General features: G+C 31.7%; 8 protein-coding genes across 8 annotated transcripts in view; 5 read left to right on the top strand and 3 right to left on the bottom strand.

Annotated features, from left to right (window-relative positions):
* LOC122585371 (aluminum-activated malate transporter 12-like) overlaps nt 1–311 on the bottom strand; it is a 2524-nt gene extending 2213 nt beyond the window's left edge. Inside the window, exon 1 of the mRNA XM_043757504.1 lies at nt 1–311. This exon is cut by the window's left edge and continues 102 nt beyond it. Within this exon, the coding sequence (XP_043613439.1) occupies nt 1–199 (199 nt within the window). The 5' untranslated portion in view covers nt 200–311.
* Nucleotides 312–4702: 4391 nt separating this feature from the next.
* Nucleotides 4703–8551, top strand: LOC122579528 (eyes absent homolog). Its single transcript, XM_043751714.1, has 5 exons — nt 4703–4956; nt 5534–5707; nt 6585–6678; nt 7376–7570; nt 8053–8551. Exons 1-5 carry the CDS (start codon nt 4768–4770, stop codon nt 8319–8321), a joined length of 921 nt encoding a protein of 306 aa, XP_043607649.1. The 5' UTR covers nt 4703–4767; the 3' UTR covers nt 8322–8551.
* A 7810-nt stretch (nt 8552–16361) lies between these two features.
* Nucleotides 16362–21522, top strand: LOC122584497 (myb-like protein P). Its single transcript, XM_043756641.1, has 2 exons — nt 16362–16689; nt 21159–21522. Exons 1-2 carry the CDS (start codon nt 16420–16422, stop codon nt 21393–21395), a joined length of 507 nt encoding a protein of 168 aa, XP_043612576.1. The 5' UTR covers nt 16362–16419; the 3' UTR covers nt 21396–21522.
* Nucleotides 21523–27490: 5968 nt separating this feature from the next.
* LOC122584951 (AT-hook motif nuclear-localized protein 23-like) lies at nt 27491–28950 on the bottom strand. The gene has a single exon (XM_043757043.1). The coding sequence runs from the start codon at nt 28776–28778 to the stop codon at nt 27864–27866; it is 915 nt and encodes a 304-aa protein (XP_043612978.1). The 5' UTR covers nt 28779–28950; the 3' UTR covers nt 27491–27863.
* A 16963-nt stretch (nt 28951–45913) lies between these two features.
* On the top strand, nt 45914–52607 carry LOC122605271 (acetylornithine deacetylase). The gene is made up of 9 exons (XM_043778183.1): nt 45914–46276; nt 48429–48673; nt 49753–49861; nt 50380–50518; nt 50598–50673; nt 50784–50906; nt 51358–51511; nt 51607–51640; nt 52303–52607. The coding sequence occupies exons 1-9, from the start codon at nt 45947–45949 to the stop codon at nt 52404–52406; spliced, it is 1314 nt and encodes a 437-aa protein (XP_043634118.1). The 5' UTR covers nt 45914–45946; the 3' UTR covers nt 52407–52607.
* A 142-nt stretch (nt 52608–52749) lies between these two features.
* Nucleotides 52750–58110, bottom strand: LOC122593481 (acyltransferase-like protein At1g54570, chloroplastic). The gene is made up of 12 exons (XM_043765901.1): nt 57768–58110; nt 57628–57679; nt 57441–57496; nt 57030–57188; nt 56551–56657; nt 56361–56482; nt 55946–56054; nt 55673–55803; nt 54489–54852; nt 54279–54392; nt 53833–53918; nt 52750–53148 (listed from the first exon to the last, which is right to left on the bottom strand). The coding sequence occupies exons 1-12, from the start codon at nt 58108–58110 to the stop codon at nt 52845–52847; spliced, it is 1947 nt and encodes a 648-aa protein (XP_043621836.1). The 3' UTR covers nt 52750–52844.
* Nucleotides 58111–60247: 2137 nt separating this feature from the next.
* LOC122584975 (putative TrmH family tRNA/rRNA methyltransferase) lies at nt 60248–64616 on the top strand. Its single transcript, XM_043757068.1, has 4 exons — nt 60248–60580; nt 61063–61164; nt 62287–62413; nt 64106–64616. Exons 1-4 carry the CDS (start codon nt 60326–60328, stop codon nt 64327–64329), a joined length of 708 nt encoding a protein of 235 aa, XP_043613003.1. The 5' UTR covers nt 60248–60325; the 3' UTR covers nt 64330–64616.
* Nucleotides 64617–65991: 1375 nt separating this feature from the next.
* On the top strand, nt 65992–67058 carry LOC122581413 (abscisic acid receptor PYR1-like). Its single transcript, XM_043753646.1, has one exon. The coding sequence runs from the start codon at nt 66069–66071 to the stop codon at nt 66744–66746; it is 678 nt and encodes a 225-aa protein (XP_043609581.1). The 5' UTR covers nt 65992–66068; the 3' UTR covers nt 66747–67058.
* The last annotated feature ends 5031 nt before the right edge of the window (nt 67059–72089 follow it).

The following is a 72089-nucleotide window of genomic DNA, read 5'->3' as shown; positions in this document are numbered from 1 at the left end:
ACGTTAGAGATATCCCGACTTTTAGTGAATGAATGGCCCTTCGTGGATCATCATGGCCAACTTTCCAAACATCCCGAAATGTCAAGGCTAGATATATCTTTGTCGTCTCCATGTAAACTCTAGCTCGCTTCTTCAAAACGTCCATCCTGGAATACTTATCTGATACAACAGTAGATACGGCGACACCAATTGAACACATTAACTTGAAAAAAAATCCTTAACTTTTGCAGGAAAAATATATTGAAAGGATTTTTCAAGTTTTTTAAATTGGACAAAGGTGAAGCTGTATGATTGAATGAGGAAAAATGAAATCAAAGTGGGGCTGAAAAATGCACTTCAATCTGTTTCTTCAAAAATGTGTCCAAAAAAATTTGTAGGTTTTTGGCAAGTTCAGGTTGGCTACATTTATAGGTGTATGTGAGTGATACGTACGTGCCTTTCGCATACACAAGATTTTTCATTTCTGTTTGATAACTTTTGTGAGATGTAGATGGAAAATGAGTTAACTTATTTTATACAATGGGTTGATTTATGTTATACATTAATTTTTTGTGTGTACCTCATTTTTTTAATAAGAAAAACTTACTATCTTGATAAAAAGAAAGTTTTAACAGCCAACTAAGACATTGTCAGAATGTCAGGTACTTCATAAGCACCCGCTACAATGGCTAAAGGTTTGCACATACTAAAACAACCCAACCTCACAAAGCCCCTAGCCCGCTTAACTCCACGTCTCGAGAAAAACTCATCCGCCCGAAGGCCCATCATGGCATCATCTGTAATTATCTACTCTGTTAGACTAATAACATATTCACTTTAATTATATATGAACAAAATTTAATTAAAACAATACACTCTCTATTTTCTGTATCTCTTCCTCCACTATCATCGTACGATTTTGTCACATTTATAATTGTGTAAATCATTTTGTGCATATTATCATTAATTACCTGGAATGTAACATTAAGATTCTTTTTGCTAGATCCCATAGAAAAGATTGTATTAAAACTTGGAAAAAACAGAACTACTTATGTGGTCGGTCGTGACTCGTGTGAGTGTGTGATTTGTGGCCTAGAGAAAAAGTAGTGAAAGATGGTTTGTTTTCACGTGTTGTCCATTTAAAAGTAAGATACTTGAAAGAAAGTCAATTTCTATTGGAAATGAAGGTGAAAAAGAAAGTTATTTGAGTCACAAGGGCAGGTCAACTATTTCCAAAGTTAGAAGTTTGGCTTTCATATTAATTGAAACATAATAACCCAATCAACGGAAAACAGCATAAGTTGAAGAGTAGACAAACTATCGACTCATATTTTTCTTCTTATAAGCTAAGATATAATTTGAAGGAATTTATAATATGTTGTTAATTAACTTTTAACATGACTCATTTCAGTATGTAACTTTTGTTAAATTTACACAGAAGATTCATCCATGACGATAATACAGCAATAGAACTTTTCTAAATTAGTATCTACTTTAGTAACTTAAGCTAAGGAACCCCCTTACGGGCTAATTTGTAAAATTAAATTAAGCCCAAAGGATTCCGATTAACAAAATAAGCCCAATATCCAAGTTACTTTCATTTGCTTTATAACTGGCTTCTCCATTTCCGGCATGTGACGGATGTGACTACACAAAAAAAAGTCAAAATTGCCATTCCAAACTCTTATTCTTCTGATCCACATGATCTTCACTCTTGAACTCTTTATGGTATATTTGTAACGTTTCTTTTTATTTAGGCCACATCTGGGCAAATGTTCTGAAAACATCATCTATGCAATGACAGAAATAGAAATATTCATCGTAATTTCATGGAATTTTACCAAGAAGAAATCCCATGTCAATCAAACATATAGATTTAACTTCTTCAAAATTTCTCTCTTAAGTCCATATTGTCTAATGAAGATCAACTTCCCTAACTTTTCATATTACTACTGGTCATCACAAATTCAAAATAATTTTTGCATCTTCTGAGCCAAAAGTCGCCGCCAAATAATTTTTGAATTTCTTTTTAATTTTTTGTTGCAGTTGTGGGTTCCACTTTTCATCGACGTCAAATTCGTCACCATAAAGTTTAGGGAAGTGTTTTAAATACCGGTACGTACCGGCCGGTACAACTATCTCGCTATTTTGTCTGATTTCACTATTCAATACCGGCCGGTATTTCCGGTATTACCGGAATGGTAATACCGGTATTTTGATTTTTTTTAAAATTATTTTTTGATACTTTAATGTTATGTTTTGTTATTTTGATAAACTTTAAAACTTATATTTTGTTATGAAACACGTATTTAGTATTATTTTTGAGTGAATTGTACTTGTATTTTGACTATTTTCTTTAAATTGTAACAAGTTTTGTAGGATTTGTATAAAAATTAAATTACTGTGCCGGTACGTACCGGCCGGTATACCAGTAATACCGGTACCAGGTACCCAACCGATACGACCAAAATACCGGTATTTAAAGCATTGGTTTAGGGAACCCCGTTTTGAGGACCAACGATGCCGTTGCCAAGGTCGTGGCCGAAACTTTTGGGGACGACTTTGGTGGCATTTGGAGTGGCCAAGGATATGTGATTGTGATGAGTCTCTCATCCATACACATGCCAAACCAAAACATTGACTTTCTGATGCATCAATGCAAACCAAAAAGTGTGACAAACTATATATGAAAATCCACGTTATAAAACTTCACTCTTTTAAGTGTAGATAAATTTTTCCATATTAGTTGAAATAGTTTTACGCGCCTAAAAACATGACAAACATATATAATATGTTTACCCTAATTAAAAATGTATATAACTATAATATAATTTGTAGCGAGTGTAATTCAAAACATGACTTTTTTTAAAAAATAATACTCTTAACAAGTACTAGAAAAGATGAGGATGGTGTCGTGGGGAGCTTTCCTTATATGATAACTGAAAGTTCAAAATTGCGACCTTTAAGTTTTGCAACCTCCAAAGAAATAATTTATACACTACAAAAAGGTCCCCAGTGGCAATAAGTTTAAAGTGTTGCAAACGTCATACCCTCAAATCCTCAATAGTCAATAATTTTTGTTCTTTACGACTTCATTTTATGTCGATAATGGGAAAATAAAAGTTGAGATGGAATGTGTTTTTTTATCATGAATATTTACAGATAATCAATCACCTTATTAAGTTCGATCTAAGAATAAGTTATAAGAATTATAATTATAATGATAAGTGTATCAAACTTTATTTATCTTTCTATAAAGAAACAGTATATAAATTATAAGAAAGAAATAACATGCAATTAAGAGCTACATACAACTAACGACATGTATGTTATTCCTTTAATGAAAGTGGTTGCCTGGCTTTGATAAATTAGTTAGGTGATATCTGAGTCATACTAAAAAAACACAAAAGCTAACTTAAGCCCGATACCAACCATTCCTAAATGGCTCTAGTTGTTTAATTATTTGTTTCCATTACTTCACTGTTTTGAACGACAATATAAATTAGTACTCTTTTTTTCGCCTTAACAATTTAGTCCAATATTTTCAGTAAACCTCCCCACATTACCTCTATAATCATTAAGCTCTACTTCTAACAAATCCAACTCTACTATTTTTAATGTATTCATGTGTACGTGAAAGAAGGATAACATCAAAAGATCGGAGGATGTCAAACAAGTCAATGACTAGTAGGTCTAGACGGACGCTCGGCATGCTACATTGGATACTAGGGGTGAAATCGAGCTGTCTCCATTCGATACAGTCGGATACACTGCCAAGTTCGAGTTTTACTTAGCCAAATTCAAAGCTCCGTTCTTGATACGTGGTCGAGCCTTCATTTACAAGCTCGAAATCAAGTAACTAGTTGATACTGTCAAGCTCAACTCGGCTTTACTCCAATCAATATAACTACAATACGAAGTATAATCAAAGTTAAAATTTATGGATTTCATAGTTGTGAGTTTATTTTGCTCGACTCTACAAGACTTTATAAGTCTATATTTATATTAGAATACATACATATGAGAGAATAAAGGATAAAACTATAAGCTTGGATTTTACGAGTTTAATGTCTTGATAGTTTGAGCTTAACTCAAATGTCTACTAGAATAGTTGGAGATCAGCTTGAATTAAAGTAATTTGTATCGTGTCCTTCAAATCTTACACCAACCACATGACGCTACACCATTTACTAAAAAAAACCAGTTTAGTTTAACTCATATGAAGTTGGTGATTTATTGGTAAGATCTTTAACTTTAAAAATATTTACTAGGTTCGAACCCACTTCTCATGTCTATGGGAGGGAAATAATGGACGGTTTTTGGAGAGTCTTACATCACAAACATTCGTGTTATCTGAAACCATAAGTATCAATATAATAAGAAAAAAGTGGGTATGAAGCTGTTATAAATCCAATTTAGGTGAAAAACCCCTTACATATAAATATTTTAATATTTTGAATAAATGTTTGCCCCCTATGATATTTATGGTTCAAAAAAAAGGTATGTGAGGGATTTTTCCACCCAACTTAGGTGCTTAACAAGCTCATATTACCTTTCCCTAATAATAATGTACCGGTAAAAAGCAAAAATCCAGTTTAGCATAAAATGAAATAAGTCGAGTTCTTGAAGGTAGCACTAAGACAAAACTTCAAACTTTAAGGGTGTTTTCTCTAGTATATATTATCTTCTGGCAAAACACAAAAGTTGCTTTCTTGAACTCTGATTATTTATTCACATGAAAGAGAGCTAACCAAAAAACACACCTTCACTTTGTTTTCTACTGAATTTATGGATCAAAAAACCAATGTTTTCATATGGGATATGGATGAAACCTTAATCTTGCTTAAATCCCTAATCACAGGCTCATATGCAAAGGCTTTCAATGGCTCTAAAGATGTTCAAAAGGGGATTGAAATTGGCAAAACTTGGGAAAATCAAATCTTGAGAATTTGTGATGAATATTTCTTCTATGAACAAGTAAGTATTTCAATAAAATAAGAAACCATTAATTTTTATTCAAAGTTTCAATCTTTTTATAGAAAGATTTACAAGAAAAGACCCATCTTTTTTAGTTTTGTTTCCATGGGTTTTTTTCTTGGTCAAAACCCCATTATTTCTTTTTTGAAATCTTGATTTGTGTTTACAGATATATAAAAAATACTCAATCTTTATTGGAAAGTGAAATTCTTTTTAAATGAGGATTAAAAAACTGGATTTTGCAACCATAGGCTATGGTTTAGGTTATGCGCTGATGTTACTTTTACATGACGGTTGTTTTTATATACAACATTTTACTGTGTTAAACATAATCACCATAGTTTTGGTTACATGATTTATTTATTTTTAAAATTTTTTTAATAGCCCATTAGTCTTTTGTGTAAATCCTCATTTTTATTAAGAAAAATTAAATGTTTTTTTTGAATTTAAATTTACAAGAAAACACCCATTTGTTAGTTTTATTTTTTGGTCAGAACCCCAGTATTTTATTGTTTTTGGAAAAATACATGTTAAAGTGTTGAACTTTATTGAAAATTTGTTTGTGATTTGTGAGCAGATTGAAGGATGCAACAAGCCTTACATAGATGCAATTAGGGAGTATGATGATGGATTAGATCTCACTGATTATGATTTTGCAAATGACGGTTTTGTTGGTACTGCATTTGATGATGATTCTAACAAGAAGAAGTTGGCATATAGACACAGGATCATTGCCCAGAAATATAAAAAGGTTTTTTCTATCTTTTATGATTGTATATGATTTCTGAAGTAATTTGATTGGTTTGTCTGCCATACATATGCAATTTATAAACTTTTTTTTAGTCAACTTATGGTTTTTAAATATGGTGGTCTATGTCAACAACTGTGGTTATTATACTTTGTGCTTTGTGAACAATTATTATGGTATAATGTCTCTTTTAAAGAAATAGATTATTAGTTGAACAATATGAAGCCATGCTCATTGTTAGCTACGGTCAAACGGACTATAAGTTGAGAATGCGAATTTCTTCACGCTTTTGCTAATTTCATTTTTGGCAGAAAAAGGATTATTGGATATTGAATAAATCATTTCACACTTGAAGTAAAATACGAAGTTGTTTATGTCAAAGTGAGAATACCAAGAGTAGTAGAGTGTTATTCTATATTTGTGTCGTTAATAGATGATCTGCTTTTGTAAGCTGTATATACATTTCATAGCCTTAAGAAGTTAGATTTAGAGTGTGAACAGTGTTTATCAATCGACATGTGCCTCAAATACTCCTGCCATATGTCTTGTACTATAATTTAAAAATGAAAGATAATATTGAATGTCACCCATAGACTTAAATAATGCATTTTGGTAACTGAATAAGTCATACTCACATCACATAATTAGTATTTTTTTTCTGTCTTATTTAAAAGAATTTTGACAGCCTAAAGCTTGCTTTTATTGTTCATACAGAGGTGACATAGCAATAGCAGTACCCTAAACCTAAATTACCTATCTTTGTCATTTTTCGGTAACATATAAATTATTATTTTGTCTGTTCTTTATGCCTTTTAGTCTATTTCATTGTGCATAACGTCACTTTTGTCACGTAAGCGAATATCTAATCATCATTATGCAGGGCCTGCGTAGCGTATTTGGTGAAAAGATGATAAAATCTTGGGACAATCTATATGGGGTGACTGATGAATATACTGACAAATGGTTGTCTTCCGGTAAGTTCTTGTTTCAAATATGTAATAAATATAAGTTCTTGTTTCACACATGTAATAAGATTAAGCTTTTGTTTCACACATATAAATGGTAGATGTTATATAGCTGATAACACATGCACAATGACTAATTTAGGGAAAGTTTACTCCTTTTGGACAGCATGTATATTGAATTAGTGATGGGCGGTGCAATGGTATTATGACATGAGGCTAATAAGATTTAGCGATCGCATATGCTGAATAAATTTTGCTTCTTGGAGCTGAACCATTGCATATATGCGTGGTTCTTGTTTAGTACACTGTACATGTGTGATTTGTTTTCTTTTTTAAACTTTGGTGTGATTCTTAATTTGCAGCACCAGAGTAAAGGTTACGGTAAAAAAATACTGTTTTTGCAAATTTTAAACTAAAGGCGTTGGGTATTTGCTAAACTTTAATGACAGATGATTACTGTTTTAGAACCATGCAAATCTTAGTTTACTTTATGGTGATGGATATATTTGGTGCCACATATATCTGGTTTAAGCATTAGACTTATGATTAATATACTTACTATAAAAAGAAATATTTCCACACGAAGTGTAGCATGCAATGCTGCACGTAAAAGGGTCAAACTAGTTAACTTCTAGTCAAATGTCAGAAATACCCTTGCATACATTCCGGTCTTAGTTGTAAACTATGCATTTCTCTTTAATTGCAGCTCGGGCCTGTGTAGCGCAATGTGCAAGTGGAAACAAAGATTTTACACCGTCAGTAGATTCAACAGATGCCATCCTGGATTCAACAAGTTCAAGTGCTCAGAACATCAATGTTATTGTAACTTCCGGCTCATTAATCCCAAGCCTTGTCAAATGCTTACTATTTCGACTTGATGATTTGTTTCCATACGAAAATGGTTAGTCACTTGACTTCCAGAGTACCATTCTTAAATATACATTATGTTGGTTAGTTTGCTAGTCTTGTCCTCTCAGGTATATCCATATATAGGTTGTTTGGATTTGCATGTTGGATCTAATTCTTTGCAATAATCAAACTTTTTTATTATATTTTATTTTTACCTTTTGTAAGATTCTGTCATTACTATGAAGTTTTGTATAATCAATTTCATATCAACTGGAATATAACTGATTATCCAATGGTAAAGACATAAATCACTTAATTTTTTTTTTCTAAATCTAATATGTGAGACTATAAATTCTGATTTCACAAACTGTCTCTACTCTTTTAACAAAAACGTCCACTTTGCTCATTTTATGTATTAAGCAGATCATAAACAATAGTAACGCTTAGAAAGACTAATTGTAACCACGTGTTAAACAGCGGATTTTAGTTTGCAATTTTTGCATGATTTCAAAGATGAACTGACAATTTCCACAGTTTACAGTTCATGGGAAGTAGGGAAGTACCAATGTTTTTCATTGATTAAAGAACGATTCAACGGTCCAAACGTGCAGTTTTGTGCAATTGGTGACGGATGGGAAGAATGTGAAGCATCTGAAAATATGCAATGGCCATTTGTGCAGATAGATCCTGGGCCTGTTACTACTTCTCAGCGTTTTCCTGGGCTCAATCTCGAGACTTTAGGACACTATATTAGTGTTATATATGGAGATGATGATGATGATGACGACGATGATGATGAATAAAGAGCAGGAAAAGCACATTATTGGCTGAAAAAAATCTTTTAGCAAGGCCCAGTCTTGCATATTCTGTTGTTCTGAAACAAAAGGAGATGTTTTTTCCCTCCATCAAATTTCATTTTTATATTTCGGGGGGTTGAGTTCTCAAGTGTTGCCACCCTCCCAGTAGTTATACTCATGTACATTGTAAATTACATTGAAAATTTTAATCTGTTGTATTGACTTTTGTTTCATTATATAGAAAGTAGCATATGTAGGTCAAAAGGTAGGGTCAGGGTTTGATTTGTGGCATGCTGAGCATATAAGGTGCGGGTTATGTAAACCCCTAGGCTTGTGTTGGTTTGGTTCTTAAAGCTTCATTAGAGATGCACATCAGGGGAGGGGCCGGTGCAGGGCCTAGTATGGCATTTCGTTACTATTTGTTATCAAATCTTTGACTCACCCGTTCAGTTTAATGTATTTCTGAATTCTGAGCATTAAGGGTCTGTCATTAATGGGCTACAGCTAGATTGTCGGTCTGGTGACTGGACCGGCTTACATGCTGATGTCAAAGCTTGGTTAAGTGGTTAAATACCGAGACTCGGGGGTTTCTATTAAATTCCTTCCCTTCGCACACGTGGCCATTCAACCTAACCTTTGCCGGAAAAATCATTTTCTCCCGTCTGAAACTTGCCGGTTCCGTTTTTCCTCTGGTGACCTAACCCGCAATATTCAGTATGTCGACCTAACAAGTTATTATCTTATAGATTTCTTAATATAATGAAATATTTTGATGATTTAACGGTGAGTTTTTCCAAAATCAAATTTTGTATTTTTATCGTTAGTTTGCAGTTTAAAATGATGAATTTAGGTTTGATTTTATCTTGTGATCAATGTTGAATAATATACAAAGTAGAAGATACATTTTTTAAATTTATTATCATAAAGTTCTAGTTTTTATTCTTTTATTTGCTCCCCTGACTTGATGGGAGGGGGATAAGGGATTTTTGCACACGTCTAACTTAATGGTTGCGTTTGTCACACATGCTTGTGGTTATGTTTAGTATGCATGTGGTTAGGTTTATTATGCAAATGGTTATGCTTATTAAATGTTTACGTTGCTAATATATTTAATTGGGCTCTTATATGTTATGTTTTGTTAGATATGAAGTGTGATACGTTGTATTCTCTATTTTTTTACGCCTTATGATAATGTAGTTATGTGGCATGCAGTCAACAGGTATAGTTACTCACCCTTTACTCCCATCTGTTCATTTCCTGTATCACCAGAGGTCTTTATGGAAACAGTCTTTGTATCTTCAAGTATAGACAAGACTATCTACATCTTACCTTCCTCATAAACCGCTTATGCAGGATTGAGTACTGTTGTTGTTAAGTAATATTAATAAGTATGATTTGTTAGAAATTTCTTATTTTTTTTAGTTTACAGTATATTACTTTAACATGTTAAGACTGTTATTTTTAGCACTATCACGTCAAGTCGTCAACAATGACAAGCGTCCCAACCTATGAGAGAAAATGTAGGATTTAATGTTTTCTGTTTTAATATTTGTCTTACGTACTTGCAAGTTGATAAAATAGAGGAAAACAGAATACCACCCAAAAATAAACAAACATTAGTTGAGTCATCAAAATGGAGTGAGATCATGGTGAAAGACTGCTATACGCCTATACCACATATTTTAATTATTTTATTTTCTTTGCATGCCTTTTATATACAATTTTCACATTATAAAAAGATAAGAGGTGAAATGATGGTCATCCCTAATAACCATCAATAGAGAAAAAGTAAAAAGATAAAGATTTTGTTATATATGGTTTCAAGTCATTAAATTAAATAGATTGAACTGTGGCTCATAATCAGTAAGCGTGAGTTTGAGTAGTCAAAATAGTTAAACCACTGGAAGATCACACTAGACACTACCAGTGTGGATCCATGATCTTACATAAGGTATAGGTAGGTCCTTTTGTTATTTTAGATAAACAAGATAAAAGATTACAATAATCAGCTGAGGTTGGGTCATTATTAAGAAACATACAAAGAAAATAATTGATGCCCAAATCGAGAATAAAAATTGGACACCTAAAATAAGTTCCAAATTGGACATTGAACCAGTTTCCTTAGTGTTTCATTTGTCAGGCTGAATCAAAAACCCGTATAACTTCACAAATATAACAAAATAATATTAAAAATAAATACTGAACTGTACATAGTTAACTCGCTTGGTAAAAATGACATCATTCCTACACATTTCACAATTTTTTTTAATGAGAAGCAGCACTAGCACAAGAGTACCTCTTGGTAGGTAGTAGAACACTACAAACGAGAAGGATTTTATACAAATTTGTGTTTTTTTAATTTGAAATTAACAACTTTATAAAATATTTGAGTTTTAAATATCAAAGTTTAAAACATCATGTAATTAAAACAAAATATACGGAGTATTCTCTTTGATATGGGGTTGAAATGTATATTCCATAGAACTAGTATCTATTAAATGATTGTTATATAAAACCGAGGGGTAAAAGTTGTAACTCTAAATAATTATAAGGTTGTGATATAATAATAATGATAAATGATAATTTTTTTCATCTCCTTGTTCACATGAACTGGTGAATAGTCGACCGCCATTAACATAAAATGGAAGCTCTAATTTCTATATCAACTTCTATAAATCACCCAAAACATATCTCATTTGTCACTATGTTTGTTGATGTTTAGCTTAAGGTAGGTCCTAGTAAAGTTTTAAGGTAGGTCCTTCATGAAACCGATCATATAGACTCTATAAAATATTTAAATCCAAGGTAGGTCCTTCTAACATACTGGATCCGCCCCTGGACACTACTCGCATTCTACAAATATGGATTAGTTATCACTACACTTATTGATACTTATGTCACACCCCACCTTAGGCGGAATCGTAGGATATGACAAAAAGATATAGCAATAGCACATGGAATTTGTAATAGAGTTATACTAAATGAAATCCAAATAAATGTAATTCCCACAAGCGGGATAAGTCTAGGCAACACACCTCAAATAGCAAAAGATATAACAAATAGCAAATAGAGTTCAATGATTAAATGCAACTAGGAGTCCATGAAGGATCTATTTGTTAGTCTTCCTAAAGTCCTTATGCTCAATCTCCTTAAGCATTGTTATTACCTGAAAATGAATGCTCGAAAATGTCAACATAATGTTGGTGAATTCGTAGGTTTATAGGAATACAAATGAATTCGTTGTGCATGATAAATGAGGTTTGGACAATAGTGTAAATATAAACATGTAGCAGCCTGTATGCAATCCAAATACTGATCAATGCCATCATAGTTATCCAACAACACAATGCCCATCACTCCTGCCAACAACTCAATCACAGCACTTGCCAACAACTTAATCACACACTGTAATACCAACAACTACCAGCTGGAGTATATAGTTGGTCGATAGATTTCAAATAGTCTTCAATAGATATCAACAGACATCTATTGCATCATAGAATCAACACAAACAAGCTAGCATACACATTTCATAATTACACGTATTTGTCCAAGAAAACAAACAAATTTTAGCACAACTAGTAAAGAAATGAAAAGTGTTTTGAGCATCATTTTCCCCCAAATAAATAAAATAAAAAGGGGCCACGAAACTTACCTCAATCAGCAAGCAATTGTGCAAAGTCCAAAAGATCACTAGAATCTACACAACATATACATGTACAAGTTACAATTATGGACATGGTCAATAACCGTCCATTGTAACCCACATTTGATGATATACATATATGGCTACTTTCAAAATATTCACAACTGATTTGTCATGTATTATTAAGTTACAAGTCACATAACTTAATATAGTGTATTTGTTTTAATGATATACCATTGGTTTCTAAAAGTTCATATTCACTGAAATTTTTGGTAACTTTATCTATTTTTTATTAGGACGAAACGAAAAATTCAAGCTTTCAAATCTTAACCACTGTAACCTTAGAGTGTTATACACTTACATGAATTTTTACTTAATTTATTTCGCACGTTAACTATTTTTAAAAATTCCATAATCACATACCAGTCAGAATATTCACTGTTTGCGCGCAGAAAAGTTTTATAAAAGTTAAGGGCCTTCGAAGCTTCAAAAAAATCCAAATTTTTACTGTACACTCTTAACGTCCTAAAAATATTTCTGGAAAAAAATAATCTTCCAGTTCATAGAATCGACCAAGATATGACTATTTGAAGTCGACCTAAATCTGTTCGGAAAACTCAGCTTTGCGCAGTTTTGTTATTAAATTCGTTGGATAACCTTAAACTTCATATTTTTACACGAAACCAATTCCACCAGAAAGTAGACTTCTTGAATTTAGTTTTAGACACCAAAAACGTGACTTAACCATCTTCCATGACCAAGATACACCTTTCAAAGTTAACAAACCAAATCTGTCCAGATTCTGAAATAACTCAAACTTACTGTTTTAAAGACTACTACAACTAATATACATATATAAACTTTCAAATATTTCCAACACCTATTTACATATGTTATTATGATTTCCAAGTCTTTGTAATTAGATTTCTTAGATTACATTAATTATTACGCTACAATTAATACGTAAACTTTTAAGATTAATGTGATCTATACTTCAAGCTCTTGATTTAACCTTTAAAAAGACTTTCATTAGTTATTATAAATTTTGCCATAACATATATTAATCAAATAGGTTACTTCAATAAAATAAAAAATATATTTATATATATGAAAAGCAAAGATAAGTAATTATCCTAAGATTGATGATCACTCCTTATATACCTTAACAAAATAATATATATAATTCTATAAGAATTTTAACCATACATTTTTATATAAAAGATCTTTTAAAAACATGAAAAAAAATTATTTGAACTCACCAAAAATCCAAGAACTCACTGTGATGAATGCTTGACAATTGAAAGATTAAGAAAGTTGAATTTTGTGATGTTGTTTTGTTTTTGTTCGACAACAAAGCAAAGAGGATTTGGTTTAAGTTTTTTTTTTTTTTTTGATAATTAATAATGTATATACCTAAGATATCTGTAGAGTTAATTATTTGAGTTATCATGTACTTGATAGTTTATTATTAATAGTAGCCAAATCTTAATGAAATTACAACTTCCTTTTGCCGAAAGTTCTTCCTATAGCTTTCTTACTTATTGTATACTTCTTATTTGATCATTAGCTTCATAGAGTAATTCGGCTAATTCATCTTTAGTTTGTTTTAATGAATTATTATAGCCATTGTTATTAATATCATGGAATAAATTTGGATGGGATGGTAATCATTTTTGACCTAGCCCTATAATATTGTAGAGATATTCTTCACATTTGATTTACATAGGTTTTAACTAATGTTGAACCGACTTAATATTCTATACTATAATAATCTTATTATTATTATTATTATTATTGTTATTATTATTATTATTATTACTAATTCACTACATATAACTATTGTAATTTACTTTGATGATTATAGATTTTACTTTGATGACATATAAACTATATGTCTTGATATCAATGGAAATAGTTATAACCATCCAAATTTAAAAAAATAGAGGGACTAAATCCTAAACTATTAGGTAATAGAACTCATATATTGGAATGATCACCACTATTGACTAGTCAAGAAATTTGAAATGTAAGTTAGAAACTATAATAAATCGCCAGTTTTGGTGACGGATGTCACAACTTACATCTACTTATACCTCCGTTAATGGGTTAAAGCACTCGAGATCATCATATATAAAGAACTGTTCAATTTAATCAGAAGCGGTACCAGAAAAAATCTCAGAGAGGGCAAAATTAAAAAATCCGTGAAATATAGATATAAAAAGGGTCAAAATGTTAAAACCCTGTAAGAAATTTTTTAAAATCGATAAAAAAAATTTAAAAATATATGACAAAATCTTAATTTTAAGGGGGGCATTTGCCCTCCATATGGTACCGCCCCTGAATTTAATCATTGTGTTTAACATGTAAATACTAAAAAAGTGGTGTAAATGGTGGTTCTCAAGAGTTGAATAACGTTAAATAGTAGAGTGATAAACTGAACGTTCATAATTTACAATGACTTTCCAATCCAATGATATAATGCTAGTCAAAATACCAAAGACACTACGTGTGTGAGGGAATCAGACCAGACATATTTTTTTTTTGGCTATGATCAAGCTTCTTACCGGCTTAGCTAGCTAGAATCGACTCAATGAGGTTAAAGATAGTACAGACCTAGCAAACGAACTTCAACACATCTCTAAACTTGAGAAAACAAATTGTACTCTACGTTTAAAAAATATGTACAGGTTTAAAACATTAAGTGAGACAAGTATTGTAGGGGTGAAATATTAAGATCACTGCTAAAAGGTATGTATAAATTTATCACATTAAATGAGGTAGGTGTGGTAGGTATATATTAAGTAGGTAAGTGTAAAACATTAATGCAATGACACATTCTTTTTTATCTTCTTACATTTGACATAATTGTCAACATCTTCTTTGGTGTTCATATTTTTTCTTTTACAAATGGAGTTTTATGATGAATACAACCCACATTAATATGATGAAAATGACTCGAATCCAAATAATGAATCTGATAGACTGTTCAAATTTCTAGCTAGACTACAACTCCGAAAAATTCTATACAGACGAGGTATAATGTATATAACTTTGTTCATACTTTTTTTTTTCATAAATAACTTTTGTGAATAATTTGATATTTTAATTGTGTTCACAGGCTTTTGAAGAAGGTAGTCCAAATAAGTCGTTGCTAAAGATTCAACCGTAACGATGGTTGGAAAAGTGTGAGGTTTCTTCAATTTGGTGCATTTTTACGGTTTGGAGGTTTTGTTTAATAAAATTGTGGTCAGTGGTGGAGTTTCTTCAAATTGAAAGTGATAAAAAGTTAATGAGATACATAGGGATAATACTAAAAAATGCAAGTCGGATAGTGAGGATATTTAATAGAAAATGATTTGATCAAGATCAAAGTAAAAATTCACCAAAAATTCTTTAGTCAATGAGGTGGGGTATTTGAGTTTCCTCTAGCAATTAAGAGAACTTTTAAACTTATATTGATTTTAATTTAATAATCATTGATTTTAATTTTATAATCAAAATTGGAAAATAATTAATCCTTTTAAAACTACTAGATTGGTAGCCGCGCAATGCAGCGACGGTAACGGCAACGGTGATAGTGTAGTTATTAACGTAAAAATAATTTCATTGCGGTCGAAAATGTGATTATTTTGTTGCGGAGAGATATGAAAGGCCGTGGGGAGGAGGGGACAAATTTTGTGTTAGGTTTTTGCTATGTGTTTCTACGTGAGGGGGAGATAGAGGTTGAATTTTTTAAGGTCATTTTAGCCACAGTAGCGATGTACAAATGGCTTGACCCGCGAAAACCTGGCCTGGCTCTCGACCCACAATTACATGAAAATCGGAACCGTGACCCGGCCCGTGATGGTTTGGTTTGGGCAGGTCGCGAGCGGGTCACGAGTTTCCTTTACTTTTTTCGGTTTTTGGCTTGACCCTGCCCAGCACGCACAACCCGTGACCCGAAAATGTAACAAAATCTTGACCGTGACCCGACCCATTAGCCCTTTAGGAGGGTCGGGTCACAGGTTTTGGTTTTTTTTCCGCATCCCTAAGCCATAGTTTATAAAATATAAATAAAAATGTATTAAGATGGAGGGTACATGTGTCATTTCATGTTTTTAAAATTAAAAGGGAGACTGTTTCCTTTCCTAAGGGATCGAAGTATAGATAATACAATGATATGTATTATACACTAATTACCTTTTTTGGGTTGCTAAATACAACTCTTAGGGTTGTGTTTAAGGTGCATAAATTGTTTGTATATTTACCATAAAAATCAGGGGCGAACTTTTAATATAGAAGGTACAAGTTTTTTTATGCACCTTAAATAAGGCTGTATTTAGCATTTTCATATTTTTTTATGTTATTATCTAATATTTAAGATAATTTTTAAACTTACATTTCCCATCAAAATTATCAGCTTTACTAAGTTGTCCCAAACATACCGGGTGTTTTTCCAGTAAATAATTAAAAAATAAGATGGGATGGAAGAGATGGATGGCGGGTTTTCTAGGGTTTGGAAATCACGAAAGTAACCACAATGATAATCATATTCATAACGATCCCAACAATAATTCAGATATCGATCATCATCAACAACAAGAAGAAGAATTAGAAGAAGAAGTTAATCATAATTATAATAATAATGCGAGTAATTATATAAAAAGTAATCGTAAAGGATTTAGTGTACCTGTTCAACAAATTGGCCCTGTTTTTCTCCCTTGTCGTCCTGGTGATGGCGGTCTTCAGGTAAACTTCATTTTTGAATTTTGTTATTAGTAATTTGTTAATGTTAGATTTGGAGAAATACGCTTGATTATAAAAGTTTCGATTTAGTGCTTGAAAATGTATCCAAAGATTTTCTTATTGTATCCAACTTAATTATGGCGCATCTATTTGAGATGTTGCTATTGTATGCACTATGCACCCGGTAATATTTTTTCTGGCATCATGCGAATTTCCACATCAGTAACTATATCTGAATGTTCCATTCAAACAGCATAAGCGTTTTAAGTTAGATACATAAAATAGATTTGCACCAAAGTTTAATGAATTTTTGGACATGTTTCCTTTGAAAGTTTTAGTAGAATAAGTGGTGTCAGAAAGTTTTATCTTGTTTCTTTTTAGGTATGTTATTTAGGAAAAAGAAACTTAGCACTGAACTTGTGTTATGAGAAAGTTCTATCTTCGTTTGTGTTATATGAAACTTGATATATAATATATATGAATGGATTGAGTTTTAAATGTATCTTTGATTGATATAATTTTCATCAACTGTAAATAAAGATATGTGCGGTCTAAATTGTTAAAAGAAGACTTTGAAAGTCAAAATAGGACATTTAAATTTGGACAAAAGGGGTATTATACAAGTCTCATTTTTATTAAAGAATAAATATCTGTAACAACTTAAGGGGCTAAAGATAGAAATATTATATCGGGTCTTCCGTTATTTCCGACTTTTCCTGTCTAAACCTACCACGTCATATAGAGATCTGAAGATGCAAAACGTTCTTACTGATTCCTGTGTATTTTCTCGGATGCCGAAGAGACGTTGCCATATGAACTAATATATGATAGTGATGGTTATATATGAAAGCTTGATAACGAGGTAGTTTGCAGGATCGTGGCCAGCGGTAAGACAGTGGTAAGACAGATCTCGTGACCAGTGGTAAGATAGATCTCATGACTACAGAATGTAGTTTGTGGCTTTCATAAAGAATAAGGTTTATGTTTTTATACTTTATATTTCTTATCTTTTATATTTGCATAATCAAATCATAACATTGTGTGTGTGTATATATATATAGTCTTGCGGTCGAGGATGGAAGGTGTATTGATGGGGTGAGATTATATGACTTCGAACATGCTAAAAGGTTTGGAGTTGGTGACATATTTATCAGAGTTCTCTGGATGGTTGCAAGTATATGGGAAGAAAAAGAAGATCTCTCCGTACATGTGAAAAGAAGAAATGGTGCTGATAACAATGATGTGGTGGCAAATGTAAGTATTATGTTGATAACTATAGTGTTGTTTATAATTCCTTAAGTGTTATTACTTTTGATTCAGTCTTTCCTTCATTAGGGTTTAATTCATAGGGATTTACGTAATTTCATATATCTATATGTAGATGCATCCTCTCTTGAAAGATAAAGAAGATCATAGGTCTTTGATCACCATATGGAAACTTGAAGAAATGGAATTACTTATCCCCTTTTTTGGCATTTTCCAAGCTGTGTATAGGTTGGAGTCTGAGTACCAGGGAGAGCTCTTGATGCCGTTGGACCAATTTGTCGGGTCATTGGTGGAGTTGTTACTTGTTTAAATTAGATAGATTTTTGTTTATCTCGCATTGTTTTTTTGACCGGGATATGTTAGTTTTATTTTTTGATATTTTGCTGTTAAACGTATCAAATCTTGGGGTATTTTCATTCTACAAATAAGGTTCATACACGTTAAATGAAAATACCCTGAGATTTGATACGTTTAACAACAAAATACCATAAAATCAAACTAACAAGTTCTAGTAAAAAAAACAAGCGAGAAAAACAAAACTCCATCTAATTTAAACAAGCAGCAACTCCACCAACAACCCGACAAATTCGTCCAGCGGCATCAAAAGCTCCCCCAATACGCACAGTTTGACTCCTTCCTGTGTACAGCCTCGAAAATGTCAAAAAAAAAGGGGGGAATAAGTAATCCCATTTCTTCGGTTTTCCATACGGTAATCATAAACCTATCATCTTCTTTATTTTCAGTGAGAAAGAGGAGGAATCTGCATATAGATATAATGAAATATTATGTAAATCCCTGCAGATTAAATCCAAATGAAGGTAAGACTGAATCAAAATAATACTCGTAAGGAATTGTAAACAACACTATAGTTATCAACATAATACTTGCATCTGCCACATCATTGTTATCGGCACCATTTCTTCTTTTCACATGTACGGATATATCCTTTTCTTCCCATCTACCTGCAACTATGTAGGCTTTTTCTATGATAAATATGTCACCAACTCCGAACATTTTAGCATGTTCGAGGTCAAATAACATCACCCCCTCAATACACCTTCCAGCCCGGACCGCAAGACTATATATATATATATATATATATATATATATATAATGTTATGATTTGATTATGCATTAAAGAAATATATAACATTAACTTTCTTCTTCATTAAAGCCACAACTGCATTCATCTATAGTTGTAGACTGTCTTACCATTGGTCACGATCCTGCAAACTACCTCATTATAAAGCTTTCGTATATAACCATTATTATCATATATTAGTTCATAAGGCAACGTCTCTTTGGCATCCGATAAAATACACGGGGAATCAGCAAGAACAATTCGCATCTTCAATTTTCTAGCTGACCTCATAGATTTAGACAATATAAGTATATAGCGGCGGAAATAAAGGAAGACCTAATATAATATTTCTATCTTTTAGCCCCATAACTTATAAATGTTTATTCTTTTTTTTTTTTAATAAAACATGAGACTTGTATGATACCCTTTTCGTCCCAATTTAAATGTCCTATTTTGATTTTCAAAGTCTTCTTTTAACAATTTTAACCGTACGCATTTTATTGACAGTTGATGGAAGTTATATCAATAAAAGATACATTTAAAACCCAATTCATTCAAACAGACATGCTTACTTTACATTTACCAGATAGTTGACCTTTTTAGCTTCAGGCATGTAAAGTGAGCATGTCTGTTTGAAATGAAAATTTTAATGTGCGGGAGCCTATTGATGTACACGGTTAGCAATTAAGGCAGTGGAGTTAAAGCAGGAGCATTAGTAATTGATCAGATTGAGGATTACAATTAGAGCTATGGTTATTAAATTTTGGCTTTATAGTTGATCAGAGAGAGCTCTGTATTGACCAAGTAAAGATAAACTATCATTCACTTGAAATCACATATGTTGCAAAGTGTGGATTTGAAAGGTCACAAAAGGAGTCTCTTATGAGTTTGAGGGCCGAGTAGAAAAATTGCAGATAATGATTATTGACACAGAAGGCATAATTGTTGACTGTAACGAACTACTAAACTAAATTTTATATATATTTGGCGAAGAAGAAAATAGGTTAGGGGGAGGTTTTTGCTTTCCAAGAAATCATCAGTTCCCTTCCATATAAAGATTGGAAGTAGCATCTTGCCACATATCTTTGGGAAATAGGAATAACTTAATTGCTGGGAACCAGACTTTTCTACTCAAACAAACCTTTCTCCTATTTCCTATCACCATCCTCAATTTCTCATATGATCAGTTGGTTTTATCTGAATAGTAACTCAATGTTATCGGATTGGTCATATATATCTTTATGTTGAATGGTGAAATGTGTACTTATGAGATCCTGTATTGTAGTTCAGATTTCTTGACATTTCCAATACATGGATTTACTTTCTTTTTTTCTTTTTTTTTTTGACTTGGTGCTTCGTTTGGAATTTTGTTAGTCTGGCGTATCCTTGATGATATCTGGAATCCTCATTCTAGCGGTTATGAGAAGTCCGTAAATTAAATAGGTAGGCATAAAACTTGTAGCAGAGAAATGTTCTTGAAATGCAAAGACAACTTGAGATTGACGCAACTTTTTATTGTTTAATAATTGCCAACCTCATGATGAACAATATATTTTGGGCTTGCTCATATCCCATGAAAATTGCAAAACATCATTTATTTGTTGTCTTTTTCCAAATGTTATAATGGACAGAGGCGGCCAAATGGCCTGTTTTTAGTGAATCAAAATGGGAAGACTTCTAGGACAGACCGAAACGGGTTGGGTCAGACTGGACCCGAAAACACTTGTTCACTTTCTTTATGTTAAGATACACTTAATGTTTTAGGTAATATTACAAAATACTCGTAAGATATTGCTACAATAGTAATCTAATTGTTTCACTAAAGTTCTCTAGAAGATGTATGCATTTAAACTTCGTTTCTGAAGAGTTTTGGCCCATTTCTGTATAAATTAATATTTCTTCCTGACCCGTTAAATCCACGCATAACTTAAGTTGATCGATTTATGAGTGATTTGGTCAAAATTGCTGCCTCTTATCATAGATGTCTCTAGAAAATCACATCATTCTCATAAGTCATATCTAAATCTCTATATCATCACACTATTAGTATTCATTAGGGTCCACTAGATCATATTGTTATTGTTGAAGGGTATTCTAGATCTTTGACAATTAGTAATTGACACAGGGTCTAGGATGGTACACAAAACGTCTCAGGGTCGATGAAGATGGAGATGTTGCAGAGGAGTTTTTTGACGAGGTATTCGCGGAAACAACATCTAGTACAGAAGCACATCACAAACATTATCCCAAATTTGAAGTGAAGGTAAACACTAAATCTGCAAAAGCAAGAAACCCAGTTTTGTCACGTGAGGGAACAATCCAGCAGGTTGTGGAATACAGAGGTCGGTTCTTGCTGGTCTGAAAGTCATACTGCTGTTTGCAAACCCATGGAAGGTTATTGACTAGGGTTATGTTTAGAAGTAGAATTGTATATCAGCTGGAATTTAATGAATTTATATGTTTTAAATCAAGAATTCTCCGTTGCTTAATGGTGGTGTGTTGTGGGTTTTTTTCATGATTGGTTTAGACTCTAAACTTTAGAGGTTATGTTTTTCTTGATTCTTTAGCTCAGTAAAATCTGACCTGCCTGCTCTTTTCAAGATACAAGAATTTGCTTTTTTTTTTCTATGGTGCGGTAGGGTAAGTAGACGTTAAAGGTCAGTGTTGGACTTTATGTTGAAGACAGGGTATGCATTTGCACATGGTTTGAATCCCCCATCAATGGATAGATAAGTGAATTCTATTGTTTCTGTTGGTTAATGTACAAAGAATAAGACCTTTAAGAAAAAGTCTGCATACCCAAAACTATTTGAACTAAAGTTAGTGCGTCTGCCAACCCCATCTCTCGATCAGTGCATCCCCAGTGGCCAAGTCATTGGCATATTACTCCTTTTTTTCTTTTCTTTTCATTTTTTTCCCCATAAACTGCTGTGTTTAAGGTTTACCTCCAATGAAAAAACCCCATAAAAAGTCTTTCAACCATTTTTTGATAGTATAATTTAGAAAAAGTGTGTGGATTTGTTATACTTGAATTTTTATAACCTTTTTACATATTAAGTCATCATGTACTACAAGGGGATGAATCTTTTTGTAATAGTTGAAAGCTTCTTTAAACTCTCCATTAGAGATGCCATTATTTTCATTTGCGTATATGGCTTCACACACACTGAGCTGTAGGCTTTCTTAGATCCTATCATTCCACGCGCACTTGGATGCTCAAAAACGCGCCCCTTTTCTTTCCACTTTCTCTTAGTTCGTTTGATACGGTAGCCAAATGACTTGACTCTAACAACAAGATAGCCAAGATTTCACCTGAAATTAGTATTTTTCAACTTTTCATTCCAAAAACAAAAGTTGATCACTATATTTACCTGAATGGAAACCTGGATCATTATACGACATCTACATTCCAAAGATCCTAGTGTGGTAGTGTCAACGTATTTTTGAGTTGTATATATTGTGATTAGCAAGAAAGTGTCACACAGTTTTTGTGATTTGAGTACATTTATATATTCTTAAAACAAACCTAGCTTGCATGCAACTTTCGATCTCCGTCGTTTCAACCCAAGCAGGAATGTATAGAAGAGGAAATCGTGAAGTTATTATCGAGTTGTGCGGCTTTGAGAAAATAAGTAGGTGCTGATATTTTGGTGTAGTGTACCTGTTCAAAGCTTCTGATTTTAAATGTACTAGAACAGTAGAACCATACCAGTACCCCATGCATGAAGTTGTACTGTTTCAACATAAAGATAACACTACGGTAGCCGCAACCGGCTCCGATGGCAGCCGGTGATCAGTGGTGGCATAGAAGAAGTATTTAACTCTAAATATGAGTATATGACTATCGAAAAAAATGTTAATATCGACTAATTAATTAAAAAAGTGTTATAATGATGCTAATATCAGTATTAATGATTTACCTCCGATTGGTAATATGTTATAGATATTGAGTTTTGGAATATAATGGGTTTAAAGGTTAACTGAGTTTTGTTGGTCAACCAAATATAACAGGAAATGAATATATATAGTATATTTCAAAGAGCTTTCTAATTAAGTTAACAAACTCGATCTCTCGCAAATCAGGATCTAAGTTAACATGATCTTTCGCAAATTCTTACAAGCTAGCTAGTCATCAGTATGTAGTAAATATTGCTCCTATATATGTTACACACAAAATATTGCTGATATATATATATATATACATTTCTATAACAGTACGTTGATTAGGGTTTCAACTTTGTGTGCTGTGCAACAACTTTTTCATTGTGAAATCTTTGTATATCTGGCCAGGTAGCTCTAGCTAATTTAATTATATATGTGATGCATGTTGCTCATAATTTCACCAAAACTTAATTAGATGGCCGGGGGGCTGACCAAGCCAATGATGCTTTAATTAGCTGGTCTTTTTAATTTGGATGATTAACGTTTATGAAACAGAAGAAGGTAATACATATGATCGATTTTTTATGTGTTTCGAAGTTCAACGACCTCATATATAATAGCAGATGTAAGGTAACATTTGATCACGCTAATTATTACTCTAATTAATATCAGTAGTACACTAGTATGATGAATCTAATAATTAAATGACTTCAAAGTTGAACAAAATGATTTGAGTCAGAAAATGATTTGCCATTCCCGGATAACCTAGCTAGCTAACTGACAAAACCTCTTCCGTTTGAATTAATAATAGGCTGAACAAACATCCAGGTACGTACGTGTAACTTTTTTTCGTGTAAACATATGCTAAAATTCTTTTTCTAACACTAACTATATATATAGTATTAATTATTGTCAAATATGAAACCATGCATATATGTGTGTTTGAATTAATATCCGTTTAATTAGTCTTCATCAAAGAAAAGGACTAGGATGTATTGGTCAAGTAAAAAACTCTTAATCTTTCCTAAGATTTGATGTTAGACCTCTACTAATTAAACACTGAATTATTATACAAAGTATATGTAATTAGCAGACGCGTGTTAGTTTGTGTACGTCAAACGAAACTGATATAGGACGCAAGTGTAAACATCGAGGTTATCTAATAGAAATTGCAATCTAATTTTGCATTAGTTTACTAATCGTTTGATCTCCTTAATTAAACGGATGACAAATATTGTGACTGAAGTCATCTCCTGATTCATTAAAATATGTAGTCAAGATAAAATCTTGGAAAATGAGTATATAGGTAGCTTTACACTAGCTAACCACTCCTTTAATTAGTTTAAAGAATATTTATATATGGCACTTTGAATAATTTTATATGACCAATTCGTACTTTCCCTTTTGCTCACGGATGATTAAAGCTACCTATGCATTATAGTTATTCCTACAAACCACAAAAGCAAATTAAGTGATGATTGATCATTAGCTAGAGAACCCTCTTTATAACAACAAGAACTTCGTATTATAGTCTCTTTTTTTGTTCTTTTTTATCTCAATCATCATATCATAAGGTAGCAAAACATAATGCATAATGACCCCGGCTGTTAATTAAGCATATTCGATACTTATGTGGTTCAAGGAATCTAATGTAATGCAGATGTATCCCTATGCTATCCTTCAAGATTACTTTTTGTGGCAATGGATATATATAAATCTTACTATCATTCACATTGTGAAAGATAACAATACTAGACGTACAGAGAATGAGTTCAGTGAAAATAAGTGCTAGTAACTTAAAGTGTTTCCGCAAATACAAAGAGTATGGATTCGGTTTTAGGCATTACCTCGGCCATATTACATACTTTAATACACCAGTAAATAAAGATCTAACGACAAACACCCAAACTTTAATCACTACGCCCGATCCTCTAAATAAAGCCTCATGCTGTAAATCAGAAAAACACAACATATTCTGACCCTTTAATTTAGATCTTGAAATGAAATTAATTAGGTATGCTGACAAGATATACATTCCGTAAAATATGAACCTAGCTTAAACATGCATTATGTATTTAAAGATGATCCCCACCCCTGGCAGGGTTGGGCATGGTTGTTGCTGTTGCTTTTGAAGATGATCACAAACACATACCGTTAGAAAAAGAGCTCTTATTCCCGGTGAAATCATAGCACCTAAACCCTAGCTATAGTATATATCTTGGTATTTTAACTAAACTTATTAGTCCAAAGGTCTTCAAGTAATAAATCAGACACCACCAAATTAAAGGGATGCAATGGTTTGAAGAGGCACCACCACAAGATCTATCATGTATAAATTGAAGTATCTTGTATCGGTTATAACATATGACATAACTCGATACAACGATATTCTGTCAATTTACTTTCTCAATTCAAACTTAATTATTAATCTCTTTTAAAGATAAATGGTAGCGGTATCAGAGCGGTGCAATATTGTTTCATCACCTATATGGAATTAATAGCGAAGGAAAACTATGGGGTTAGGAATTCGATCTTGAGAGGATTCAAGTTTGTTTACGAAATCTTGTACAAGTATAGTCAGGAATACCACTTAACGAATAAACCTGGGATCCGATTGGTACTCGTGAGAAGAATACTTTCATCAAGATTGGGAAGCAGGAGAAGTAATCAAAATCAATGGTAGAAAATTCATCCAAGAGCGACGACCTGCTATGAGTTTAGTTAATATTTAAGAGGCCAGAAAATGTTAAGCAAACACTCTTGTGATGGCAATCCGGATCCGTTTAGTTTAAGAGGGAGTGTTGATATTTTAAACTAGACTCTCTCGTTGAGGGGTTGTCTTGTAATTAGTTAAAAGTCGTTTTTTATTGTATTATAAGAGTTAGATCGATGTGTCAAAGTCAAACTTGGTAACGACCATGTTTGAAAAGTCAATATTTTGTGTGGCTTCCCGGCCAACCGTCCACCAACATCAAGGGTTGCGACGGTTTGAAGGTGCAACGCCACAAGATCTGTCATGTATAAAATGAAGCGCCGTTTATCGATTGTAATATATGATTTGAGTCAATATACAACAATATTTTGTCAATTTACTTTCTCAAACTCATACTTAATCATCAATCTCTTCAAAGATAAACAACACTAATGTGTTAATGAATCATATACAACAATATTCTGTCAATCTACTTTCTCAAATACTTGATCATTAAATTTTTTAAAGATAAACAACAGTAATGTGCTAATGAATCTTATCTTGCTTAAACCTCAAGAAGGTGTGAAAAAAAAAGAGACCATATGCAGGATATATATGCAATTAAAAATAATTTGTTTAGATCGAACACTATCGTAATCCACATGCTAAACATTATTTTAGTTCACAAAAGAAGTATGACATTTATCAAAGACTTTTTCAACCAAGGGGTGAAAATGATCAATTAGATTGCGAATCTAGCCATAAGCATTGGAAAAACATGAACACAAGTTGTTATTTGTATGCTAGTGTTAGATGCTCTTAAGACAAATTAAGCTAAATACCAATAAGAAACAAAAAAACACACCATATGACATCCAAGTAATCAGAACATGCTCATATACAGCAAGATGGCCATATAGCTAGCTAGCTAGCTAATTCTAATCCTAGTTTCATGTATTATACATTTCATCAATAGTAGCCGGTCGAGAAATTCCAATGCATTGAATCATGTGATTTATAGTCGTTGTACGTAGACCTTGAATTCTTCAATTCACTTATTAAATGACGCCGTGCTTAGATCGTTAAGGATTTAAGAATTGAAGAGCATTATATGAAATACAAATACATGAAATCAAGCTCTTACATTATTTGTATGTTGTGTGGATTTTGTGAGTGAAAGACAGAAGACAGAAGAGGAGTAAGACCAGGAACACTTAGACAACATGACATGGGGGTTTCAACAAAAAGATATATGACCACGTTCAGAAACTTTAATAGGGAACATGCTGATGTTTCTCTAGAAACTAAAAAAGCTATATATGGCACATATATATATATGTATATAAAAGATTATTGATCAAATTTAGTAAATTAATTATGCAAGACATATATAACTCCCAACTATTTGACATTATATGCTAACATGTTATAAGCAGATCAATGATACAAGAAATAATGATGAAATAGTTTTAATAAAGGGATATATAGCTAGAGGACTGATCACTTATTAATCTTTGTTTAATAGTTATCTCAAATTAAATGTGTTTTTTTTTTTTTTTTTGTACAGTCTAGCTAAGTATAGAAATAGATATTTGAGTTAATATTATTTGGGCAACTGTTGATTATTTTAACGTTTTTAAAACAGTAATCAACAAAAAAAGAAATAATTGATCAGACACCTGAACTAACTACAAGTAGTCAAATAATTGATTTGATGAACTTATTAATTGCATATAGTACCTGTAGATTTCTGGTACTCTATTTACTGAAAACAATGCAAGAAGTACAGAAATCAACCCACTATCCCAAATTCTTGATTTCATCATTTTTGATTCTTAGTAAAGATCAACTACAACACATTCTGAAAATTTATGACATCTTTAGAGTGAGAACAAAAAAGATTTAGAAACAAAGAGAGATAAGGTAAGTTCTTAAAGATGAACACAAATTTGACTATTTTCATAATAACAAAAGGTAACACAAAGGAAAAAAGAAAAAGAAAAATAGAAACCCCAAATATTACAAGAGAAGAAAAGAAGAAGATTAAATTGTTTGCACAAATTCTTGCTGACCTTAATTCGTCATGATCCAAATATTGAAGCAATAGTCTTCTTTCTTTCTTCTGTGAATCTGATTGATGCGCAGAGCTGAATCTTAGTGGATCGTGATAGCAAAACCACTCTATATATATCAAACTATCTAACCAGATCCAATTTTAAACAAACCTCTAATTAATAAAGATCATCCAAAAACAAATCAGAATTGATTGTTGTTGGTGGTGGATCTTCCACCTGAATTATTACTTCCTCCACCCCATCCATCTACAGGTAATTGAACATTTGGTGGCATATTCATTGGTAAGTTGAAAAAGGGCAGTCCAGACGACGGGTCTGGGAAGGCGTTATTTCCATTAATCGCGCTACCGTCTTGTGAGCCTTGTGGGTGGATATGAACCCCGTCAACCGGGTTTTCCTCGTCTTCTAATGGTAATCTTTCATATGCAACATTAGTAAAGGAAGAAGCAATAACAATAACCGGCCCAGCCGCGGTCAACTCTCCTACCACGTTCCCACCCACAACTTGTCCTTGACCGCCTGCCAAGAAGACAGTCAAACTTGTGGCCCCCGGTGGTGCAGGCGGAGGCAAGAATGAACCGGATAACGACAAGATCTCGAACCGGCCTTGAAGCGATAAAACTGACCCCGGACCAGATGGTTGAGTTGGTTGACGTAGACTAACGTTTGTTACTATCCCACTTCCGGATAAAATGCAGATTCCACGTTGCCTTTTCCTTGCATATGTTGCAACGGATTCAAATACATCGTACCCGTTACCGATTTCTAGTATATGTGCTCTTAGAGTGTTTGCGCTTTCTCGTGTAATAATGACTGGTGGTTTTGGTTTGTTTTTTGAACCGGGTGGGCGGCCTCTGGGCCGCCTACTAGCACTGTCACCACCACCACCACCACCAGAGTTAGGAGAGATGAGGTCGAGACCACCCTGGTGGTCCCGGCCATCATCTTCTGCTTCTTGATGGTTGTTGTTATAGCTGTCAGAGAAAAGCTGGTGGTGCTGGTGATTATTTTCAGGTTGACTTGTTGGGAGTTGCAAGTCAGAACGTTGGAGTTGATGAATATAACGAGAAGCGGTGCCCAAATCCAAGCCAGCCATAGATATATAGATATAAATATAAATATAAATATATGATATGATAATGATAATTATACAATTTGATGAAAAGAAAACAGTCACAAGCAACAGAAAACAAGGAAATTATAAAAAATTGAACAAGGAAAATATATAAAACTTGATATATTTTAAGAGTTTATTTTTAAAGTATAAAATATGATGATGATTATGAAAAGGGAAAATTATATTGAAAAACAAAGATCTGGATGGAGGGATGTTGAACCCTAGAGATTAGAAAAACAAAGGGATATGAGTGCAGAGAAAGGGAAGAGGGGAAGGAGCTGGTGTGTGAGGGGGACAAACGCAGTCATTTCTCACAAGCTAAAAGTTTAAATATATATGCATAAACAATTACAAAGTTGATCCATACATACATATATTTATTTAATTTAATTAATACTACTTTGTTTTTATATCAATTATTTTGCTGGGTTTCAAGAAAAAGATAGAGACTTTTGATGCTACATACGACTATATATATACAATGCATTGTTTTTCTTTTCAAAATGATATTTGCTATATAGATGATAATTTTTTATAAGTTTAAACAATTACTTATATGTTCAAGATCGTGTACGTGAGAATATAAAAATTCATTGTCAGATTATGTTATAGGTATCCACCAATAAACTAAAACAATATTAAGATATTTTTGAAACGACACGTGTCATAATCCTTGATTAACACGTATCTTTTTAACTTATTTATTTTATTAAATTAACTTTTTTTAATTGTATATAGATTCGATTTCCTTATTATACTTAAAATTAAATTTTAACTCTTAGCTTTTTAATACAAAAGATATCATAATTCATAATCTTATTTAATCGATCGTTTTTCATTAATAAATTGTCTATTTTTCTTTCTTAATTCTTCAATTCCTATTACTTATAATAATAACTTATTAACATGAAGATTTCAAAATTTTGAGTTTACGTTCCGAAATCACAAGGTTATTTGTCGTCATCTACTATGCTTACAAGTTTCGATTTTGATTTGATTCTAAAAATTTAAGGTAAATCCAAAACTCTATCTAAACATATATTATATTTATCATTTAGCTTCAATAATCAGATTAATTTAACTACGATTTATTTCATATTCACGAATAGTATATGAGGCATATTCGAATTTCTTTATGATACAATTTATATAGTTATCGTATATCATACGGGTATTGGGACTAGTATAAATATAAAATTCTAATTTTTATTATCCAAGATCAAAGTTAATAAAGTTTTGACTTGTATAAAAGCATTTTCACACAAATAAATTCATCAATGAATGTTTGAATCAAGTCATTCTTTGGAGATAGCCAATTCTTAATCCAGTTGGGTCAAATATATTCCTAGTTTTACTTAAGATTTTGAATTTAATTTTTAAAGATGACAAGTTTTAGAATTTTTCTTCTAAATACTTGTAAGACCCATAATCAACATCACATTATCTATGATACATACAAGGATTAACCATTATACCGTAAGGTTTTTTTGATGTCATATCTCAATTGAATGTTTAAAAAAAGTCAAGAATTTGATTCTTACCTTTTTTTTGTTAGATGTTCTTTGTTACATACAATCTCCTAATTTCAAATAAACTACTTCATCCGTCCCACTAAATTTGTCCACTTTTAAATTTTTAAAGTCAAACTGTAAGAACTTTGACCATAAATATTTCTATATGTGTTATATGGTAGTTGATAAAAGTTATATTAATAAAACACACATCTAAAACAAAATCAATCCATATAACTCTTATAAAATATTATATAACACAAACAAAAATAATTAAAGTCAAAGTTCGTAAAGTTTGACTTTGAAAATTTAAAAGTGTACACTTTTAATGGGATAGATGGAGTAGTATATTAAATATCTAGACGTTATATGAATCGATTATATATTGCATGATTTACTTTATGATACAGAAAATGACATATGAACATATTTCATTACATGCATTTAGTACGTGTGATTAGGGATGTGTAAGTGACCCGAAAACCCATGACACATTTTTGACCCGCCCAAACTCGACCCATTCGAAAGGATGAGGCGTTAGGCCGCTGGTTACGTTTTGGTGCATTTTTGGGTTTCGGGTAGGTTTGGGTCCGCCAGTTTTTGGCACGTGAATGAATAAAAGTCTGTTAAACACAAGAACCGAACCAAAACCGGCCTGAACCAGGGTTTGTACAGGTCGGGTTGGTTTTGTGACCCATACACATCCCTACAGGTGATGTTAGCCTAGTAATGAAAGAACAAATATTATAAAAATATTAGTCATTGTCTAATATTGATATTGGTAATGATCTGACTATAACGGTTAAACTCATAATCATTACATGTGTTATTTTAAAATTTACAATTTGTTTTATTCAAAATAATATATAGATAAATAATTTTAAACATAAGTTAAAACATCGAAAAGTTACTATTATTCATTTGTTTACTATAAATTAAAATAAATTCGCTTAAACATAACATTATTTTATTAATTATATCATTATATGAGATTGTTAATTTGTTAAATTTGATTTATTACCACATGATCAATCAAAACATCTAATTGTTTTAGTATTTAGGTTGTACATTTTGCTAGTTAGAGTTGTTACTTTTATATAAATAATATTTAGAAACATAATTGATTTGAACTTATATAAGTATCTATATATTCAAAAATATACTATTAAAGATATATTAAGTAACGATTATTATAAATCTAAAACTCAAAAACATATTTTAGTTATTAAAGAGATAATATATATCGATGAAGGATTACGTCTCACTCAATAAACACTTTAATCATGTTTTTATTAGTATATTGATAGATTGTAAAACATTCTTTGCTTTATTATTTCTATTATTTTTGTTTTAACAATAGAGTTTTGAGACAGTAATTCACTTTCTCACCTTTTTATATTCTTTTGAAAGATGTTTGATATTGCATTTTCAAAAAGAATTTTAGGTTAAGCTTGTTTTTACTTGCTTTTTAAACATCCATCTTCTCTCTATACAAATTCAATAAACAAATTTTCAGTCAAATTTTCTTTTAAATTATTTATATTTAACAAACGCAATTATCAAAAGTTTCCCCTTAAGCGATTCTAAACACCCCTTTATAATAAACATTCTACTTTAGTAAATTTTCTAAAATTTTTAAATAAAATAATAATAATTTGATCTATTAGAACCACCATCTACTATTTCATTACCCTTAATCTCAACCATCTAATTTACTCAGCTATCAACATTTTTAAAGGGAAAAATCCATAAAAATGTAAGTTTTTTAGTCAAAATTCCCAATAAGGGGAACCTATTTAATTTCCATCTATTAAAAGGATTTTATCTTTAAAAATTTCTCAACGAAGGTAATATCGTCAGTTTTAAATGCTAGATCTCCGTTAACTGAAAACGTGGCATGCCACATCATCATATCTTCAACATTTTTTCCGACGAAAGTTCCGATAAATATTCCATCACTGATATTCTTCATTTTTAATTTAGGGCAAAAAAAATCTAAGGTTTCAAAACACACATAACAAATATGAGAATATAACAAGAACTGTCTTAGAATTTAAATCTATTCATATTCATATTCATATAATCAAGAATATGAGAATACAACAAAACTACAAGAAGAATCAGTCTATATAATAACCGATTCTTATACAAGAGAAACGATGGTGGTTCGAAAACGATGGTGGCACCTGAAATCGCCTTCGACCCCATCCCTCCACCACCACACCATCCTTAGCCACCACCATGAATGTTGCACCGGAAATCGCCTTCCACTGGCACCATCATCGTCACGACTGTCTTCGACCACCATCACCGCCCCAACACCACCAGTTTGCTCTTCACTTTTTTTTTTGTTAGATCTAGGGTTTTTATGGTTAGATCTAGATGAATGTATGACTTTACATTTATGTAATCCTCAGTCCTCACCATATATTGATTTCCTATAATTATCATAGTAATCTTCTTTTGATACTGATGTTGCTAATGGAGATGAAGAAACACAAATATTTATGACCCGTACCTGTAATATCAATTGGGATTTTGCTTATGTGAATTGCTATTGTTTATGATTTCTATATTAAAGTGTTAGTTCTTTTGGGTATTTAGAAATTGAAAATGGGAATCACATCTATGATATTTGGAACGATGTAGAGTACGTGCGAGGGAATGTTTATGTAAAATGGAGATCTATACTACTATATAAAAATTATTAGTTCATGTTGAAAGTTTATAAAAATGAAACATACGAATTGACTAAAATAACCTTGATATATTAAATCACCATTAATCTTTAGTATTAAATTACATTATTAGTCAATTATATTATAAAATATTTCTACTAACACCCTTTAAATCAAATACCTTTACCTACATCAATTGATGCCGCCACCACCGTCATTGCCGGCTCGCCTCCGCATTGCGCAGGTACCATGCTCGTATAAGTGGGTTAAAAGGATGTCCAAGTTAGCTAATTTAATGACATAGCATCCCAGGTTTGCAGTTAACGGAGATCTGCCGTTAAAAATTAACGATATTACCTTTATTGAAAAAAATTTAGAAATGAAATTCATAGACGAAAACTAAATAAGTTCTTCTTATTATGAATTTTGACTAAAAAGGTTAACTTTTAATGGAATTTTCCCTATTTTTAACCATATAAAATTTTATTTTATAAAACATTTATGATTTTAATTATGTAGATAAAATAAATCAAGCAAGCAAAATGATTTATCATTATCATCATTTTGTTGTCAGTCATAACAGGTTAGACATTGTTGCATTGTATGTACTCATATAAATACGTGTGTGTATAGCCTAAAGAAATGTAAAATTATCTCTTAAATGATTACCATCCGTAAACTAATCAATTCTATCTTTTCTTTGCCTTTCCAAAAAAAAAAAATTTGAATTAAAATGGGAAGTAGGTTGTTATAAAGAATATGTTGAATTAATGAACTCACACGTAGTTGAGTATAATCCGATCCTCCAAAATATTGCAACTCCCAGTCTGACACTTAATAAAACAATTGAAGTTTGACACTTTGAAATTAAAAATCTTTTGGTGTATAAATTAACAAGCCTTGGAAAATATAAATACTCTATATATAGATCAGCAGATCATGATCGAGTGATGGTATAGAAATAATTTGTCTATTTTTGTCAAGCTCCCATCACGTGAGAGAGAGATATATATCGATTTATCTCTAGTGACACTACAATAACAGATAATTTAACAAAGACTTGTGTTACTATTACTAATTTGATATAGACTTATGCATTCATAAATCTATGTGATGTACATGTATTTATTTTTTTAAATAATTATTACTAGTCAAGGCAATAAAAAAAAAAGATATCGAATAAAGCATCCATTTTTTTAGCTATATTTATGGAATAGTTGATTATAAACTATGATTTTTTTCCTCGTGCGTGCTCTAGTATTAAATTCATAGAATCCCATATGTTGGTTAAATTTAAAATTGAAACAGTAGACTAATAATGAAAAATTCAAATCAATCATCTTATGTTGGAATTGTTCAGTGTGCATAAGGAGTTTGGAACAGCTAAAGATGCGTTTTAAACTGCTAAAAACTTTCTAATTCTTTTTATCTTTGAAAACTTCTCTTTTCCATTGGTAATATCCTAAAGATGCTATTGAAAAGGTTGAAACGAAATTGGTTTTATGGATGTATATTGGTTGTTTTTAAGCATCCAAAGTGTGGTGTGAAAGATGCATTATGGGCCAGGTAGACCATGACAATTATAATAATTTAATTTTGGTGATGATTTAGCGCGTGGAATTATTAGCGGTTGGGGAAGAACGGGGATCTCTCTATGTTTTTTTTTTTAAGTTTACAGCTTATTTAAGTCACCAATTGGGTAAAGCTACATATCACCAAATTAATTTATACAGATATCTATCCCGTTTCTTCAATGGTTCAAAAGGTTAACAGCAACCAATGACATTGACTCACTTCTTATTTTTTGGACGATCTCGACTCACTTATTTAACATGAGACAATCTTGCGTATTCGTTATACCGTATGTGTTTGTTTAACACTGCCATTCTTAATTTAATTTTTTATTTTTTTGTTGCAAGGGATAGGAAAAAATTTATTTTTCTTGTATTGTTATTTTTAAGAATAGAAAGAGAAAGATAAGAAACATTATGTCTTGTTTAGTTTAAAATTTTCTAGCCAAATACTATCATCATATTTGGAAGGAAAAGTTTATAGCTTATGAAATCCCTTTGTTTTCTTTTATTTTCTGTAGTTTTCCTTTCAAACTCAAATGACTATTTTGTATATAATTTTTTTTTTCTTTCCTACCCTATCAAACCCTCCTTTTTCTTTTTTCTTTTTTTAATTTAAACTTGAAAAATACAATGTAATATTTGTCATTATATTATTATACTTTCCAGACTACATTTGAGAGACTTATTGAAAACTGATGGTTTTTTCATTTGTTGACATATTAAAGGTAAGCAACTTCAATAATAATATGCAATGAAAAAAATCTTTGATGATGTAGTTTAACCAAAATGTTATTACTATATTTTTGACAAGAATATGATTCACAACACACTTCTGTGTCCTCGCTAAAAATTGGGTTTTTGCTAAACGGGTTTTCGTTAAGGTGCATTAAATAGTTGTACACTCACCATAAAATTTTAGGTTTGAGCTTTTAATATGGAAATATATAATCTTTTTATCTCCGATAGGATATATAAAAGTTATTAATTAATTAGAACAAATGTTTAGAAATCCAAATCGTTTTTCAAAATTATTCTCCAACGAAGAGATGGAAGGGACTGTGGAACTACTGACTGATAAATTGTTCTTTTTTGTTCACTCGTTTGCATCTGAAAAATTAAGATCGCGTTGTTCTACAAAAATAGTTTATAAACGCATGTCTCTTGCATGCTGTATTAAAATAAAATTCACAGAGCATGTAAACATTGACCTCGATCACATTGGTATCACAATATATTAAGACAAAGCATATATAGATTGAAGGAACATGTACCACACTCATCTTATTCTTTGGAAGGTCACTGTGTTAATTTCTCCACATATATAGACATAAAACTTTTAGCTTTTCGCTACATTCTTATTGTGGTTGGCAAGCAAGGAATAATATATAAAAAAAATAAGGTCTTAGATCAAGTGGTTAGTTGGAGTCTTCTTTGTGAAAACTGGATGCGATGTTGGTTTGGATACTTGGAATTGAATTTTGATTCCCTGTGATTTTTATCATTTACCTTTTGAATATATGTGTGTACGTGTTATTACTCATGTAGGTTTCAACTTTCAGTTTACTTCCCACCAATTGGATGTCACTCCTGGAGTTCAAATCAAAAAATTTAACACTTGCCGTTCAAAAATAATAATAATAATAATAATATATTAAGTCTCGTGATAATAACTAGTAGAATTAGCCTTATCCGAATTTTTTCAATAATTTTTTGATATCATTAGATCTCTCTCAACGACTCTCTCTCGATCTCTCTTTCTCCCTTTTTCTCTCTTTAGAGAATTTCTCTAGATCTAAGATCGAGAGTTATGCTTTTCGGGTTACAATTTTTTCAAAAGTAAAGTGTTAAACTGAGGGCTCATTCTAAAAGCAATCTCTCTATTTTAGATAGAGTTAGGACTATGACATACTGTCCTTAAACCCCAAAGTGCGGGCGCCCTCTAACAATGGTTTAAAGCACAAATTTTCTTTCATAACCACAAAAACTCAATTAATAACTCCATGATTGAAGATAAAGACATATAAACCTATAGCGTATAACAAGAAAATCTCTTTTGTAGAAAAATATATTTGTTTCCAAAAACATTTATAGAAACACACTGTTATTCCTTCCTTTGCAAAATCGTCATCCCAAACAAAAAATTCACAATTAAAAAGAAAAAAAAATCATTATACTGAATCTACTATAACATTTAAATAGTTATTTATCGTTGAAAAGAGGAGACATGGGAATGAAAATTGAAAAGATCAAAATGTTGTTTTTTAAATTTACTGTATTAAATGGACTTTTTAAAATCATTTTATACAAAACTCTAATTTAATTACGTGTTTATGTTTTCAAAAAAAATTTCTAAAAATAAAATTATTTTTTCTTTTAACTAAACAATGCATTTTACTTGTTGGTATAGCCGTGTAGTTCTTTCTAAGTTTTTAGCATTTGATTTGATTGGAGTTGATAAAGAAGAAGGGGGAACAAATTGAAGACTTGTGATGAAGGAGCGTAGTATTAGTAAAAATAAAGGTGCAAGTGGAGAGAAAATGAGGGCGGGTTTCAAGGGAAGTCGTGGGGAACAGGTAGACGGTGTTTCGTTCAGCGAGGGACACACCCGCACGTGACGCAACTTGTGGCCGTCCCCCATCTTTACTTGCTAGCCGACAAAACCTTAATTCAACATTTCATCTTATTCGGTATTCATACTCTCTCTCGTAATATAGAGAAAATTACATTTTTTTCATCTTTAAACTTGACATGATTTGTACTTTTTATTTTTAAAATAAAAAAATAACAAAATAAAAAACCCTTAAACTTGACACTTTTTCACTTTTCATTCTTGATATAACGGTGTTAACTTTCTCCGTTAAGGTCAGAGAATGAGCTAGGAATTATTATGTGAGGGGGCAATTTTAAAATTTACTTGTCATATTTAGATGAGACATATTTAGTAATGTAAAGAAAAATATGGACCCTAGCTTGAGAATAAATTAAAAAAAACCCCAAATAAATTATTTCTCACACTGGGTATAATACTCATATTTAAAAATATCAATTTTTTTTAATAAATAAAGACCACTGTCAAACAAGGTCTTATCAAATGAAAACATATTTATACGAAACCCAAAAAATATACTTTTTAAGAAATGATTAGCTTGTAAAAATATCTTTTTTACATAACTATTATGATTATCATTATTAGTTGTTTATGATAAATATAAATATAATATTTTGAAAGAAAATAATTTTTTCATAAAGAGTTACACTATTAATGTATTACACATTTACATACTCAAATGGAAAAAACTTTTTTTTAAACCTTTCTTTATTCTTTTAATAAAAATCTTTATTCCCCAATGAAAAAAATCTATCTCAAAATTAATATTTTGATGATAAGTGACTTTCAAAGTATAAGCTTATAACAACGAAAGTGATATTTGTATTTATTTCCTACTTATTTTTTCTTAATTATAAAAAATAATTACAAATATACCATTTAAATTGTGAAAAATTACATTGTATTAAAATTGGAGTGGGGGCAGGTGACCCCACTGCCCCCATGTTGTCTCCGTCCATGGTTAAGATTACCAACATTCGTTAGTTTTTTTTTTCCACTTTTCGTCCTTCTCATTTTTATTTTATTTTTTTCACTTTTTTTCATTTTTGATAATTTCATAAATGCCCAATGGCACATAATATTTGAAAGTAGAGTAATAGACATATTACAATTTTATTTATATTTATACTTATCAAAATTTAATACTAATAATACTAAAAGTATGAATATTTGTTGTTTATTAACGTTATCTTAAAAAAAAATTGATTAAGTATAGCCTAAAAAAGACATGTGTTGTTTAAATATAGTGCCATGCGTCACTTAAAAAAATCCTCAATCGTATTTTAGTAAATAGGTAGAGATTACATATAATGTGTTTTATTTTATTTATTCATCGTGTTAATTGTACCTTTATGTAATTGTCTCGTTCGATAAATCGTCATGTGTTCATTAATATTCACGCTTTCTTTGTATTAATTGATACTGACTCTACTTATTCAATAGTTTCTTTTAAGATTTGTTGTGTACTCCTTTACGATTTCTACATCACTGAGCAGTTTTGAAAATTTAAAAAAAAAAATGAAAAAAAGGACGAAAAGTGAACAAAAAAACTAATGAATGTTGGCAATCTTAACGGCGAAAAACTAAAACCGTTATCGCGGGGACGAAAAATAAAAAAAAGTGCCAAGTTTAAGGGTTTTTTTGCTATTTTTTCACTTTAAGGATAAAAAGTGAAAAACGTGTCAAGTTAAAGAACGAAAAATGTAATTTTTTTCGTAATATATAATTTAAAAATTTGTAAGTTTAAACATGTCTAAATAAATCAGACAATAAATATTTTATTTCAACCAAACTTAAAATTATAGTTCACAATCAAAAAATTGAAGTTCTCATTTCATACATCTTAAATTTATACTTTACGAAACATTTTTCTTTTCATGCGACATTGATAAACATACGTTATGTTATCGTGCGTGGTAACGCACACTTTTTTATATATATATATATATATAAACTAAAATAATAAACTAAAATTGTAATTATTATATCTGTTCTAATTAATCATTTTTATGCATATATATATATATATTACAAAAATTACATACACATAATAAAACAAAAGAAAGAAAGAAATTGTTCAGTGCCGTCTTCCTTATGTTGAGTCCTAATACCTCGATAGTGTATGAGAGATGTTATGATGTAGGCAAAACTTACTTCTACCTAAGTAGAAAGACTGGCAGACTGTTTACCGCTTATCCAAACTATGCTGCTTATTACATACAACGAAAGTTGTAATAGTTAGATATGCTAAATGACAACTATATCAATCTTACATATTTACATCATTTATTTTTTAACTCTTGAAAAATACACACATTATATCTTATTCATCAAATATATGATAATGACTAATATATTCATCACATATATTAACATAATTTATTTCCTAACTCTTAAAATACATACCTTATTTATTTTTAACAATTACCTTAAATAATTACCTATACTACTCGTTGTTGTCGTGACCATCACACTGTCTCTGTCGCATCGCACACATTTCTGCTAACTTTTACTTAACCAAGTTGCCAATGTAGTTGTAAAAATAATGTGTTAATACATCGAAGGGAGTTACGCTGATACAAAATAGTATAACGTTCACTATGTTAATGATTTTTGTCAAGCTTCAAATTAAGCAAAGTATTATAATAATTTTCTTAACTGTTCATTTTTTTCATGTAAAATGTAATCCATTCATCATTTAATCATACTATATGTCATGACTCATGAATAATGATTATGCTCTTAGCATCGATCTTTAAGAAAATATATTAATAAAATTAATCATTTTTTTCAAAATTAATAACTACTAAATCTATATTTAGAATCTTATAATCTTATATATCCTTGATCAAATAATAATCGTATTAAATAATTGATGGTAATTAACCATAGTTCATTCTGGTGATTCCTCGAGTTAATTGTGTTCCCACTAATCTTTTTTTTTTTTTTTTTTTTGAACATTGTGTTCCCACTAATCTATTGTCATCTTGTTGGAATATTATAATTTATTAGTCTTGTTGATAAATTCAATGGGGATGTCACTCTCAACCAATAATCCAATAAGCCAATGCCAATTCATTGTATTCGGATCTTTCATAACTTGTTAATTTTCATTAATCCAACCCTTAAATCCGAGGGTCCACCTTCATAATTCATACCTACTACACCTTTTAACTATTTTCACTATTTTGTACTCTGACCGCTCGATCGGTAGTATGTATGAGAAATGTTCAAAAAAAAACATGTATGAGAAGATTTGATATTTATTCAAGGTTATGAAAAGGTCTTAATATGTTTAGAGAAGAAAACAAAGATATCCCGATTAGTTAATCTAAACGAATGAGATGACATGATTGTCATGAAAGAAACTAGTATAATTCGAGCCCCGTGTTGCGGGACCTCAATTTCCGTTCTGAAATGGTTGTGTTATTTTAGAGTACTTGTGTTAAAACTCCAATCGGCTAATTAATCATTTTGTCATAGATAATGGTAAGGGGTATAGGAATAAAAAAGTTGCAATGTATTGTTTGAGAACCCAAAAGGAAAAAGAGTGTGCAAAAAACCAATAAATAACCTGTAATAAAAAGATCAGACGAGATGCGATATGATAAAGTTTTACAAGATGTTACATAGACGAATGGTAACTCGCAACGCATGCGAGTTACTATTCATCCTTTGATTCCTTTTAATATTATACACGAAAAAGTTGCAATATATTAGTTGGAAACCTAAAAGAAAAATGTACAAAAAACCAATAACTAAATCGTAGTTGAAAATCCAAACGGAATACAATATAGTATAATCAGAATAATAGATGAGAAAGTATCATGGATGAATAGTAACTCACAACGTAAGCATGTTACTATTCATTAGTTCATGCCCTTTAATATTATATATAATATAATATAATACTAAAGGCTACCCACGCAATACAAAATACACATGTAGTGGTGGGCGACGTCAATGGTGTGGTGGACGTGGTTGAGACAATTGCTAGTGATTGTGACAACTTGTTGGTGATGGTGACAACGTCAAATGATTAAGGTAATTGATGTAACGAGAGTAGTGAAGAAATTTAGAAGATAAAAGACTAGTAATATAAATTAATTTATTATGAGTACGTAAAATGGCTATATATCACGCATATCCTAAAATTCTAACTTTCAACAAGGGGTTAACTTCGTAATACAAGAACAAGGGTAAAATGATAATCTCGTATATCTTAAAAATATAACCTTTAACAAAGGAGTTAGAAATCTTATATAGTAATATAGATACGGTGTTCATAAAATACGAGGTTTGTTACAGAAATTGATTTCTAAAATAGTTTAATTTTGTGTAAAATCATGTATATATAATTTTAAGTTCATTTACATGTGAAAATTAAGAAAAGTTTTTAATATAACAGATCGTAAAAAGTAGTTTTTTTAAATAAAATAATATAGATGAAAAATGTGGTGTAAAATGAAAAATCAATTAATATCATCAAGTCACTCTCAATGGAACAAGCCTTATCGATGACTCATTTGGAACATGAATACGTGGAGAAAAGGTTTTACTTCTATGAGTTGATTCACACCAATTTTTTAAGCAAGTCACGGAAAATGAACTCTAACGAAATTTCACTTGTAAAGATATATAGGACACTAATAATATATTTTGGAAAAGATAGGTTAGTATGTATTTGTAGCCGTTTGTTCTTAAATATCTAATTCTAAAGACTACAATTCCTTCCATTTTAAGTGTCTTTTCGACGTTATTTTATTATTTTCCAAATATAGATGTAGATATTTTTTAAGAAATGAGTAAACCTAGTATGAACCTTTTTTGGCAAACCATTCAATCATGAGGATTTTATATGTTATTCCCGCCTCATATTTTTCTATGGCAAAAAAAGTTGTGGTTACTCCCTAGCCACAAGTAATATACGTGACTATATTTTATAATAGACCGAACAATCTAACATTGTTTGAAAGCATATGATATCTTTTCCTTTCATCTTTAAATAAATAAATAATAGTATATTAATCTATCATGTACGTTCTCAATATAAACCACTCATTTCACAACCTTAATGATTACAAAAATATAATAGTTTTTTTTTAGTCAAATACCACAATATGGAGTTTGGAACCAAACAAGGAAATGCTGTGATTTAACTTAAAAAAGAAAAAAAATAAATATAAAATATTAACTACATGGTCGGTAGTCGTCTTTTAACAGAATAACAGTGTTAGAGATATATGATCTACGTAAATGATATATAATAATCGAATTATAATTATAATATTGCCAAATGTTTTATATATATATATATATAGGTTCTAGGTAAAATAAAACAACTATTAAAGTAAAACAAATAAAACATTAAGTTTCTCTTTACTGTGCATCATTAAAATCATCTTGCATCTATATACATTTGCGTTTCATGAATCTTCGTGCATCAAATTTACCATGATCTAAAAGTCAAGATCTTGTCTTATTTGTTTTACTTTAATACTTGTTTTACAATAACCAACCCTTCTCTCTCTATATATATATATATATTCCATTGTTAGTTTAAGTAAGATGCCATGTATAATCTTTGTAAGTATTGGACAAACAAATAGATCGTACAAAACTACAAATAACATGCTAGCTATTCATGAGGAATTTTTTAAGTATGTATTATTTTCATTATGCTTTTTATTTTAAATACATTGACATTAAAGTATGTAATACACGATTACTTAATATGATATAATCAATGATGTTAATGTTTTTGTTATTTAAAATGGTCAATTGTGAGTAAGTTTAGTTAGTTTTTCTTATTCGTAATGTGATTTAATTAAGGAAAAAATACATAAAATGGTAACATATTTATCCAAAATTTTTAAAAAGGAAAACCTATTTAGTTTTCCTTTATTTAAAGGATTCAGTTTTCATAAGTTACCTAATAAGGGGTACATCTTTAGTTTTTTATGTCAGGCCTCCATTAAGTGCGACGTTACCCATGCCACGTCATCATCTTTGCTTACGTGACAAAAAATATATTAAAAACAAAAAATCCACCATTTTTCATGAAACTTAAAGAGATATAAAACAATTTGTATACATATATTATTAGATCTGTACATACACATACAAATACAAGATATGTACATACACATACATGTACTTCCTACCGAAACCCACCTTCACCACAATCAGCCACCACCCCAACAAGCATCTCTCAAAAGAAAATGGATTCGAAGCAGATGTTGAAGATGTCTTTAACCATCAGATGTGGAAGATCTTAAAGATGTGATTTTGATGGAGAAAAAAACCCAAAAAACCCATGTAGGTTAGTACACCATTTTCGTTTGTGAGCAACAAGAAGAAGAAAAAAGGACCCTCCGTGACCACACTATTTATTGGGTGATGGGTGGGCATGACACCGCCGCACCTTCCGAAGACCATCTCTATTTTTCGACGTCCTCCTTCGTGACAACCACCGCTTTTTACCGGTGGTTTTATTTATTTTAAATATAGTCACATCTTTCAAATCTATAAGATAAATTTGTTTTGATCTGTTTTAGCATTTCACTAATGGAAAAGATAACGGCAGATGGTGGTTCACGATTGGTGGCAGCTGCTAGCTCACCGGATTCCGGTGATAGAATTGGTACAGGAAAACAGAGGGTGTGTGTGGGTGTGTTTAGGGTTCAAAATGTATGGAATGGATTGTGATTATGTTTGAGAAAAATCAATTTGTGATGTGGAATGATACAAGATTGTGAATCTGTTTTTTTTTTTTTTTAAATGATTAAAGTTAGAATTAGATTTTGAGAAAGAAAATGATGGGAAAGGGATATATAGAGAATGATTCTTATTTCTGCATAATGACAATTTTGCCTCTCACGTGACACGTAAGCAAAGATGATGACATGACATGAGTGACATGACACTTAACGGAGGCCTGACATCAAAATTTAACGATGTTCCTATTTTTAGGAAATTTATGAAAACTGGATCATTTAAATAGACGAAAACAAAATAGGTTTTCCTTTTTAAGAATTTTAGGTAAATAGGTTATCTTTTTATATATTTTTCCCTTTAATTAATCCTGAATATGTCCAAAGTTCAAGTGGCTTAAGTTAAGACAAGAGGGATATGATGCATAGCTAGTTGTATCATTAACCAAATAAAGGTTTTATTTAGAGAAAAGTTAAGATAATCGACAACCATGCATGATTAGTAACACTTAAAGAGATAAATACAAAACACTTTATTTTGACACCCTCAAATTTTGCGGACAAAAACATAAAGTAGGAAAGGGGCCACTAAAATAAAGTACATAAATCATATTAAATTGAAAAAATGGAAAAGAAAGTAAAAGTTGAAAAAAGACATTTTTGGGGTCTAATCCAACATTATAAAATAATGAATGGCCCATGTGGTTTGATTATGACTAACATTGTCCTACTATTATTTTCATATATGAAATCACTATTGTAAAATTAAATCTTCTTTTACATGTTATGTATGGTCAAGTTTAATATTTGTCTTTATTTCAACAAAATTTACGTTGAAAATTTGAAATCAAAGGCAATCATCTTCTATTTTTCATGAAAAGAAAAAGGGAAGTAGGAAAAACTTACCATCTTGTTAGTCCCTGGTGTTATATAAGTATAAATCCACAAAACTATAATTGAAACATTACAAGTCAACAACAATACAAACTATAGGTTTATTAATTGACATGCTAGCTTGGGCTTTCTTTGGCCACAATTAAGGTTCCTCACGGCCTCACCTAGTATTAGTGTATTACTAGAAACTTGTTGGCAATCAAATGGTTTTTGGTTTGTAGCATTGACAAACTTTTCGTCCCCCACACAAGAGTGATAGAGCTCAAGACAACAATGACTGGAACCCAATTGGTAGCTGTCTTCATGGCTCCTATAATAATGCCCAAACAAGTGAATTGATCCGGTTTGCAACCAAGGGAGGGGGCCGAACATGAATAAGAAGTCTCTCTGTATTGATTTTTTTTTTTTTTAACAATGTTAGCATTTGAGACATCACAGTGACATCCAATTGAGCAATATATGGAGCTCGAAACACGCATGACTGAGATGAAACATAGGACTCTCGACCCCCCCCCCCCTTTTAATAATCCACTTCTATAAATATAAGAAATGAGTATCTAACCCTGGTGGATTTTCTTAAGGTCTGACACATTACCAATGGTCCACTAACCCATTTTGACAAACACAACTCATAATCACTATGAGTATTGATAAATAAACCTATAATTTAAACTTAATAATGAAACAAAACTTTTTGTCACTTATATACATGTGATACGTTTTTTTTTTCTTGTCTCATATATATCTTTGATTTTGCCACATGTATTCATTTTTTTGTAGTTCTACGATTTAGCCATATGTACTCATTTCAGTTACGTAAACAAGAACTTAAAACTGTCAATTCAGTCATAATTTAAAATACCATGAAAGAAGATGAAAATAATGTTAGCCCCAACACCCAAAAGCAAATTAAACTAAAACCTAACTATTAATGGTTTCATTATAAAAGTAGAGAAGAGAAAAAGTAATGAACAATCTACACCCAAAAAACCACAAATCTCTTCATGACCTTGCAATTAAAGAGTTTCATTTTGTAAAAATTAAAAGCCCAAAACACAACTACACACAAGCCCAAATTTGACCCATAATAAAAACCAAAAAACATACTGCGTATAAATAAGCAAACAACAACAAAGAAATAGAACTAAAACATTCAGCCAACAGGAAAAATGGCAAAATCCATAGTAAAAGAAACCTTGGGAGAACTAAACAAAGAATCATTCGTGACCCTGTTAACAAAACTGATCGGAGAATCAAAGTATGTCCAAAACAATCCGCCGGAGTTAATCCCGGAGGAAGATAGAATAGTGGGTCATGTTCTTGATGTGCTTGGGCCATACAGTACTAAAACTGGGGGTGGCCCATTGATTATAAATCATGTTGCATATAAACCAAAAAGAGGGAATTTGATAGTGGAGTATCCTGGAAGTGAGCCCGGAAAGATTATCTCTTTTGTTGGAATGCATATGGATGTTGTCACTGCTAATCCTTCTGAATGGGTTTGGCCTCTCTGTATCTATATAGTATATGTATATATCATTTTTTTAATTATTATTATGATTATATATAATTGTTGTTTGATTATGATGTTGTAAGTGTTTTTTTGTTTTGTTTGTGATCTAATTTAGAACGGGGTTTATGTCATGAAATAACAATAAGCTTTTTCATAATGTTCCTCTTGGTTGTAAGTTTTTTGTTCATCTAGATAATTTTAATTTTATTTGACATGCTAAAGCCTAATTTTACCAGTTTAAAATGTTGAAAAATGTTCATGTGTCAAAATTATCTTTTGCCATATAAGCAATATTACCGATTTTAATGGTAAAATTTAAGGCTTAAATCGGAAAAATATAGTTATCATACCCCAAAATTGACCAAAAAAACTTTATAAATACCAAGATGGATGTTACAGAATGTTTATTGCTATTTTATGACACTTCCTCTATGATAGTTGCAGATATTAAGTATTTGACTTTAATCTTTGTATTGGTATTGTAGTTGAGTAAACCATATTATTGAATTAATTGTAGTTAAATCTAAGGTAAAGTGCAAGTTAAAAAGATTCCCTTTATGTTAATATGGAGTATTTTCCAGTCCTTGCTAATCTGTTTTTTAAGTAACAAGAATTTGGAATCTGCACATGTGTTTAAAGTCTTTTTTATGTATGTTTTGGATTGTTCCGTGTCCGTCCCAAAGTCATTCTCCACTGAACAAAAATATGCGGTTTTAGAAAAATGTGATTGCTGCCTCTTAATTTTAACTAAAACGACCATGTTACCCTTTATCACTTATTTAATGTGTCTTGGAGTATAAATCGAGTGTAGTATGGGAAACTTAGTCCTTTATGGATATCTATTTTTAGGACACATATTTTGGGACAATGTAAAATAGTATGCTGGACAAAAGATTTTGGAACAGGAGAGTACAAGCTAACTAGAATTTATTAGGTTTTGAGTGCGGTTGGTTTTAAGGGATCCTTTTAGTTTCTAACATATCAGCGGTTGAATAGATTATACTTCTGTCGTTTATGATATTTGAATGTTTCATATGGTCTGCAACAACGTTAACTATCTAATAGAAGAAGTTGTCTAACACGCAAAAATCTTAATATCTATTGATTATTATGCAACTTAAAACCATGGAACCATCCCATCCATACACTACCTTGCATAACCCATTTTATTACAGCTGATTAGATTTTGATTGTCTAAACTCAACTAAAGTTTAGTCCCTTGTATACATACGAAGAGGTTAAAAAGCGCTAATACATTTATTTTGTATGATGTTGTGTTTAATGATATTCTCTATCAACATTAATCTTGAAACATTGTAGTTAACTTAAGAATTTGTTGATTCTGTTGATTATCTATACATGTTGCTTAAGTTCAATACCATAAAATGATAGCGATGTTTAATGAAAAGGAAATTGCTAACGTTAAAAATATGTTAAAATATGAATGAATTATACAATATTTAAATTAATGTTAAATAAAAAAAGGGTAAATGGGTGGGAACCCTTTGGTCTCATGTACCGTCTTGGTACCCAAAGCGCACACCACATAGAACTAATGCTCGGTGACTCACCTTTTTTCACACATGGATCACAAGTAGTCAAGTATAGTTTTTCCCGTTGCCTTTGTCAAGGTTTGAACATGTGACTTGCAGCTTTCACCTATGGGTTGTGGTCACATGATGGCGGTACCAGTTATTCTATGATCAATTGGTATATAATGTTTAATATGTTTTAAGTTAAATATGAATTTGCTGATTTCGTGTCCATTTCTATGTGAATATGAATAAACTATATTTCTTTATTTATATATTATGTATTAATTATGTAAAGTTTATATCCTTATCTATGGTGACATTTTTTCTTCTGATATTAGCATTTCTTTGGGGGGAAAAGTTAGTTTGAAGTAAATTGTATGGTAATCGTCAATTGATAAATTAAGCACTGTGATTGGTCATTTGATTTTTAAGCCAACTCTCTTTTATTAATATTATAATATATCATTCAATATTAAGAAAATACAAGCGATTGTTTGGATGAAATCTGTGCATTAGTTTTTTGTAAAGGGCTGATATGAAGCGCTAAGCTTAATTTAAGTATTGTATCTTCATCCATGAAAGGCTAACTAGAATTGCATTCAGGATTTTGATCCATTTTCAATGAGCATTGATGGAGACAAGCTTCGAGGGCGTGGAACAACTGATTGTTTGGGACATGTTGCCCTTGTAGCCGAGCTTATGCGGAAGCTTGGCGAAACAAAGCCAAAGCTTAAATCCACTGTGGTTGCTGTCTTTATAGCCAGTGAAGAGAATTCTTCCATTCCAGGAGTTGGTGTTGATGCTCTTGTAAAAGATGGGCTTCTTGATAAGTTAAAAAATGGGCCTTTGTAAGTCTATTTTCTCTATTTCCTTCAATCTATCTCTAGGCATCAAAGTTATAACCCCTTTTGTCTCTTGACGAGATAAAACTTGATCATGAGGATCATGTCAAACGACGTGTATCTTCTACAAAGAGAAGTTATGATTACTTTGGTGGTAGCTATAGATTTTTTCTGTAGTATCATATCAAATCAGTACTAGGTGGCAATTTTTACTACTTTACTTATAAATGGTCAATTTGGATAATTTTACATTACTGATAGGTCAAACAGGTATATATAAAAGGCAAGCTGGCAAAACAGGAATGGGCTCATATGGGTCAAACGGGTCAATAGGAACATATTATATTTGATTTCAAAGTCCTCCTAAGTCAGTTTTATTCTTAAAAATGAGCCCATTATCAATGTGTAACGTTTGTGTTCATTTTTGACACACCATTGGCTTGTAAAATAAACAATTGCAAATTTGGACAAAAACCCAACCCACCCATTTTGCCCACTCTAATTACAGTAATCATTGTAGTGGTGTGTGTTTGTGGACATAATGGTTGAGGGTCTTATGCAGTAAACAATATGTTGTTTGATCAGGCTTTGTAAACATACCTGAACTTATTTGGTAAATTTTTAGGGGTTTGTATTCATCACTAAGCTTTAAGTTTTTTCCCCAATATCCCTCGATTTTTTGTGCGGGTCTTCTCTTAAAAGTTAAAAGCTCATCCAACATTGCATAAGACATTAATTTGCATCCTGCAAACCTCTATATCCAATCAGCTTGTATTTATCAAAGCTTAACAAACACACTTTCAGTGTTTACTTGTATAATAATTAGCCGTTATCGCCAATGGGGTTGGTGGCCCATTGGTAAGGTCTTTGACCTTGGGAGGATCCACCTGGGTTCGAGTCTCACTTCTCACATTTGTGAGGGTGGAATAATAGGGGTTTTTCGAGAGTTCTGGTTTCCAGGCATACGTGTAATTTAGGAGTAGGAGTAGAATAGAATGTCGTTCAAAAAAAATAATTAGCCTTTATCACATTACTAATGAATACTCAAAAAAGTTTCTAATAATTTACCTTTGATATCGAAACAGATATTGGATCGATACAGCCGATAAACAACCTTGCATTGGTACCGGTGGTATGATACCATGGAAGCTTCATGTTACGGGAAAGCTTTTTCATAGTGGTCTAGCACACAAGGTATCTTAAATGCAACAGTTGCCTTTGGGTAATCGTTTATGAATTCATTTAGTCATTACGATATTGAGAATTGATTCTTGGCCTAAGAATGAAACTATGAACTTAGATATTTACAATAAATGAGAAATAAGTATACTGACGATTGTTTTAATATACCCGTGCGGATGGGTTAATTACAAGAAAGATAAACATTTTATAAGCAAATTACTAATTTGACAAACAACATAGACAGTTGGTCAATGTGAAGTTGCTTTTATTCTGAAATTTACTTATTAAACATGCAATGTGGTAGTTTGGATAATCTAATCGAGTAACTACATAAATTGACCTGGATAGTTTATCAAATAGACATCTATGGTCGCGTACCTTCTAGTTCCCTAATTAGAAATTAGATCCATAAATATGTAATATGATATTCTTATGAAAGAACTATATGATCGTCTTTCTAAAGGTTAAATTTTACATATTTGCATTCCGCGTGATGTTCATCTCTGTTTCCTCCATGAATACTGGTGTAGGCTATTAATCCTTTTGAGCTAGCAATGGAGGTACTCAAAGAGATACAAACGAGGTTCTACAAAGATTTCCCTCCCCATTCTAAAGAGCAAGTTTACGGATTTGCAACACCTTCAACTATGAAACCAACTCAGTGGAGCTGTAAGTCATTAAGAACAAAAACAATCACCTTTCAATTCTTAATCTGAAGAGTCGTTTATCATTTTTCATTTTTTTTCAGACCCAGGAGGTGGAATCAATCAAATTCCTCTAGATTGCACAATTTCAGGAGACGTTAGGTTGACCCCATTTTACAAGTAAGTTCATTGATCGCTTTTTCTTGAATTTACATAGTGTAATGAAGGTGTTAGCGATTAGCGTGCCAGTGTAGTAACATATTGGTTTAATCTAATACATTTGATTGCAGCGTGCCAGATGTGATTAAGAAGCTAAATGAGTATGTAGAAGATCTAAATGCAAACATAGAGAAACTTCCTACAAGGGGACCTGTGTCAAAATATGTCCTACCAGATGAGAACCTTAGAGGGAGGTATGTCTGTACGTTTCTCTTCTTGTCTAATTTCTCTAATCTGGATCAGAAGTTGAACAATAGACAAGTCTGGCAGGCTGTACGATAAGGAACGGGAGTCAGATAGCTTATACACGGGGCGGGTTTGGTTGCAAATAACTATTGTATCCCTGGTTTCTTAAATCCTAGCATAAAAAGTACATTTCGGGGACTTTCGACCTGTCTGATCTATGTGGCATGTTCCTTTTTTATCCAACCTATTTTAACTTACCATTTTTACCTGTCATTACCTTAATTTGCCCCGTTTCTAAGTAATTTAGTTGAAATTACGAGTTTACGACCGCTAGTTTCAAGGTAGCATTAATACCTTAAACTCTTGGAAACTGCACACTTGAGGTTACTATTATAAAAGAAAGAATGCACCATTCTTTCTTGTATCCTGTGACTTGACTATATTTATTTTAAACGCCAGAATTGAAATTTCATTTGATGAGCCATCATCTGGAGTTGCATGTAACCTCGACTCTCGCGGCTTCCATGTGTTGTGCCAAGCTACTAAAGATGCCGTTGGCCATGTAAAACCGTATTCCATAACTGGAACTTTACCCCTTATTCGAGAACTACAAGTGAGATGCAACTTCCAGTTTTTTTTTTACCTTCTTTTATATAAGTTTCCTTTTTATTACTTTCTAACTATAATGAACCTTTTCATTGTAAATAGGATGAGGGTTTCGATGTTCAAACTGCAGGCTATGGTATGTTCTTGTTTCCCTTACCAGATTTACGAAAGGATACAGAATGCTAATTTTCATTTAGATATGGCCATATACACTTGTTTATCACTTTATCAGTAAATGGGTCAATTTGGGTTAACTTTTTCTCCTACAGGAATAATGGGTCTAAACTCGCCCAAAATGTATTAAAAAATATAACCCATATAATGGCTTCGTTAAAGTTTTGATTATTTATTGTAATAATAGTTAACACAATATTTTTACACAAATCAAATCTCATTTAGAAACTTACACATCCCTCATATTGCCTCATATCAGAAAGTGACCCCTTTATGACACAAACATGTTTTGATGTGTTGCCCGACCCGTCCATTTCTCCACTTGTTATTTCATCAATAGATGTATCAGTTCTGCTTTGGGTGTCACTTGTCAGATCCAAAATCTCTGAAAGTTATGTAGCTGGTTTTTATTTTGTTTATCTCGGAAGTTCTAGGGGCTATAGTGGCATTCATAATATGATCACTGAGGTTTTCTAAATTTTTTGAATAAAGTTCTTTTTAATTGCAAAGGATGTTGGATAGGATATAAGGGTAGTTTCGGCATTATACTAATAGTCAACCAGTTATGTTATTGATCCATGAGATTTCATACTTTAACATCATTGAATGAATTTGTTTGAGCAGGCTTGATGGCTACTTACCATGCCAAAAACGAGTATTGCCTTCTCTCAGACATGTGCCAAGGTTACCAGGTGTTTACAGGGATCATTGATCAGCTAGAAGAGTGATGTTTCTCCGAGTTCTCTTTTAATTCAAGATGATATCACATAAAATGAAACAAAAACGAATGCATCTAGTTTTTTTTTAGTTCAGCATCTCAGATTTTCTGGCAATGTTTGTTATTTTTCTTATGACCTTTTTGATGCTATATTATATACCAAAAATTTCATTTAAAAAAAGCTGGTAAAAATTTGTTACCTTTTAGTAAACCTCTTTCAACTCACAATTTTCTGTCAACCTTTAACCAGAATAATAATCTTTTTCTTATAGTTATATGATTTTACAAAATATTCTATACAAGTTGTTATTGCATTCACATGTAAAAGGGTTAGTAAGAGTATGGAGTTAACAAGCAACTAAAAAAGAACATTTATAATCAAATATATACAGTGAATAATTCACGTTCATATGTGGCACACTTACGAAATACAATGTGAGAAAATTCTTTATATTTCAAATGTAGGAACTTTGTCCCAAGGAGTATTAGTTTTTGCCTGATAAACAACTCTTTTGAGAAAACTTCGATAAGGATCTTCCTCGCGCTTCCTTATTAAATAAGCAATATTCTTTTCAACCTCACTTTTTATTAGCAAGTACATTGCTTGTGAAATTTCTTTGTCATTCAGAATCTTCTCCATTCCCTTTGTTTTTATAGGTTTTCCAAATAGATAATAAAACCGGCCAGGTATTTTTGGCAAAACAAATGGAAAATGAGCTGGTTGGTTAGCAACCTCCCCCTCTTCAGCTTGCCTGTTACCATAAGAATACAAACAAAAAATTGAAACTGATAAATACAGTATTTTTCTGTGTCTAATCTTTAATTTGAGGGCAGTTTTAATTTAGTTATTCATAAATGGATCATTTTGGGTTATAATCCATTTTTAATGGGTAAAATTACACATATTAGCTAAACTGGAAACAAAATGAGCAGGTCAAATGGGTTAAATAGGTAAGTGTACAGTGTATTCAATATGTTTAAGACCTTCTAAAATCATATTTTAACAAATTAATATGTTATAAACCAAAAGGAGAATGTAAGTTGGTCGGCCCAATTCCACGCCAGATGGCCCAGATATACCAACAATTAACTCACTTTTGTTTTGACCCATTACCCTACCCAACCCAACCATTTAGACACTCCTAGATATGTTTGAGCTGTAAATGAGCATGACCATAATTATCAGTGCAAATATAAGTGGATAATACATCTGGGTCCATATGGTTTCTTCAACTGCTTTTACCAAATAATATTTTTAGAGTCCCCGTTACTATCTTTAACTAAAAAAGTATCATCAGAGATGAAATTCCGAATGTCCTTGACGCCAAAAAAAAGATCATATTTAAGAGATAGTTAAACATTTCATTTAATCATCTCGGCTAATCAGATGGCGTAGTTAACACTAAAAATAAACATTAAGAGAAATCCAGATTTACCTTAACTGAACCATTTGTTCATTAAGCTCCTCTAAATAGGTATTGACTCCAGGAATTTTCATCATATCGTCATAATCTGCGATCATCTGTAAAAAGTTTCGAATATCTAAATATCATACAGATTAAGATACATGCATAAACAATGGGTCAATGGTTCACAGTGTTCAATATTACATATTCATTTCTGCTTAATATTAGTCCACAAGTTTCCTTTAGCTTGTTAGTGGTAAAGGGTGTTCTTATCACATGATCAGTAGTTAAACAATTTTATAACTCCGTGTTTGTTATGCCAAAAATTGCAACTTTTTCAAGAAACGATAGGTTGACTATAATAGCCATCACACACACAGCCTCTACTGGTTTTCTAGAGTAAAATTTTAGTATAAACGACTAATCATGACATTCTAGAAAAAGACAATGCATAAAAAGTCGAAGATAATGCTTACTTCTGATATATCATCTTCGCCAATGGATCCAAAAGGTATGATAGTTGCCCCAAATTTTGCTGCCATCCTCACAAATTCTTGTTTTTCAGGCCAAAATATCTTGTGAACTTCACCCTGAGAAGCACAAAAACACAAACAATGTGATTATTGAGAATTTTCAATTTGCAAAAATCGAATCAAATGAATATATAAGCAAATGAAGTGACAGACCTTACGGTGGAGGGCCTCTCGTGAGCCACCAGGATAAAGCAATATGTATGAATCAGCAGATAACAGTTTGAACATATTGATTGCAGTGACAGGCAATAATCCAAATACTCTAAACCAAATGGAAAGGTGTGGTATCCCAGAGTCGTTATCAAGTGTAAGATTTTGTGGGTGGCCTAGCCCACGTAGCATTTTGTGTTTTTCTTTCAAAAACTGTAGATACAGTATAAAAAGATCGAGCCCCATGAGCATGTGATTACCAACAAACAATACAGGGCCATCATTTGGAATCCCGGTCAATCCACTCACTATTGTTCCATCTTCCAAAGTTGAAAGCATTACCGGACTGGTAGCAACTTGGTACAACCTGCATTACATTGTTTCAAGACATCGGAAACAACGCTAAGAATGTAACAGTTCACAAACCATAAACATACTTGATTATATTAAGGTTAATAGCTTTTCCCTGAAGGCCAGAAGAAAAAGGAGCAATTTGAGGTGGCAACATGGGTGGGTCAATCAGATTAGGTAATTCCTGTGGGTCAATATGAATTATATTTTTTTACCTTTCTGTCCAAAAATTCAACATATATATAGAAGAAACTATCAGCTATGATTGCACTAAGTTATACTATTTCAATAACAATAATAAAGGTTTTTGAATAAGATATTAAGACGTTTTTATGGATTTTAAATACAACTTCGGACCCATTTCATCCTTTCAACCCGTTTGACTTGTTTCTTTTTTAAGCTGAGTTTGTAATCCTACCCGTAGAACCAATAAAGATAATGCATACTCTGAATTGACCCGTTGGTAAGTAAATGGGCCATAGTTTCCACCTCTTGGAAAATGATAATAAAAAAACTATTTAAACGCGTATGGTACTCGCACATTGCGGCGGATATCATATATGGCGGTGGTCGGGGTGTTGGTGATGATAGACGACAGCGGTGGTTATTGGCAGAAATAAAGGGGGTGTGTGTTGTTTTGATATATAGAAGGAAAGAATATTTTGTGCGTGTGTTGTTTTGGCAGAGAGAATAGGTATATTTGTGTTTTGTTTTAAGGGAATGGTAAGTTGGTAATTTTCCATGTCCCAAGAATTCTAAACTTTCAACACCACCCTTATAATATTTATAAGAGAATATAGATAAAACGAGTCATGATTTAGTAAGTGTTTGACTACCAGTGTCCTTCAGATTCCTTTTTATACTCTGACATACTGGGAGGTATATAGTCCTTGACCAAATCATGACTTGAGGAACGACGGTACTTTGTAGAACCTTTAATTATCGTCATTAACTTATAATCACTTTCCTGCACTATCAATACAGTTATACAAATAAGTCAACTAATATATATTTCATTGCATTCTTCCTTGGCCATTCGGAGAATAACCTCATGTGGTCATGATCATATCACCAAAAATGTTGCCACTTAAATATAAGAATTCACTTACCAATAGGGGTTGGTGATGGTTGCCTTTTAAGATACATATTCTGCAATTCTGTAATGATTTTGCAAGCTTTTGCGCCTCATCTTTACTAGGGAGGAGCTTATCTCTATTACTGAAATGATATGTCAGCAAATTAAGAAACCCAAATGCTAGATGAAATACTTCAACATTATACAAATTCAAGTTGCAAGTAATTTTTTTTTCCCTTCCAATTTTAGACATATTGAGTAAATACTTTCCACACATGATGATCATGACATTTTGTAAACCCTAAATAGTCTAACAAGTATAATGTGACTGAGGCTGGTATTTTCTAAATCATATTTTAGTCGAATATAAAATTAATGACCTATGACAAAATGAAACAGACACATGATCAACATAAGGAATATCTGCATTAATTGAGGAAGATAGGAACCTGGCCAACACCAATATTTCAGCCGTAATGGCATGAAGATAAGAATTAGCATAAGTCGCAGCTGACTGAAATAGCTTTAATCTCCAAATAAGCGTGTCTTTTGTTAATAGATCACCTATATCCTGACAAGGAATAACAACATTAGCAACAAGCATTAGTATATTATAAACTTATAAAAAAGGCCACATACTCGTATTGCAGATAGGTAGATAGCACTTAAGGCACCATGGAATATATTAGGCAGAGCCTCGAAAAGGAAAAGTAAAGTTGGCAATCGTGACCTCTCAAAAGATGTTGCTGAAATACATAAGAAAGCAGATCAAAAAAGATGGATGATTAAAATAAACAATTATGACCCATTTATAAATAAGCCAGACAATTTGAGGTATACTTTACCAGGCAAATGGGCAAAGTTTTAAAATTTCACTAAAAAAAGTAGATTGAATGAGTCAAACTGGTTGAAAGTCGCTGAAAGTGTATTCATATTTCATAATGCATAAAGCAGCTAAGTTGTTGATCATATTAAAGACATTAATACTTAAAGAACTTAAGAAAGTATAAGGCAGAAGTGTACATATATAATTGGCCCAAAATGCCCAGTTTGCCACCTCTAGAATGAATGTATCTAGGAATGACATCAGAATTTAGACAGGAGGTTAAAAAAAGGACCTGGATTTACTAGTATAATTACTAGGTCTATTGTAGGATTACGAGCAGCAACTGCAAGAGCTAAACATCCTCCAAAGGAATCTCCAACCAGATAAATAGGCTTTTTCGAAGATGCAGAATGCTCAAATCTCACACTTTCTTCAACCAACTGAATCAAATCTTCATACAACACAGGCTCATGAATTAATACACTTAATGTTCATTTGCAATGGCCAAATGTTCAAAATGCTGATGAAATATATAAGTGGAAAACCTCCTTAATCGCCAGAGGTATATAAATGAAAGCAGATGCCAAAAGTAGTCCACTTTTTTCATTATGCCAAAATTAATTTTAAAAGTAAAGATTTTTGGCCAGAGGTATATATGAATATGAACACGTCACAGATAAAGACATTAATTAAAGATAAATACCTTCAAGTGGTGTTCTATCTTGGACGGGAATATGCAAAGATCGAACTTCAAAAAATCTGCAATCAGTTTTTTAGTGCTTATTATAAAATCCAGCATTGCAAAATGGTATTTATATGATTCAACAAAAGTAGAACTCTTTTGATATACAAAGGAATATCAAATTCATGACGAACAACAAAAAACTTACTTCCCGAGAGCTTTCTCATGCAACATGAGTCCCAATCCAAGACCATCCAAACCTGTACACATGAACTATATTATACCGCAAACATTCTAACGAAATGCTTATTGTATTAATCAAAGACCAAGTAATAAAACTCAGATTACCCGGCAAGTACAAAAGAACCGGTGAATCATTGAACTGTCTACCACATGAAACAGGACAAAACCATCGTGGCGGTCCTCCATCAGGTTTACTGAACTCCTTGGCTAATTTATAAAAGTCTTCTTTACTTTGACTCCCATAGCCATCCTCCCACAACGCTTCTAGATTTTCAAATTGATTTTCCTTTGTCTTATTTTCAACAACTTGATGACTTAATGGTTCAGACACTAATACTTCTGGAGCCCGAGTGGATAAACTTCTAACATAAACAGTTGGCCTAGATTTACATGTTACATTTAAGGCAAGACAATGTGGAACAAAAATATTGTTTGTAGTCAGTATCATTGTTTCTTCAAGATGATTAGTTGAATATGGTTTCGAAATGTGTATACATTATATATTGGTGCAATATCAATACATACACTAAGAAGAAACAAAATGTGAGAGTAAGACGATATCTTTAAGGAAGGAACTTGTGCGGCTGAATATTTTGACAGCAAAACAAAATTGTTATTGAGAAGTATATGAAATAAGATTGATGAAAGACAAATATGATCAGAATATGCTTGACCGAAATATACATAACTCAACCCGGATAATAACATGCAGAAACTTTGATATATTGATTTAACCTTGCTTTTCACTTAACTTTGATCAAGTGTGGCAATACAGTAACTTAGAACATTTCTAAATGCATAAACATATTTGATTATTTTCACCTCCCCGGAAAGCCCACATCGCATGGGCTCATCACCACGCCGAGATGGGGCTTCCACTCTGTAATCAGTGTGGTTACGCTACCATCACCACTTTCGTTATCGTGTTCTAATAAAGGTTTTTATGACACATAAACAACCAGTTAAAAGCTAAAGACCAGAACATATTCCGGTCAATATCTCGTACTAGTACTTTTTAATGACTCAAAGTTCCCAATAGCGAAGTTTATGTTTTTATGATTTAAGTCTGATAAAATTTTGATATGAAAACAAAGTTAACGTTTATTTTATTCTATTATCATTCATTGTGCTTTGGGGCCGACTTTTCCAACCAAACCACGCATCCATCCAAAGGTAAATAACAAACTCCGTGGCACTCATTCCATTTGGTGGTTGTGTGTTAAAACTTAAAAATATGTCGTCTTGTAATTATCTAGAAATTGCCTCTTTTTTTTTTGTTTGTTTGTTTTACTATGGAAGTGTCTTTTGGCCATTTTGTGAGAAAAAAGAAAAAAAATAATCAAATCATAATTTTTCGAATGATACAACTATGTTTATCTTTACCGTTACCCTTTGTTTATGTTTAATTCTCTTTGAGGAACTACACAATACGAGTATAACATATTATGTGTCCAAAAACAAGCACCTACCTTATAAGTAGGAGGTTTTGGGTTCAAGACATATAGGAAGTCTTTCTATGAAGGCTTGGCTTGGGTATACCCAGGTTCAAGTCTAAAGAGACAGGGTTTACCCCCATTGATCGTTGTGTCTTCGGGCGGATTAGTAGGGGGTTTTCCCACCGTCGGGTATTTGAAATAGACATTTCTACTTCGAGGGAGCTCTCTAACGTGGACCCGGTTAAGACAACGTATGTTAGACCTCTCGCTGTCGTATCGCGACACGAAGTTCTCAGGCGAAATTCACTTTTAAAAAAAATTGTGTCCAAAAACAATAATAATCAGATTTGAAGTGAGGTTCATATGTAGACACATCTAACAAAAGACATACGAAAAGACATGAAAGATATTAATGAATTTTAAAGGATAAATAGATGGAACAAGTCCAAAGCAATCGAATTTCATCTCTTTCATTACATTACTGTTGTATGATTTGTATAAGTATCCGTAACTAGAATTTCACATTTACGTTGCGTTTCTTCCATTATTCCGTCTATCGTCCATATATATCTTTAACAGCCAAACCACATAATGAGTTTAAGTCCGTTCCTAGCGTTTACCACTGAGTTAAAAATGATCGTCTAAACTATTTCTTAAGGGTGTTATTATGAATCTATGATTATCCCCCGACTGTTCTTTTTTAATGAGTTGGTCAACCTCATAACTACAATCAATCTATTCATCTTCTAATCAACTTTCTTTTGTGAGAATTATATATTATGTAAGGGTGGTAGGTAAAGAGACCAATGTCCCTTTAAAATTTAAATTTTGTCATGTATTTTAAAATTTTTATAGTTTTTTAAAATTAATCTATAGGCTTTTAATATTTTATCTATGATACCGCCTCCATCGATCCAATCTAACATAATAATCAATTATTTAAAAATTTTAGTTTTTATTTAACAACTCTATTATTATAATATATAGTTTTGGAAATTTTAAAATATAATTTTACTTGGAAAAAAAATAAAATAAAATTTTGTAATCGTCAATGGAATACCGATCTTGGTTTGCTTTTGTTTTGAAAAACAACTGAAAATAAAGGTACCAATATGGTATTATTTAGCCAAAAAACATAAATCAATCTAGGGTTTAACATTCCAACCAAACCCCCTCTCTATTTTTTTGTGCAGATATATATATACACACACACAGAAAAAAACAATAATGAGTGATGAAGAAGAAAATGGCAGTAAAAACAATAATAATGAAAAAGGGGGTTACGAGAGCTACGTGGTGGTACACAACATAGCAAAGAGGCACAATGTTGGGACATTAGCTCGTAGCGCCACCGCGTTCGGCGTGACGGAGCTCATTCTTGTTGGCCGCCGTGATTTCAACTCTTTTGGGAGCCATGGATCAACTTCTCATGTCCGTTTTCGCCATTTTTACACCCTCTCTGATGCCTGTAAATTTCTCAAGGTCTCTCTCTCTACTTACTTTATGATTTTCCATTTTTCTATATATCTATATATATGAATCTATCTATATCTATACTACATTATAAAGCATTAGTTGATAACCCTACAATGCCCCTCCATTCTATTCAAAGTCCCTCGAAGGATTCGGTTATAAGAATGAAAGTTAAATGATGTCTAGTCTAGTTGGTCAGAGGCACTCCCGGTTTTACCCAAGGTCTTGTGTTCGATCCTTTGGGATGGAAAACCTTGTGTTCGATCCCATAGTCAATATCTGGTTGTCTAGGGTACGTGAAAGGCTTCACCAATATACAGTGAGGTTTTCCTGAATATTCGGAAAAAAATGATTTATACAGAAATATAAGACAGATGAAACAATACGGAAACCAGCATGAAACAAATTTAGACCTTATTGGAAAGCTATGTTTTTTGTTTGCATATGTTCTCCGGACAACCTCAATTTGAAAAATTTGGAAAATTTTACAGGAGAAAGATTGTGATATATGCGGTGTGGAGATTACTGACAACGCGACTGCTGTAAATGGACACCCATTTAAGAAAAGTACAGCTTTCCTTCTCGGTAACGAGGTATCACAATCTTATTATTTGTATTTCTGTAGTTTTTAAGTTGGTGCTTTTAGCAAAGTAAGTTTTCATAATATTATTTGACATGTAGGCTCTAGATTTTATTTTTTTTTATGGTAATCATGGGTGTCTTACTTGCTTTGCGAGCAGACTAATCCCAAAGGCTGACTTGTTTTGCGAATTGCGAGCCTAGAGTCAGACTAAGTGAGCCTCTATGGCCACTAGGTGTTTCTTTTGGTAATCATGGATCGAGATTGTAACCGCCAGGGAGTTTCACCCTTTTGGAGACACTTGCCCAACCAATGGACCATCACTCCAGTGGTTTGTAGGCTTTAAATTTTAAATCTTATAGATACATATTACCAAGAAGAAGTGTGTTTTACATGTTTAACCTTTTATTTTCTATAACTTTTGGGAATGGAAGGAGTACAAGACTACAATATTACTGCCAATGTTACCTGACTACCCACGTGGCTGAGTGATTTCTTTCCTTGCTTAAATTGTAATTACATTGATCTATTTTTCCACCACAAATTATGCATACGAAGTTTCATGAAAGTTTATTTCTTGATGAAAATTTGATGTGTCTCTTGAAAATATTTCTTATTTGAAACCAACGACTGTGCGTTCCCTTTTGTTTGGATTACTGAGCATCTCATTGTTTAATATTTTCATTAAAATCAAAGATATCATTCATAATGGGATAAAAAAATGTATCAATGGAAATGTCCTTAGTATATTGTGTTCCAACTTCCAACCCAATAATCTTGTCAAGACATTGCTTTGAAATCTGGGATCGCTATTCTGATGGTCTTCACTCATTACCATTTTGCATGTTATGTTTTCGGTGAAAATTAGGAGGCAATTCTGACAATTACGTATAAATGGGTTGATTTGGGCTATGACTATTACGGATGAATCTGATCATAATTGTAAAACCTTCTATGTCACTTTATGACCCAATGCGTTTCTAACCAATTTGACTAATAACCTGTATTCTGTTACTTAACACGGCCAACCCACTCAATCACTCAACCACCCATTTTGCTAATCTAAGTAAGATTGTTTCTGTCCTTCATCTTAAGTGTGCATTACACTCAAAGTGTAGCTGTTATCCTATTTCAGGGGAGTGGATTATCTGCTAAAGAATGTGAAGTTTGTGACTATTTTGTTTATATTCCTCAATATGGTTGTGGCACTGCTTCTTTAAATGTCACTGTTGCAGCTTCCATTATTCTACATCACTTTGCAGGTAAAATTTGCCTTAATAACTTCAGTTTAAGTTGAATTTGAGCACAAGCTGCATTATAGCATTGTCCGAAATTTTTACTTAGATTACCTTTTAAGTTGCACCTTCTCATTTGTTTGCATCAACTTTAAAGGCTTTTTATGATTAACTTAGCATTATGAATTTCCATAGACAAGTGGCCAATTTAAGTAAAGTGGTTTGCATTGATAAAAAGAGGTTGTGTAGACTGTAGAGTACTTGGTAATTGAGTCATTTTGTATTAAATGTTGAATGGATGCTTTGAGTGACAGAAAGTTATCATCTCAACCCTGTGTCTGGAACAAGAATTGAAAATTCCAAATAACAACAAAATCATCAATTATGAATTATACAAACAAACACTATGCATATAACGTAATTGTATCTACTTAATAACTGATAATATAATCATGACATTTTCAATACCTTGACCTGTAAATATATAATAGCCATATCGATAAAAGAACCAAAACATATGAGGACATTCCTACAAATATTTTTAACCAAAAAGATGAACTACAACCTTAATAGCTTTAACGGATATGCTCTTTGGTGATACCACAGTCAACATGCTTAAGCTCAAATAAATAACCAAATTAAAACATAGCTTTTAGGGTTCTAGTTATTATGTTATGGTCTGCATTATATCATGAGTGTAAATTACAAAGGTATGAGCCCCACGAATATTCTTATGATTTCATCCCGCATTTGCAATAAATAAGCGAGCATACATATCAAATCTCAGTTTTAGAAATGAACTTAAAATTTAGTGCAAATCCAACCTTAGTGTCTAATCTACTGTCATAGACTAATCATTCGTTTAAATTGCACACGTAGTCCCTAAACATGATTAACATCCTTGTCTCCGTAAGTCCCAATATTCATTCATTTAAGTTTACTGAGTATCGGAGTTTGTAAAAAGATAGGTCTAGAGGCTTTGACTTCTATTGTTTTCCAGAAACAGTGACTCTGCTGCTGTTCGGACCTTCTTTTTAATTGTCTTGAGATTTTGTCAATTGATTTTGGTTCTTATTTTATCCAATATTGTTTTAAACATTGATTTGGCATCATTAAGGGTGTTTCAGAACAAAATCTTATCTCCAAACAATTTGGAAGCCACATTTTTTGATTATGTGTATACTTGTATAAGTTCATCATTTGAGCATTTCATGAAAATAATTATATATTATTAATGTATTCACAGCCTTAGATCCAAAACATCATAAATTGTTAATATTTTCACACCCTTAGATCCGTAAATTATTAATCATCAAGAGTTTTTAATTAAACGCCAATGCCCAGAGTTGAACCGGAACCTTCAAAAAGGCAAAGCCTCCCACCTCCCCTTTGGACCACTAGACCAAGAGCTCATTGGCATGAGAAAAATTCAAAATTTTAGAGGTGTAAGAAAGCATGGCATCTTATAAACGTAAAAATCTATTGAAAATTCTTTATGTCGATCTTTACTACATATTACCCATGTCCCAATAAAGTAGCACATGTGAGTGTGAGAAACCTTAAGGTTCCATTGTTCTCAATCATATGTCCATATATGCTTGCATCTAGTTTATAAGGTCTGTAGTTACATCTTATTTTCTTACAACGTCATTGTGGCAAGTTATTAACCACTCTGAATTAGTTGTTGCTCTTTATCTGATGGATGTTTTATTGCTTCAGTTTGGGCAGGATTTCCTGAGCGAACCCGTGAAGGGAACAAGTTTGTGGTGGCAGAAAGACCCGCCCTTCAAATGGGGCGTAACTTCTGTAATGAATCAGCAGAATCTGTGACAGAAGAACGCAAGCTTAAAAGAGAAAATGATGCCATAAACGGTTTTTTTGATGAAATGGAAGAAAATGATTCTTCTAGTAATAATCTTCTTGATGCTGTTTTTGGAGATTAATTTATAGAATCTTTTCGTTTCACTTGGCTACTTTGAATGTTGAAAGTACGGGTTTTTATAGTTAACTGGGTTGGAAGTTGGACTTCATTATAGGAATTTTATTACGTTGGTGGGTTGGAAGGTAGACTTTAGTTGTAGCAAATTTGTTACGTTAGTGCTTCATGAGTTATATCATTAGGTAAAATGTTGTTTTGTGAAACTAAGACCGATGTCAAGGTTATTCGGTTTTTGGAATGCTTATATAGATTGTTATACCATATTTGCAGAATTACATTATTATATTTTAATTGGCAGTGTTCAGATTTTGAGATCGGAAAGGAGTGATTGAAAGGAATAATAGGATAAATTTTTAAATTTACTAATTCAGAGTGCATAGAAACTAATAGATAAGTATAAGTATGCATACAATAAAAAATTCCTGTGGCTTAAATGCGTACATGAACATTCTATTAACGAGAAGGAAAGTGATACATCCGCAGGTTTTATTTCCTTACGTAACAATACATGTTTTTTTTTTAAGAAAAAGGTAATTGGATGATAACAATACATGTTTTATAAGTACATTATATGTGGAACATTGCTCTTCATTGGATTACGGCACATCTATTTAACAAAATGAATCTGATATGGTGACTTCAGATAAAATAAAAGTATATCCTATCTAATGTAAAAAATATTGGAAAAGTTTTTATACAAGTTGGTATAGTATTGAGTATGTCGGGACATTTAGTGGCATCAATGAATATTATTCGTTGGGTGGATCGACCGGTTAATCACTTAATTGCAATATTAGTGGTTTATAATGTTTATAAAACATTATTATTAGTTCTTGCAGGGTTAGTTTAGTTTCATCTGTTACGAAGCTATCTTATGAAAACTAAAAAGGTGAAAATAAAAGACTCCGTAAATAGTTGAATTTTGAGTTAGTTTGAATTATAGAATATAGTTTGAATTATAGAATATGAAGATATCTAATGTCAACCATAATTTTTTTAGCTAGCATTTAAAAAAAATGTTTTAGCTAATATAAAAATTGCACAAAACAACTTAATGTTTTGTTTGTTGCTAGAAATATTTATAAAGAAATACTCAATAGTTAAATTTTTTGGTGTTTTAAGGTCAATATGCGTATATTTGGCATGCACAAGAGTTTATGAAAACTTGAACTTTTGGTTTGCAGAAAATTTTGTTTAACAAAAACTTGGTTTGATTCTCAAAAAATGTAAACTCCTAAATCATATCCTCATTTGAGTTTATATAAAAGTTAACCCAAATTATATCAAAGCTATTTATCTAGCGTTCATTATAATACGGAACAATAAACAAGTAAACTAATAACATTACACCTAAAATCAAAACAGAACAATATCACAAGTTGTTAAGCACTAAGATTGAGGTTAAGCCTATGAATTAATTAACTTTAATAAAAAATGGCATCACATTATAAATTTATATTTATATTTATACTTTATATAAAAAAAGATAAATGCCACAATTATAAGCAAGATTCAGTTGACCCTCTTTAAAAGCAAGGGTCGAGTTCTTCCAAGCCGTGCGTCACGTCACATGATATTCTCAACTTTTATTTAATTAACATCTAAAAATAAATAAAAAATTATACCTATAGAACTCAAATTTTAAACATAAAAAAAATAAATTATACACATCATTTTGCTTCATATCTATTATTAATAGTAATCCCCACATATCCTTCTGTCCCCCCTCCCTAAATCCTTCCCATGGACGACAAACCCGAATCCTCTCCGGCTGCCGGCAACACCCTCTCACCACCACCACAACCCGTCGTGCCACCGTCACCACCACCGGGCCTAACCCAAGAAGAATTCAACAACTTAAACTCAACCATCAAAGAGTTCCACACTTACAAGCTAGTAAAACCAACAACACAATGTTCATCTTTACTAGCACAACATATCGATGCACCCGCAGATGTCGTGTGGTCCATAATTCGCCAATTCGACAAGCCACAATTGTATAAACATTTTATCAAAAGTTGTAAAGTGACAACAACAACACAAGGAGAAGGATCAACATCGTCACAAATAATGAGACAAGGTTGTACTCGTGATGTTGTTGTTATTTCTGGATTGCCAGCTGATACTAGTACGGAACGTTTAGATGTCCTAGATGACTTGAGACGTGTGATGGTCTTCACTAATATAGGTGGTGAACATAGGTTAAGGAATTATCGTGCTGTCACAACCGTACATGAGGTTTCTCCAATCAAGACTATTGTTTTGGAATCCTATGTTGTTGATGTCCCCGATGGGAATACCGAGGAAGATACTAGGTTTTTTGCTGATACCGTTGTCAGGTTAAATTTACAAAAGCTAGCCTCGGTTACTGAAGCCATTGCATCTGCTGGCAACGACCCTAACAAGGTTGTTGTCGGCTAAATTGAAAGGTGATATTTATCTTTCAAATTTACTTTGAATTATTTGATGAAAAGAAATGAGATGATGAAGAAGAAAAGTGTTATTTTCTTTTTATTTAAATGTCGAACATTTCTATTCTATTATTTTTGGTGGAATTACAAAAATGCACCTTGGTTGTTTAGTTGAAGTGACATTCCATTATTGTCAAATGCTATGGTATGCTACATTGGGTGGGATTGTTATAGTCAAAGTTTGTTGTGTATGATGCTGTAATGTCTCCTTATATCCAATTGTTTCACATTACGATTTACAAAGAATGGGTCAATTATTTTATCTTCTCTATTTTGCACGTACATTGTGCCAAAGTAACCACTCATTAGTTCGTTACGAAAAAACAAGTTGCTTTTTAATTAGTTAATTGCAATTATATACCGTAAGGTTGGAGAAATGGAGCACATTTAAAAGTTAATAAGCATTGTAGATAACACGTACGAGGCTTAAGCACCTATCAACAGTTCAACACATTAAAAGGAATTTTTTTTTTTTTCTTTTAATGACAAATTATCATACTCCCAGGCTAACCGAAACTGAAAGCCTAAGATTTTTTAAAATACTTTTTAATAATTCATTCTCACAAATGTAAAAATTGAAGTCAACTCAAATCAAAATGTAAATATCAAAACTTTATGAAAAAAAAAAAAGAAACCACGTAATTTTCCTTTAAACCCGTAATTGACAAGTACTTTAAAATGCAAAATACAAGATAGTCCCGTATCCAATCCAATCCAATAGTATTTTTAAACAAATCGATTGTCATAGATAATTCTCTATTATTTTGATAACTTCAACGCTAAAACACGAGAATGGTCCCCAAATGAATATTAAATTTGCATATACAATGAAATGAATGGACCTATTGGAACATACAATGATGTGGTCCATGCGTGATTCGTTTTCTACAAGTAGGCGTATCTACGCCAAGTATCTAGTTTCACACCACATCTAGAGGTTTAAATTAATACTCATAATTATTTATGTGCCCAAAAATATACTTACCAACACTACTCATATAGGATAAAATATGTTTCTTTAAATCTTGTTTTAAGCAAGGTTTTTTTAAACATAGTAATAATCTCTACTTTCTATATCAAGTTATTAACTATGTTTAAAACTATAAAAAATAATTATTAAATGGTTTGATACAATACAATAATTGAAAAATACATTTACATTCTCATTCTTACACATCTTTATACATTATTATACACAAGACACAATGTTTTTACTCTCTCTTTGTGTCTCTCAGGGTGATGGCATCACCACCACCCACCACTTACTCGCCACTCACTTCCAACTAATCATATTACGCCACCTCAAATTCATCACTCCCTCACCACTCACTCAAATTTGTTGGCATTGCCACCACTTACCTAACACTCACACCATACAATTCCTTACAAGAAAAGACAAAAAAGAAAAAGACAAAAAAAAAAAAAAGGACAAAATAAAAAAAGAAGAAAAAAGAAGATAACGAGTGATTGTAGGGAGTGGAACTTCCACCCAAAACTCACCACCCGTGAGTGGTTCAACATTGGCGTCGGTGTTCCACGAGTGGTCGGGGAGAACCACTCGCATGCGTTGCCATCACCCTCACTCTCTCCTTGCGGTTTTCTGTATAAGAAACCAATACCCAAAATCTCATATACTACTAGTCCAAAATCACAACTTGAAACATGAGAGGTTTAGGTTCAAGAAAAAAAAAACATAAGAAATTTAAAAGATGAATATGAAATATACAAAAGTAAACTCATATCCGAAAACCTTAAAAACTAGATCTATACCCGGTCGTTGACCGGGTTAGAAACTATATATATATATATATGTGTTAGAAACTATAGATGCAAGTTATTTTATGACCACTTATTTTAGGACCAATCTTAAGACATGTGTTTTTTTGTAATTTACACACCACCATGATCATCTCCGACCACCATGATTTTCCGACCACCGCGTCGCCGAAAAATCATGTATAAGTTAACTTACACATAATTTTCCAGTGGGCCCGTCGCCGGGAAGTCTTAATGTTTTTCAAAAAAAAGTCTTGTATATCGTAGTAGATGATAATGGTGGTGTATAAGTTACGAAAAACACATGCCCTAAATGGTCTTAAACTAAGAGGTGGTCCTAAAATAACCCACCCCAAAAACTATATATATATATATTTAAGAGTACACGAAACGTGTTGAACTTCATATAAAAAAATAAAATAAATCAACAAAAGTGTAAATATCCAACTTTTATTAGTAAAAGGCATAACATATATCTAATAGGATAATGACGGGTTGAATTTTGTTGCATTGTCGGGTGTCGGGTTTTGTACGGATATGGTCGGGTTTTGACCCATGCTCATGCCTAACAACGCTATCGCCACCGCTGCCATCAGTCACGACACCATCGCTACCACCCGTCACCTATGCTGTATTGCACGGGTATCCTTTTAGTATAATAATAACAATGCATATATGACTTAAACTATTTTTACTTTTGATTTGAAATTATAAGTTTAAAACCTCATTTTATGAAGCCTTTCTTTCTTTTTATATGTCTCAACCGATAATCCCACGCAACAAAACTAATTTACACTTGACACAAAGATTTTTAGATGAAAATTACTTTACGCTGCTTTAAATTCTTTCCTTTTTACTGGTTCTTCAAGTCTAACACCATTTTAATTTCGTTAGCTATGTAAAATATTTAAATTTAAATTAAAAAATTAAATACATGTCGTAATTAGAAAATATATTTATATAACATTAAAAAATTACCTTATTTACCAAAAGTTTGACTTTTAATTTTAAAGGCTATGATTGTTTTGTGTATTATTTTAGATAGCTTAAGAGAAAAAATTTATCTATAGGACTAAGGTGCATAGGCATTTACCCTAAATGGACATCGAAGCTTGAATGTATATATATATATTTTTTCTCATTATAGCATGACCGACTGGTTACCAAGTAATTTAAAAGTTTTTTACCCAAAAATAATAATTTATTGTCGGTTTAATATAGGGTTTAGTGCGCCGGAATGCAACTAACTATGCCCAGAAAGTTATAGTGTGCAAGAACTAACATTTTTTTATTGTATGCCTAAACTTAATAAAAAAGTTTAAATCATGTAACTTTTTGTGACCGACCAATCAAAACCTTACACGTGGCATGTTCAATTTATTTTTTTTCACGTGATAGCTTATATGGGATGCCACGTATACACATTGCATGATTTGAATATTTTCACTAAGTTTATGCATACAATAAAAAAACGTAAGTTCGTGCACGCTATAAATTTTTGGGCATAGTTTGTTTCATTCTCGCGTACTAAATCCTTTAATATATTATATAAACATATGGTTCCCATAACAGAAAAGAAAAAATAAATTATCTTCAACTTTGTACATTTTTTTATAATATAATATATATAGTCAGTTTAGAGTTGTGATATCTAGACGCGGTAACCCATCAACTTGATATTTTGGGTCGGTTTGACCTTTTGGGTCAGTAAGTTAACCCGTCAACCCAAAAATATTTAAATTTTGTACAATGTTGATAGTACATCGACCCATCAACTCATTTGATCTAACAACCTACAATCCATTTGACTTAAACTTAAAGAGCAAACCTCACTTTTTACACATTGGATGACCAAATAAAAAAAGTTTACATGGGTATCACACATTCGACCGGTCAACCCACATTACTCAAAACAATTCATTTGATCCAAAACCAACCAATTTGATATGTCAACGAAAAATAACTCATTTGACCTAAAACAACTCGTTTGACATATCAACCCATGTATTAATCGAGACGATTGGGTCGACTCAACTTTGGTTCGGGTCAGAAACTTTTCAACGTGTCAACCCGATCCTAATAGAGCTTATTTATAGGTCTAGGTAAAATATTATACATAAAAATAACTGTATCAGATATATAATATATAAAATTTCAACTATCATACTTTATTGCATCTTATCGATAGCAAAAGGCTATAATTATCAAACTATTATTATTATTATTATTATTATATATTAATGAACTAATGCTAATTTATAAACTAAAATTTAAAACTTAATTTTTATTTTTTATAATAAATAAAAAAGTTAAAAGAAATTTTATTAGATAGTGATATAACTACACCAACTTCATAATTAATCGTTTGTTGTTTCGGGGGATTTTGTTATTTTCATTTTTGTACATGGATAAAATTGAAGTTTTATGTATATATAAATTTGGTTGAAAATAGATGCATACAACATGAAGACTTTGCATGCTTCAAGTGTAGAAATTGACTAATTGTTATTTTACCATTAATATAAACTATAAATTAAATAAAATAAATTAGTTACCATGTTTAAAAAAAAAGTTTGACTTTAATTTTAATGGTTAAGATTAATTTAACTTTGAATTTCAATGATCAAGATTAAATGATAAATTTATTTTTTTCTCTTTGTAGTGGTAGCCATATATATATATATAATTGTTGAAAGCATTAATTACACAAAGCTGAAAAATAGACATTTTGGAACAATTATGCCTAAATGTAAATAGATATTGTTGGTTTTCTGTTTAAAAAAAAATTGTTTTAAATAATATAAAAATCTTTTGGAACAATGAAAAAAATATGTAAAAAGAATTAAGATTGTAGTTCAAAAAAATAAAAACTTAAAAATATTGTAAACATTTTATAAACATTAAATGATGATCAAGATCAATGGAAATTATAAAAAAATATTTATTTTGAAAACTTTTAAGTATTTATTTTATATCAAAGAAATCAATCAAAGTAAAATATAAAATCAAAGGGTTATATTTTAGTATGTCATAAAGGGCTTTAATGAAAAATGAAAATAAAATTATGGAGTCCGACATTTAATGAAAAGTTAGAATATAAAGACGAATATGCCCTCAGGGCAAGTTTTGAGAAAAAACATTAACTATATGAGCATACGGATAGTATGCTACTATACAAGTGATTTTTACTACCTAAACACCTACCATACGACCTGTATCCATTGATACGAAAGTTAATACGCATGTGTAACACAATACGGGTGTTTTTGCCAAATTGGTGTCCTTATAGACAAGCCCATAAAAAAATGTGAGTATAAATATAAGTTAAAAAGACATGTATGGTTCAAATAAACATCACGAGCATACGGTAATGAAATGTTATATTGCTAGATATCATGTCATAATGTCATATACGTACTCTGGAGCTTTTACCATAAAAATAACCTCCCTTTTTAAATGTTAGTCACTGTTCTCTATTTCTAACCATTTATTTATGTTATCCGATCCAATTTATAAT

This window comes from Erigeron canadensis, chromosome 1 (genome assembly GCF_010389155.1).
Source record: "Erigeron canadensis isolate Cc75 chromosome 1, C_canadensis_v1, whole genome shotgun sequence".
Lineage (NCBI taxonomy): Eukaryota > Viridiplantae > Streptophyta > Magnoliopsida > Asterales > Asteraceae > Erigeron > Erigeron canadensis.
The sequence above is the reverse complement of the archived record's forward strand: the minus strand, read 5'-3'. Positions and strand labels throughout refer to the sequence as shown.

Excerpts from the sequence above, each read along its gene's own strand:
- LOC122593481 (XM_043765901.1), bottom strand. The coding sequence starts at position 58,110 with ATGATACTGACTACAAACAATATTTTTGTTCCACATTGTCTTGCCTTA. Across the intron at positions 56,055-56,360 it reads GAAATATTGGTGTTGGCCAG|TAATAGAGATAAGCTCCTCC; the intron begins GTTCCTATCTTC and ends ATATCATTTCAG. Across the intron at positions 53,149-53,832 it reads GAACAAATGGTTCAGTTAAG|GCAAGCTGAAGAGGGGGAGG; the intron begins GTAAATCTGGAT and ends TTATGGTAACAG.
- LOC122584975 (XM_043757068.1), top strand. The coding sequence starts at position 60,326 with ATGAGTGATGAAGAAGAAAATGGCAGTAAAAACAATAATAATGAAAAA. Across the intron at positions 60,581-61,062 it reads ATGCCTGTAAATTTCTCAAG|GAGAAAGATTGTGATATATG; the intron begins GTCTCTCTCTCT and ends AAAATTTTACAG. Across the intron at positions 62,414-64,105 it reads TATTCTACATCACTTTGCAG|TTTGGGCAGGATTTCCTGAG; the intron begins GTAAAATTTGCC and ends TTATTGCTTCAG.
- LOC122579528 (XM_043751714.1), top strand. The coding sequence starts at position 4,768 with ATGGATCAAAAAACCAATGTTTTCATATGGGATATGGATGAAACCTTA. Across the intron at positions 4,957-5,533 it reads AATATTTCTTCTATGAACAA|ATTGAAGGATGCAACAAGCC; the intron begins GTAAGTATTTCA and ends ATTTGTGAGCAG. Across the intron at positions 7,571-8,052 it reads TTTGTTTCCATACGAAAATG|TTTACAGTTCATGGGAAGTA; the intron begins GTTAGTCACTTG and ends CAATTTCCACAG.
- LOC122605271 (XM_043778183.1), top strand. The coding sequence starts at position 45,947 with ATGGCAAAATCCATAGTAAAAGAAACCTTGGGAGAACTAAACAAAGAA. Across the intron at positions 46,277-48,428 it reads CTGCTAATCCTTCTGAATGG|GATTTTGATCCATTTTCAAT; the intron begins GTTTGGCCTCTC and ends AATTGCATTCAG. Across the intron at positions 49,862-50,379 it reads ATAGTGGTCTAGCACACAAG|GCTATTAATCCTTTTGAGCT; the intron begins GTATCTTAAATG and ends ATACTGGTGTAG.
- LOC122584951 (XM_043757043.1), bottom strand. The coding sequence starts at position 28,778 with ATGGCTGGCTTGGATTTGGGCACCGCTTCTCGTTATATTCATCAACTC.
- LOC122581413 (XM_043753646.1), top strand. The coding sequence starts at position 66,069 with ATGGACGACAAACCCGAATCCTCTCCGGCTGCCGGCAACACCCTCTCA.
- LOC122584497 (XM_043756641.1), top strand. The coding sequence starts at position 16,420 with ATGGGATGGAAGAGATGGATGGCGGGTTTTCTAGGGTTTGGAAATCAC. Across the intron at positions 16,690-21,158 it reads CTGGTGATGGCGGTCTTCAG|GGTCTAGGATGGTACACAAA; the intron begins GTAAACTTCATT and ends TAATTGACACAG.